The sequence below is a fragment of the Phocoena sinus genome, chromosome 5, assembly GCF_008692025.1.
Source record: "Phocoena sinus isolate mPhoSin1 chromosome 5, mPhoSin1.pri, whole genome shotgun sequence".
In the NCBI taxonomy this organism is placed as follows: domain Eukaryota; kingdom Metazoa; phylum Chordata; class Mammalia; order Artiodactyla; family Phocoenidae; genus Phocoena; species Phocoena sinus.
Genome location: NC_045767.1, coordinates 1,337,226 through 1,407,306, shown reverse-complemented (window position 1 = coordinate 1,407,306; position 70,081 = coordinate 1,337,226). Strand labels below are relative to the sequence as shown.

Here is a 70,081-nt window from a genome sequence, read left to right as displayed (position 1 = left end):
CCTGACGGCTGTGCCCCCTCCTGGCCCCAGCCAGCCCTGGCAGAGGTTCGGAGGCTCCTTGCCCAGCCTATGTGACCAGAAGGCCCTCGAGGCCCTGGAGCCTGGGTCTGGAGGTTCTGAGGCTGCACAGGGCAACCCGGGAGCCGGCCGCCCTGCTGGGCCCCCCTTGGCTGTGGTGGGACCGTGAACCATGGCAGGTGCACAGGCAGGCAGGACGGGCAAGCTGGAGGTAGGGATGGGAGACACCTACTCCTGAGCTCCTGGGGCAGGAGCGAGTGAGGGCAGGTAGGCACAGGCGGCAGAGTCTCTGGGAAGGAGTGCGGGGTAGGGGTTGCAGGGCCTGCTCTGGGTGTGCTCCAAGGGGACCTGGGTCCTCTGTCCCATGTGAGGCAGCCTGGGAAGCCTCGGAGCCCTGGCTGGCCCACAGGATTCCTGCCTGGACGAGGAGGGTGACCTGGAAGTGGGAGCTGGGCTGCGCTGCCTCCCTGTCCCCGTGCCCCTGCTCTCTGTGGCACTCAGACTCTGTGCTCCCGTCTGCAGGCGGGCAGGGCTTGGGCAGCGCTTGGGCAGCAGGTGGGGCCGCCGCCCCCAGAGAGGCCAGTCCTGCCAGGCCCTGGCCCCTCAGGGAAGCAGAGAGGCCAGCCTCAGTCTCCCCACTGGCCCAGAAGCATCCCTATCCCAGAGGCCCTCTTAGGGGCTGATCCCTCTGTTGCCAGGTGTCCCCGTTGGCATGGTGGGCTATGATCATGCAGGTGTATGAGCCGGATGGGGTGGGGATGGTGCTCTGTCTGGTGATACTGGGCCAGGACGCCCATGTCCACGTCCTGGCCTCTGTGGTCACCTGCCATTGGCCTTCTGTGCCAGCCCAGGTGGCTCCCAGGACACCACTAGCCTCGGGGACTGGGGAGCTGAGAAGGCAGGTGGCTCAGTGCCCAGGCAGCCTTGGAAGCACTGGGTGGCTCAGCCCCAGGACCGGCTACTGCGGCTCCTCGGGCCCGGCCCACCCCTGCTGAAAGGGAACTGGACCCTCCTGCCAGCCGGGCACCCCTGGACACGGCTGCACCTCTGTCTCTCTCATGTTTGTCATTGGGTATGAGGTCCTCCAGCTTTTGGTCAGTAGCTACTCACCTGCCCCAGCGCTGCCTGTCTTGGGCCATCCTGGGGCGCAGACCCCCTCCACACTGTCTGCAGGTCCCCGGGCCCCTGAGCAGGGCCCTCATCCTGTGCTCTGGTGGTGGGCAGTGAAGTGAGCTCTGTCTTTGTGTCTCTCTAAACAGGTCTTCACACAATGAACTAGAAAAGCACAGGTAAGTGATCTCCTGTTCCCCACGCTCCGCCACGTGAGCCGCCTGATACATCCCACCCACCCTTCTGCTGCGGGGATGCTGTGGCCGGCCCCCACCCCCTCTCCCTGCCTCTGTGTCCTGGCTATGGCTCAGCCTGCTGCCGGGCTGTGCCGTCATCTTGGGAAGGGGCCTTCTTGACAGAAGAGGCCAGGCTCTGCTCTCAGGCATTCCCATGCTAGCAGGCAGGGGTGGGGGGGCCAGCCCCTGCTCTTGGGAGCTCAGCCTGGGGTCCGGAGCCAGGTGGGGGTCAGCGACTTGGGGCAGGGCCCCTTGTGCTGTGTGTCATTCAGGGCCGGCTCCCTGGAAGAGGAGCTCCATCTGTTTTGGGGTGTCTGAGCCCTTTTGGGAGCAGGTCCTTAGCCCTTAGGATGCTGGCCTGCCACCAGGAAGGTTCAGCCCTCTTGGACTGGGATCCCTTGTGCCCTGGGGCCTGCCTTCCAAGGAGTTCCCAGTAGAGTCTTGTCCACGGGCAGTGGGATGGACAGCCAGTGCCTGGCCACGTGGGCCTGGTGGGAAGCTCTGGCCCAGGGCAGGATCCAGGGGAGTCCACTTCATGCCCACCCATCGGCCCCGGGGATGGGTCCATCCTTGTCCTCCTCTGAGGAGTTGGGGGGCTTGCAGTGAGAAGGAGGAGGGGCAGCGTGGCTGCCCGAAGAGCCTCTGCCCCCCAGCCCTAGTCCGCCCAGGGCCCTGTGCTTGTGACTGCCGTCCTTTCTCCCTGGCTGGCTTAGCCCGCTGCTCTAGCTCCGGGCCTCCCTCTGCAGTGGGGACGAGGTGCGGTGGACAGGTGTCCTCATGGCCGATCGCAGCCAGGCTGTGTGTGCGTGCAGGAGCCCTGAAGCCAGGCCCAGGGGTGACTCCCGGAGAGATGCTCACGGTAGCTTTCTCCTGACCTTTGCTCCCATCTCCGGAATGGGCCAGTTCTTTCCTCCTTTCTTGGCTTGGGATGGGGTGGGGAATGGGGGTCTGCACACAGGATGAACTCTCCCCGGCTGCCGTGGAGCTCGGCCAGCCCTGTGTCCCCACCCCCATGTCTGCACCCATGGCAGCGCCAACTGCTTCTCCCCTGGGATCAGGGCCTCTGCTGGGCGGCGCTGAGCGGGGACAGAACGCTCTGTTCTCTGGAGGAGCCGCACTTCCTGGACTGTTCCTGTGCGTTTGGGGGGTTCCTGAGAGACCATGGAGGTGGGGCAGGCGCAGGGGCCTCTGTTCCTGGCTGGCCCATAAGCAGGTGTGGTCCGCCCTGAGGAGCCCACAGACCTGGGGCTTGGGACCCTGTTGGGGCCCTCGGTCACGGCTGTACCTGTGGCTGCCTGATGCTCACGCCGGACGCTCCTGGTCGCTGGCCACAGGAAGGCCGTGTGCCGTCCCAAGGAAGGAAGGAAGCACCTGGCTGGGTCACCCGGCTGGCCCCAGGGAGGTTGGCCCTCGATGTCGCCTTCCCTGGGAGGCATGCCATGTTGGGCCTGCGGGACTTCCCCTTGCCGGTGCTCGGAGCTCGCTGGGAGCCAGTGGCCCACCCTAGGCCTACCCTAGGCCCACCCTAGCCTGCCCTGTTTCTCCTCCCCTCCCTTCCCTTCCGCTCAGAGAGCAGCTCCAGCTGGTCTGCTCAGGCCAGTGCTTGGCTCCTGACCCCGGGGACGGGTTTGTGACGGCCATGTGTTCCCGCCCAGGCTCAGCTCCAGGCTTTAGCTTTTGTAGGGGGATGGGGGCCATCAGCATCCCCCTGGCGCGGCAGGACCCATCACAAAGGCCAGCCCAGGGCCCTCAGTGGAGCTGCCCACCTCTCCCCAGCATGGAGATGGTTATTCGGGTCCTGGGTGGATCCTTCCGAGGGAGGCCTCCTGTGCAGCTGCCCCGTCTGCCTGATGCAGCCATGCAAGACCTCACAATAGCTAGGAAATACAGGGGGACGGGGACGACCAGGCTACCTCACTCCCCGTCCCACCCCCTGAGGAACCACGGGTGGGTGTCCTTGTCGCCTCTTCCCCGAAGCCAGTCTTGGGGAGGTTCAGAGCGTGGCTTTGCCCGGTGGCTGAGGGACCTGATGTGGGAGCTCTGGGTCCTCTTCTGAGGAGCAGGGGACTCTCGGTGAGAAGCTGGGTAGGCCTGCGTCAGGGCTGGGCTGTGGCCAGACGCACGGGCAGGAGCTGCTGTTCACAGCGATGCAGGTCTGCACAAGGTGCCTTCAGGAAGTGGCGGGTTTTCAAAGCTCCCAGGAATGCTGGGCGCAGCCGAGGGGCACTGGCACAGGGCTTGGGCACTGTAGCTGCTTCAGAGGAGGGCTGAGCGAAAGCCTAGTGTAGCCCGGGTCCTTGGCACCCCCTCCAGCTCCAGGGAGGTGGTGGCGATGCCCACTCCCCACAGGGACGGGACCCTGGGGCTCAGATGGGTGGGAGCCTGCCCGGGGCCCCACTGGAGCTGGTTCCCAGCCCTGCAGCCCCGCTGGACGCTCTCCGGGAGTTGGCTTGGCGTGTGGTCCGTTGTTGAACATGGCACGGCTGCAGCCGGCGGCCTCTCTTTGTCTCTTGAGAAGCCTCTGCTTTATGATTTCTAACGCGGTCTGTTCATGGACGTGCGAGGACCCCCCTGCGCCCCACCCCAGAGACAGCATCCTAGGCAGTGGGGTGGCCAAGCCTGCATTCTCCTCCTCCATGCGGGTGCTGAGGGATAAGAACAGAGCTTCGTTACCTGCTATTTCCTGACTTGACCTTTCCCCAGACACCCCGCGGGCCCCGTCCACCTGTGTCCGTGCATTCTCCTCGTCCCCTAGGCCGGGTGCCTGCACAGGACATGCAGCTGTACCGCAGGGTTCTGAGTGATGGCTCTCCAGTAAACACAGACGGTGCTGCAGTCTGCTGGGTCTGGTGCCGGGGGGTAGATTTGTGGGGCCGAAATCCTAGACCTAGAAATGCCGGTTGAGGGCTTGAGTCGCCTTGGTGGCCCTTCAGAACTTCCAACCCACCGGGGAAGCCGGAACTGCCCGCTGGCCAGCTCGACAGCTAGTCGCACCTTTTCATTTCAGCCCAAATTACCATCTCTCCTCGGTAAGCTTTCCTGTTCTAGATCGCTGCCAGATGGAGTTGGTTTTGTGTTAGGTTAGCTGTTTGTGTTCTGCAACTTGCCTGTCTGTGTCCTTTGCCTGTTTTCACGTTAAGATTCTCCTCTTTTTCATTTTGGTGTGTATGAACTCCAAATGGCATGAATACTAACCGCTTGTCTTCTACGTGTATTTGCAGATGTTTTTTTGCTGTTACTTGTCGTTTACCTGTGTTTTTTCTTTCATGTACAAATATGTCCTTTTCTGATTGTAAAAATGTTATGTGGAATTTTTAGCATAGAAAATCTGGAAAGTACAAAAAACTCACAAAGCCAAAGAAATAAACGTTGCCAACCACGTCACGTGGAGACGCACGCTTCCTGCTCTTCATTGTGTCCCGTGAAGTCTCTTGTGTGCGTCTGTTGCTTTATTTTTTGACCCTATCTTGGGTCAGTTGTCACATAGGTGGTTTTGTGTTCTGATGTTTTCACTTCTGTTCGTGACGTGAAAACGTGGTATATACTGAAACGATGACATGCTTGCCTCTGGGTGGTAGAATTGGGGGGGTACTTTTCATTTATTTTTTTCTTTTGATTTTGCATCTTCCAATTTTCCACAAAGATCACGTACCGTGTACGAACTCGAATGGTAGATTGTAAGAATTGCCACTCATAGATGAGTGGACAAGGGACCCCTGCTTGTGAACTTGGTGCACGTGGTGGGTCGGGGGTCTCAGATTGTGAGCTGTGCTTGAGCACATAGCACCATTGGCTGGGGGGGCTTTGCGCCTCCTGCCCCACGGTCCCAGCACCTTGGAGGCGGGGAGGCTGAGGCTGCCAGACCCTGGGGGTCACGCGGCAGTGAGCCCCCTGGCGTGCCCCCTTCCGCAGCCCGGTGTGAGCGTGGGGCAGGGCTTCTCTCTGAAGATCCTCCATCCTTGAGGTGGGCCCTGGGGCCTGCTCGGAATGCAGATCCCTGGTGTTCAGGCTTCAGGCCGCTGCTCTGCCTGGCCTGGTGGCCGAGTGCAGCCTCAGTCTCGTGTTCTAGAAGTTCTTTCTAAGGTCAAACTCAGGTTCACCAGGGAAACTCTAGGCCCCGGGTGCCAGGGGCTGGGGTGCCAGGTGGGGAGGAGCTTCGTCAGCAGGAGGGCGCCGTGTGGACGTGGGTGGCAGACGTAGGGCCCTCCTCCCGTCGGGTGGGGCTGTTATCGCTGCTCTGCAGATGGGCTGCTGCCCTGCACTGAGCTGCCCACTCCCTCCCTACGCTTCGGGGGGCCCCCTCTGTCCTAGGGACATGGCCGTTGCTGCCCGATTTCCTTCCAGCGTCTAAGGGAGACTGGATTTGCCAGGGCTTTGGAACATGGGGGATGACAGGGGGGCCGCCAGGGTTGGCGTCCTTGCAGGAAGGAGCGTGCCGACAGTGGTGATGGGGCGCAGCGGTTCGTCAGAGCCTCGCGGGGAAGCCTGCCGGGTGCCCTTGCGATCCTCTCATAAGAGCTTCGCCTGAGCAGGGCATCTTTGTTTGGAAACCACCTGGGCAGCCTGCAGGGGCTCCGGTGGGTCACATGCCATCAGCGTGCTTTGGGGGTGAACCTTGGCCGCCCTGTGCCCCCACGCCCCCGTGGCCTCTGCCACCCACCCTCCGCAGACCAGATGAGCCAGGGAAGAAGGGCACATCTAGGTCACAGCCCCTCGCCCTGTATGTGAGCAAATGCTGTTGAGTCTTAGGTTCCAGTTCCGTGGGAAAACTGCATTCATCTGCGTGGACACGGGGACAAAATCTAGAACGAAGCAGTTTCCAAAGGGGTCCCAGACTCGAGTAGGAGGGGTCTGTCCTTGGCCTTCCCTGACTTGGACGGACTCATGTTTCTGTGGTGACGACAGTGACCAGAGAGCACCCTGCACTTGGCGAGGTGGGGGACGGAAGGCTTGTAGGGGGCGTCCCTGATCTCCGCCTGGGAGAGCGTGACCAGCACCCTGTGCCTCGCCCCCTCCAAGTTTCCCCCACCACCTTGCGGACCCCACTGGAGAGGGTGGGGACAACAGGGTGAGCTGGGGCTCTGGGAGCCTGGCTGTAGCACTCGGAGGCTCTGGGGGCCATGATGGGCCGGCTGGCCACACGGCCCAGCCACAGGCCCCGCCCTTTTACTGGGGCTTCTGGAGGGCCGTGGGTGCCAGGCTGCTCCAGGGGGCTGGAGGCGCTGCCCACCGGGCTGGGAGGGGAGCCCGGGGAGGGACCCTCAGCAGGTCCGTGCAGGCTTCCGGCTGACCGCCCCCTGCCCCCTCCCCCCACCCTCCAAAGCGCTTGGGCCGCTGTGCCGCACTGCCACCGTGCCGGGCTGTGCCGCCCCCGCCTGACCGTTCCGTCTCTGGTTCTTTCAGACGAGCCAAACTCCGGCTCTACCTGGAGCAGCTCAAGCAGCTGGTGCCCCTGGGCCCTGACAGCACCCGCCACACCACGCTGAGCCTCCTGAAGCGTGCCAAGATGCACATCAAGGTGAGCAGGGCCGCCCCCGTGCACCCGGGGGAGTGGCCAGAGGGCCTGAGGGTGGGGTGGGGAGCCCGCCCTGCAGGTGCGCAGCCGGCCAGCGTGAGGGGCACGGCAGTGGGAGCCGCTGAGGGTCGAGGTAGCGGCAGGCGCAGGCTGGGTTTTGTGGGGTGGGGGTAGGAGGCGGGGGTGGGCTGCACGTCGCCCCCCGGGCCCTGGGGTGTGAAGTGGCAGCAGCTGGAAGGAAGGCTGGGATCCTTGCATGCCGATGCCACCGTTGGAGGCCGGTGGGAAGCAGACGGCCCCGGCGTGTGCGGAGTTTCTGGGGCGAGGGGTAGGGGTTGCTCTCCAGGGGCTGGCGGTGGGGTGTAGACTGAGTGAGACGCTGCCTGGGGCGGCCCCCTAAGTCTTAAGACTGAGACCTACTGGCTTGGGGGTCTAGGGACACTTGGGCCAACCAGGGAAGGTCTCAGTCCTCCCGCCGGGCCCCTCCCGAGCCTGCGCAGGTGTGGGCTCCCCCAGGCAGGGCGGCAGGAGCACTGAGGGGGCACAGCAGGTGCCCTGGGCCCCTGACGGAGAGGCTGCGGCTCAGTGCCTGGGAAGGTGTGGAGCAGTTGGGCGGGCAGGGCGGCCGGATTGAGCAGGGAAGAGCCCCTGTGGGCAGGGCTGTTGTCTGGGACGGGTGCCAGGCCACGGCTGGGCGGCGCTGTCCCAGGGCTTCAGGCCCACACGTGACTCGGTTTGGCCAAGCTGGCTGGTGGCTGTAGGTCTTCTGGAGCTGGTCAGCAGACGCAGAGCACAGGGCTGGGAGGCGGCAACTACATAAACTCCCGGTGGGCGCGAGGAGGGGGTGCATCAGGCCTTTGGGGCCCAGGCCGAGTGGGGGATGGGAACCTGCCCTGGCCCTTGTGCCCTGGTGCGTCCCTGTGGCCGGGGGTGCCCCGCCCCGGGCTCACAGCTCCCGTGCCCCCAGAAACTGGAGGAGCAGGACCGCCGGGCGCTGAGCATCAAGGAGCAGCTGCAGCGGGAGCACCGCTTCCTGAAGCGGCGCCTGGAGCAGCTGTCGGTGCAGAGCCTGGAGCGCGTGCGCACGGACAGCACAGGCTCCGCCGTCTCCACCGATGACTCGGAGCAAGGTGGGGACGTGGAGGCCGCCTGCAGGGGCTTTGGGCATGGATGTCGTGCAGCCCTGGGTGGGAAGCTGGGAGGGTGGGGCCGGCCTGGTGGAGGCCCGGGGGAGGATGGGTCGAAAGTCCCCGGCATGTCAGAGGCACGTCAGGGCCCCTGTGTGAGGTGGCAGAGGGGACGGGATGAGGAAGGTGAGGCGTGGAGGCCAGGTGACCTGCCCACATGAGGGCCAGAGCTAGGCTCGGGCCCGGCAGCGTGCCTCGGGAGGCCTGGCTGGCACTGGCACGGCGTCTGACCCCACCCCGTCTGTTCTCTGCAGAAGTGGATGTAGAGGGTGTGGGGTTCGGCACCGGCGAGCTGGACAGTGTTGGCAGCGGCAGTGACGTGGACGACCACTACAGCCTGCGTGGCGGCTGCAGCCACGGCAGCTACGGGCCCCCCTGCAGGCGGCCTGGCCGCCCCGGCCTCTCGTAGGCCCTGCCCTCTGCTCCTCGGCCCGCCCGCCCGCCCGCCCGCCCGCCCAGCCGAGCGTGTCAACCCTCCGGTCCTTGAAGTCTCTCCACGGGCCCACTGCTGTGCCATTCTGGAAGCTCCGGCTGCCGCCTGGGCTGCCCGCCTCCGCCCGCCTGCCGGTCAGGGCCTGCCGCGCCGCCCACTCCTCCCACCCAGGCAGGGACCCCTACGGGGAGGCGGGGCCCAGCTCCCGGGGCCCGGAGCCCAGCATAGCCGCCCACGGTCTGTTCTCAGATTCCTAATCATTCCAGAAGTATTAAACATCATTGCTGCAAACCTCGGCGGGCGCCGTGTGAGGGGCTTAATGACCACCTCGGGGAGCTCAGACCCCAACCCCGGCCCCGAGGAGAAAGGAGCGGACCGAGGAAGGAAGGAAGGAAGGCGCTGCTCTCCGTCCATCCGTCCGTCTATCTGTCGGTCCACGTAGGCTCCTGAGGCCTGGACAGAGGGATCCATGAAGGGCGGGACTCGGGTGAGCACCCTGGGGCAGGTGGGCGGACGGGGGCCTTGGCACCCCCAGGTGTCAGGAGCCAGGGCTGGGCTTCTGGGGGCTGCCAGGCTACCCCACTCCGATCTGGGCGGCTTCTGCTCTGTCGTTAGATCCCTCAGATGTACACACGCATATGCACCTAGGCACACACGCCTGCCCACACACACGTGCACACATGCAGACACACGTGGTCACTGGACCCAGAGGTCCTTGGGAGCCAGAGGGCGCATGTCCTGGGGCCTTCAAGGGTCAGTTGGGCAAATGCTGGCCCGCGGCCTGTGCCTGGCTCCCCCTCCCCCCCATCCCCCCCACCCCCGGCTCCCCTGCCCAGTCTGGCCAAGGGAATCTGGTCCCAGCAGGGGCTGAGGAGTGCTGGGGGCTATGAGTTGAAACCACTGGGTCCTCAGAGGGCTTGCTTGTCTCCCTTTAAAAGACAAAAACAAAACAAAAAGTTGCTGCACTGCCCAGAAGCCCAGAACGAGGCTCCCGGGAGAGAAGCTTTTCCCAAAAACCAAGGAGAAATGTTTTTAAAAAGAGAAAGAGGCCGTGATGCCGGTGTGTGCCGCCTACTTCCTGTACGAGATTTTTCTACTCTATTTTCCTAGCCGTTATCGCGTCCTTGTTTGCTGAGGGGTGGGAGCGACCCAGCGTCTCAGGGACTCGTCTGTCTGTCACCGTTGTCCAAGCGTGCCTTGTGTCCCGTGTCTGGCTCCACCCGACCGCCACCACCAGCATCTCCCGCGTGGCTCACGGGACGCCCCCAGGTGCCCTCCTGGCCTCCTCCCCATGGGGCGCCCCTCCTGGCAGCCAGGCCAGGTCAGGTCGGCGGCTGTGCAGCAGCAGGGCGGCGCTCTGTCACCTGGTGGGAGGGGCCATGACCTGTGCAGCCTGGCCTCCTTGGGGCCGGGGATGGTGTGTGTGGGGTGTGGGTGCGGCCGCTACCAGAGAAATAGGTTCCTCCCTGCACCTAGCTTGAAGCCTGCCTCCTCCAGACCTGAGCAAGGGCTCCGGGTGTCAGGCGTTGGCAGCTGCTGAGGACAGCTGTTCACCCTGCGTGGTCCGGCCTGGGCATTAGGAGGCTTCTCCTGGCCTTTTGTCCCTGGGTCTTTGTCCCCGGGGACCACACAGCAGCGTTCAGGTGGAGGGCTGTTGGGCTGACTCACAGCAGCGTCGGCCTCCCTGTCTGGTGCATTGCAGACGATTTCCAGAACGCAGGGGGAAGATTTGTGTTTATCTTTGTCACGCTGACGGACACCCCAGGTGGGTGGCCTGCTGAAGCAGAAAGGGATCCCTGGAAACAACTCTGGCACAGAACCTGCCCTCCACGGGCCGGGGATGGCGGTGGAGAGCGGGCTTGTCGGGGGGTGGTGCACGCGGCCGGGGAGACCATCCGAACGTTTTGCCGGTGGTTGCAAGGCAAAGCGTTGTGTTGGCACCTCCTTCCAGCGCCCTCGGGGTCCCCTGGGGTCCAGCGTGCCCGGGAGGGGCTTCCGCCGTCTGCCAGAGCACACCCACTGAGCGCTCCTTGCGAGGACCCCGCACCACCTGAGCAGGGCAGGAACACCCATGTTTAAGAGCCTTCTTCAGGAGATACAGCTCCAGGTCCCCGGGATGGCCCGTGTTCTGAATTCTTAAAGCATCCATTCTCTAGCCAGCCCCGACACGTGGGGGAGGTCCTGCTCCCCTCTCTGGCCGGCAGAATCCTACCCAGGTGACTAGCTGTGGCCCTCAGCCGACCTTCCGGGCAGCTCAGCCCATGGCTCTTCAGGCCTCGGTTCCCATGTGGACCGGGGAGTTGGCCTCACTGGCCATCCAGGGGTGCTGGGGTCCCAGATGCCACTCCTCGCCACCAGCAGACACCAGTGAGGGTCTGGTGCTAGAGCTACTCACGTACCCACACCCCCCCTCCCCCGGCCATCAGCACAGTCCCTGCTGCTGGCCAGGGGGACCCACAGGGTTGTTAAGAGCAAACCTGAGTGTTGTGGAGTCCGTAGAGAGCCAGTGGGACCAGAACAGGGCCCCGGGCGTCCTGTGCCCTCGCTGCGTGTGCCCTCCCACGCCCACCTGGGCCTCGGTGGACGAGAGCTTGGAAGCCCAGGCTCAGGTTTGGGTCCACGCCCTCACTGTGAGGCGGCCCTCAAGCCTCAGTGCAGGCCCAGCCGGCTGGGGCGGCTGCAGGAAGGCTCCCCCCGCCCCCGCCACCCCACCGTGGGCCCTGACTCTGTGACTCTGCCCGGGCAGAGCGGGTCTCAGAAACACGGCGCCCAAGCTCACTTCCTCGGGCGGATGGAGCCATGAGCCCAGCTATGGCCCCGAGGGCCCCCGCCCTCGTGTCTGCCCCAGACAGTCCCCACCTGCTGGGTGGGAAGGCTCCTGCACTCTCCACCCCGCCTCTCTGGGCCAGCTAACCAGGTCCCCGCCACGGCCGTGCACAAAGGACTCTGACCACACGCAGCCACGTCTTGGGCGGTAGGGCAGGTTCTGCGCCAGAGTCTGGGGCCGCCCAGGGGGCCTGGTGCTGGCCAGGTGGGCATGTTACAAGAGCCACGCTGGACAGAGATGGGCCACCCACCCGCCTGTTCACCGGGAGGGACTGTGCTGTACCGTTCTGTCTTTGTAACATAAATACAGATTTTTATACCTCACCTCTCTGGCTTCCGGTTCTTTCCACTACCGTGTTGGGCTCCCCTCCCCTCGGCCTCCATAGGGAGCCTGAGCCCACTGGCGGCCTTGGTGGTCCTCAGCACCCTGCCCATAGCCTTGGCTTTCTGGGAGTCCCAGGAGACCACGGGCTTCCCAGAGGGCTAGGTCGGGTCCCAGGAGACCTACTAGTCGGCCACCGAGACCCCACCATCACAGCTGCCTCTCTGGACAGTCACCTGGAGACGAAGGTGGGGGTCAAGGTGGAAGCCCTGCCCCCCCCCCCCCAGCCTTGGCCTGTTTGCCAAGCAGGAGCTCTTGCCGGCCTCAGACTTTGCCTCTGGGGCTGGGGCACTGCCCCATGAGGACAGCTAGGCCCTCAGGGTGCTCCGTGCCAGCCAGGTGTCCTCTGCTGGTGCCTGCAGCCCACCCGCGTGTGCCTGTGCCCTTTCTGCACAGCGGCTGCTGGCTCTGAGGGCTGCAGTGCGAGAAACCCTCCTTGTCCCCAGGACGTCCTGTTGTGCAGGGTAGGGGTGTGAAGCGGTATGGCCCCAGGGAGCGCAGCCTGGGGAGGAAGTGCCCACCCAGAGTCGGGCAGCCGGGATGGGGCTTTCCTGGGAACCGGGGCTGCCATGCTGGGCTCAGGTACAGCGCACACAGGTGGCTCCACGAGACCTGCCAGCGGGTTTGGTGCGCATGTGTGGGAGAGGACCTAGAGGGACGCTGGAGCATCTGACTTGTCCTCCCTCCCCCAGCAGGAAGCAGTATTCTGGCCTCTTGAACCTGTGTGAGTCCCCTGGGGGCACCTCTAGAAAAGAAGGGAATCCTACTTGGGATGCAGCTGGGGCCTTGAGCCACCAGGACTCGGGCATGAATGTAAGTGGGAGTATTTGAATCTAAATATTACTATGGCTTTAAATCACCATCACTTTTTATTGAGGGCATCAGGGCTAAACACTTGAGGTAGTTAGCACCTGAGGTCCTCACCCTGGGCCTGTCTCACAGGTAGCTGAGTCTCAGGGAAGGTGCCTGCCTTCGGTCGCCTGCCGGAAGGTGGTGGCCCTGGGACCCGACCTAGCCCTCTGGGAAGCCCTTCCACAGCCCAGTGCCATCTCTGAGTGTCAAGCCTGGATTATAGCAAGCACCACCCACGCCCCAAGCGGGAGGACACCTGCCTCAGTCTCAACCCTCCCGCCCACGCTCTCCTTGGCAGCCAGATGGCTTCTGGTGGTCCTGTTGCCCCCATTGCCTCCAGGATCAAAGCCAGGTGCCCTGCCCTCTCCCCACCCACTCCTGTGCCTTCAGCTCAGCCCAAGCCCACCCCGGCTCCCTCCCCCCTCCCTCCACGCTCACCAACCCCTCAGCTCCCAGCTCCTGGCTCCCAACTCCTCTGGGAAGTGGGTCTTCCTATCGCACTTTTGCTGGGGTTATGGCCGCCCAGATCGGTGCTGGGATTAGCTGGCTACTCAGTGGCCAGGCCCTTTTCAGGCTGGTTCCTTCCCTCCTTTCCCAGCTCCTTGCCAGGCCAAGCCTCAGGGCACACTAGCCTCACAGGGATCTTTCCAGAATGTCAGTGGGATTATCTTCTTACCCGTCTATTTTGCGGTCGCTCTCAACCCCTCCATCCTCATTGCCTGCCGCCTCCTCAGCCTGTCCCGGTGATCCTTAGGAGCCGCCAACCCCCTCCAGGTGCCTCGCTGCTCCCACCCCCGCCGGGTCACCTCGGGCAGCTCCTCACCCCCAGCCACTCAGGAGTGTGAGGACTGAGTTTTCACCTCCACACGTGATTGTCAACGTGATGGAGGACAGACGTGCTCTCCTCCCGCCCTCCTCCAGCCCCACAGTGTAAGGTACACAGTGGTGTTCTTCTGAAGGGGAAGGACCAGGAGGGAGAAGAGGAACCGGAGCCACTTCTTACTCAGCTGCACACGGACAGTCATGCAGACTCTGGCTCTCCCTGGCCATCAGGCCCCAGGCGTCTGCCCTCCAGGCTGCTCTCTGCCCTACCCCCCCCATCTTCACCCCCAACCCCCGCCAGTGCACAGGACGCGCCCAGCATCTGTCTCTTGCCACCGATGGTCACTTTCGTGACTGCAGAATCGAGCTTCTAACACTGTGTGAGAGTGTCACTCCCCCACCTGAAGGACGGACTCCCACCACCGTCACTGAAAGCTATCCACACATCTGAAAACAAAAGATCTTCAACATCAGACTGCAGTTTAACGTATCTGAAAAGAAATGGTCCAAAACCTAAAATTCTTTTTAATATCAATAGGGGAAAAAAGATTTCCACAGGAAGAAAGGAAATAAACACACTCACATTTTGGTCTGTTTAGTCCAACTGAGTCTCACGGGCTTTCGCAGGGAAGAATCATCACCGGTTCCCTTTACCTTTTGACTCCCTAGGTTCTCCACTAAAACCCCAAATGATTTTGATTGGAGGAAAGAAAACTTGTCCTGGGAATAAGTGTAACACGCTTGCTTTCTTAAATTCCGAATGCAACCTCAAGTAAAGAAGTGCCCTAATAACTCAAGTTCTCAAGGAAAACTTTCTGAGTCTGGGTAGTTAACCCTCTAGTATTTGTCATTTGTACCCTGGAGGCTAACACCGTTGTGATTTTTACTTTTTATATTTTTAGGGCTTTTTTTTTTTTTTTTGACTCCACGAACATCTTTCAGGCAAATAACTGCGGTCAGCATTTCAAAGTCATATGCGGAATTTTGTGGGCCCAGGAAACGACGCAGGAGTCACTAGGAAAAGTGGGCTTATAGTTCAGCCTCCGTGTGCTGGGGTCTCACCCTCCCACGTCCCACGGATCTTTCATGAAAGCAGCCCTTTTCTTTCTGCATCCTTACTTCTGTCTCCTCTGAGTTCCTCCTCACAGTCTATAAATATCCCCAAGTTCCTCCCATCTTAAAACAAAACAAAACCCAAGCTCTCCCCCCAGCTCTGCATTCCCACCCCCTCATCTCCTGTCGTCCTGCTGTTTTCTCTCTCCCTCAGTCTTTGCCTCCTCAGCAGAATTTCTTGAAGGCGCTGCCTCCACAGCCTGCCCTTCCTCCGCAGAAAGCTGCTCGGTGCCTCTCCCCGCAGCTCGCCCCCATCCCATCCCCATCCCCACGGCTGGGCAAAGGAGTGAGTCTTCCCGGTCCCGGGGCTCTAACCCAGCCTCCCACCTCACACCGACAGGACCGTTCCCCGCCCGCCCGGGCCCAGGCCTCTGCTTTCAGGCCGGGCACTGCTCTGTGAATTTTTTCTCCTGTAATGTTTGTTTTCCCGATCATTTTAGGCTTTATCGTCTTTTGGAAGAGGAGGATTAAAAAAGTAAAACGAATTAATAAATATGTGCAAGTCAAGATTAATTTCATGGTATCTGCCCCAGAACATTATTCTTTCTCTTCTTAAAAATACTAAGAAAAATTATCCGGAAAGACTTTTGCCCTTACGATGTCGCACTAGACAAGGACATTGTCTAACAAGCCACCTTAGGGCCATTTGATGCTGGGGGTGGGTGGGGGGGTATTGACTATGTCGTAATGACCAGGGCCCCAACCTTGCACATTTAGATGTTAATTTGTAGAAGATTGGTAACTTAAAAATGATTTGGGTCTGGTAGAGATGCAAATGAATTCTGCCCAATACAAATGATAACCCCCAAAAGTCTGGTTTCATTGGACGGTAGGGCGTCAACCAGATTTGCATCAAACTCGGCAATCTTATTTGAGCACTGCTCCTTTCGCTGACCACACATCTTCCGTTTCCGGCATCCTCCTTAGAAACCGTCTCCATCCCGACACATATCCACTGTATGTCTATACGAGTTATAGTTTCAACTTTTATTTAAAAGTCGTATGTGGAAAATGGGATTGTCAGGTGAGGGCTTGGTAACTAAGCGCTCCTGCAAAACAGCGTTCATCGTGAAAGGCTGTGAGGCGAGTAAGTCCGCTCCGCGAGCTCGTCCACGCGCACTCCGGAGTGGAGCGCGGCCCCGCGGCCGGGGAGGACGGGACACAGAGGCCACGGGGCCGAGGATGCCCGGTCACAGGGCGGCCGGCAGGGCAGGGCAGGGCAGGGCGGGGCGGGGCTGGCTCCGGTGCGCGCTCCCGACCCAACGAGGCTGCGGCTGAAAGCCGGCTCCTCGGAGGATGCAAACGGGGTACTGCGTGCAGGCGCAGCGACTGTGCGAGGCCGGACCTCCCGCCTAGGCGACCCCAAGACCTCACCCCACCCCTCCCCCTCGCGCGCCCCGGCCCCGCCCCTGAGGCAGGGAGTCAATCAGCTCGCTCCCTGCTGGTAGACGTCAGGCCGGGGGCCCGCCCCGTCCAGCCCCGCCTCTTCCGACCCTGCGCCTGTGCAGAAGGTCGCCCCGCGACCCGGCCTCGGTCTTCTGCGCGCGCGCGCGCGCGAGGGGCGGCGTTCCCGTGAGGCCGTGCGAGGCGTGGCGGCGGGCTGTTGAGGGCCACGAGCCGAGCTTTCTGAGGTATGTGGCGGCCGCCTCGCGGTTCTATCAGGCGGGAGGTGGGGCTGTGCGAGCGGCGCGGGTCAGCGGGCTGCGTCTTTCTTCCGGGCGTCCCTGGGGACGTCCTTCGGGCGCGCAGGTACTTGCCCGCGCGGCGCAGTCGCTGTTCGCAGGGCGAGGGCCCGGGGGTGCGAGTGGGGGCCGGGTGGGCGAGGGGAGCGTCCGGAGCTTGGCGGCTCCAGTGCGGTCGGGGGGCGGCGCCCGGAGGGTTGAGGAGAGCGGCGGGACACTGGGGGCTCCCTCCGGTGCGGGGGGGGGCCCGGGGGCGCGAGTGAGGGGCGAGGGGCGCGGCCGGAAACGGGGAGCTCCAGTGCGGGCGGTGGGGGGGGGCGCCCGGGGCCCCGCCCGTCTAGGCCCGACCCTGAGGCGCCGCTAGGACGCGGGGGGGGGGGCGTACCTGAGCCCCGCAGGCCGGCCAGGCACCCGCCTGAGGTTTGTGCAGTTTGCCTTGGCGCCGATTCGGCGGCCTCTGTGGACGAGTGGTTTATTGACGCGCGTACCAGTCATCGCTGAATGCATCACCCCAAATCACCGAGTGCCGCAGATGTGTCACTGGGGCCCTCCTCTGTGCCTCCTGTTTCCGTCCTTGGAGTTCGCAGCGTGGACAGGTGGTCCCTGTGCTGAAAATAATAAATGCCTGAAGTACCTTTATTGAACGACTGCTCAGTCCTTTGGCTCTTCTCGAGTCGGGGGTGGTTCCTAAACCTTAAGCCTGGTTTTCTCTGCACTAGGATCGTCGTATCTGACTGGTTCTTGCGTGAGTGCGGATGCTGACTGAGTTATTCAGGTAAATATTTAGTTGACTCTTCGTAAAAAATCTTACCATATTTATTTCTATTTTCTCAGGAAGGACAGGGAAAGGAGGCTGCTTAGCCGCGTGATGGCTTGGATATATTTACATCCATGTATTTTGAATTAAAAACTGAACTGCTGCTCTCTAAAATACAACGTATTTTAAACCGTGTTATCTTTGGAAAAAATAGGATTTCCTTGTTCATTAGGTTTTCATCACTGTTGCATTGTTCTAAGTAATACCCTAATTGTTTATCTTCATCAGACTTTCCAGCTACAACTGTATCTTGTAGTGTTTAGCCGTATCATCCTTTCAAAGATATAGTCGCCCTATTTGTGGTCTAACACTTGTTTTTTTTCCCCCCCCAGGAGAAATTATTATAGAGTCTAAAAATATATTTCCCCCTTCTCTGTGGACTTAACATAAAATTAGTTTTGTATGTATTTGGATTCATTTTCTAAATATCAACACTCTAAAGGCTTATCAGTTACAAAAAATTTGGGTAGTTAAACCATGAGTTGTGGAAAGGAGTTTGTGGAAACGTTAAAAAAAATTGATTATCCCAAAGCTGGTACTCTTAATGGGGAAGATTTTGACTGGTTGTTTGAGACTGTTGAAAATGAATCATTTTTGAAGTGGTTTTGTGGGAATGTGAGTGAACGGAACGTATTATCTGAAGAGGAATTGGAAGCTTTTAGCATTCTTCAGAAATCAGGCAAGCCCATCCTAGAAGGAGCAGCGTTGGATGAAGTTCTTAATACCTGTAAAACTTCTGATTTGAAGACACCTACCCTGAATGACAAAGAGCTGGAGAAATTAGAGGATGAGGTTCAAACTCTGCAGAAATTAAAGACCCTGAAAATTCAGCGACGTAATAAATGCCAGTTGATGGCTTCAGTAACTAGCCACAAGTCTCTGAGGTTAAATGCTAAAGAAGGAGCAGCCAATAAGAAGCTGAAGCAGAGTCAGCGAATTCTAAATGCTACCAATACTAAGATCAGTAACGAGCTTCACGCTCTTACTGATGGAGTTGCAAAATTACTGGTGTTCTTCAGACATTCGAATTTGGGTCAGGGGACAGATCCACTGGTGTTTTTATCTCAATTTTCATTGGAAAAATATCTAAGCCAAGAAGAGCAAAGCACAGCAGCATTAACCTTATATACCAAAAAACAGTTCTTTCAAGGTGTACATGAAGTAGTTGAAAGTTCAAACGAAGAAAATTTTCAACTTTTAGATATACACGCATCCTCTATTTGTGAGAATCAAGAAGTTCTTGAGGAGAGACGACTAGAGATGGCTAGGCTGCAGCTGGCTTATATTTGTGCTCAACATCAGTTAATTCACTTGAAAGCAAGAAATTTGAGCCTGAAGTCAAGTGTGAAATGGGCAGAGGAGAATCTTCATAGCCTCACTAGCAAGGTAAACATGAGAAATGGGACTGGATTCATATTGAAATTGTTGCTGCCAATGGAGTAATACTGATAGTAAAGTCTTTAGAAATGGGGATATAATAAGGAATCACAGTCTCTTGTTTTCCGTTCGTTCAGTGTTTAGTTGTGATCTGTGTCATTGTTTCGTACAAATAGATCTTCATATTAGCCGAGGGCAGGAACAGTAATTATAACCCGACCACATTATCTAGTTCATTTTAAACAAAAGTACTTTTGCGTTCTGTGTTGGTTCGGATACAGATGACCCCGACATTTCCTTTTTTATGATGAATGGGTAAAGAGCCTTATTGCTGTGTTGCGGGTTTTCTGCCTTGTTTGCGCTGACCAGAGGATGGTGCTAATGAAGTTAGGGACCCGGTTCAGTGGGTTGAAGCCCTGATTCTCTCCTAAGAATGTACAGATGTATTCTAGTTAGCCGTCTGCACTCTTGGGAAGCTTGCTTTCTTGGTAATGTAACCACTAGATAGTTGAGTAAAAATAACAGCTTTTCTGAAGCTGAATACCTATAACTGACACAAACTTTGGAATGATGTGTGAAGTCCTGTTATTCTGTAGAAGTGCTGAAATCAACAGGCAGGCTGGGAGAATAGGTACTGAGATTATTTTAATTTTAAGAAAAACTTAAATAGTATACATAAGCATTCGGTGAGTAGTGTGATTTTTATTAAGACAAACATGACAAGATGTCCATTACTGTGTCTAGTATTTTACATGGTAGTCATAGCATTAAAAGTTAGCAATTCATAATGGCTTTACCCTTGGCTTAGTCTACACTTTGCTTTTTTAAACTGTGATTTTGGCTTCTGCTAATATGAAATAAGTTATTAGTGAGTATGTTATCTGATAACCTAAAATGGAAAGTGAAAATAATTTTAAAGCTATTTCAACTTTATACTTACAGTTTGAAATGTAATTGTTTTCTTTGTGTAGGTTCTTGGCAAAGATATTTTGGATGCCAAAATTTCTAGCTTGAACAGTGAGATTCTGAAACTTGAAGAACAAATCACTCATATAAAAGACAAAATTTTGCCTGCTGTGGTAAGAGAGAATGCCCAGTTATTGAATATGCCAGTTGTAAAGGGAGATTTCGACCTGCAGATTGCTAAACAAGACTATTACACAGCAAGACAAGAGTTAGTTTTAAATCAGTTGATAAAGCAAAAGGCATCATTTGAACTTGTACAATTATCTTATGAAATTGAATTGAGAAGGCATTTGGACATATATCGTCAGCTTGAAAACTTGGTTCAAGAACTTAGTCAAAGTAATTTGATGCTCCACCACCAATTAGAAATGCTGACAGACCCATCTGTATCTCAGCAGATAAATCCAAGGAATACCATTGATACCAAGGATTATTCTACTCATAGGTAGGCTTCATTGTTTCTTTAGTGAGTAATTATTTTTCCATTCGTTTTTGTAAAATACTAGAGTTTGAACTAAAATTGTGGACGTTTAAAGAATTCTTTGCACTCCGTTTTTGGCCTTTGTATTCTTTCCTTCCACCTTTCTGTTATATTCTTATATGTTTCTTTTTCCTTTTTAATTCTTGCTCTCTTTTTCATTTATGTTAAATCTGGAAGTAGCTGGTTTAGAGGTGAGGTAGATGGGTTGGAGGATTGAAAATATACAATACAAGGTCTTTATTCATGTTTAGGCACTATTTATTGATAGATGTTTTCAGATCTGGGGCAGGAGTTTAACTTACAGCAGGAAGTTTGAATACAGCTGGGTGTATAGCAAGTATTGCAGAGCAGAGAATTGACTTCATGTGGAGAAGGCAGCAGTAGAGAGGAGAGAAGACTTCATTTTTGCGTCTAGTCAAGGTGAATCAGCAAGAATGAGTGCTAGCTTCCAGTCTTTTCTGGATGTCTAAGCAATTGATGGTATGGGGATACTGAAATTGGAGGGCTAACGTAGTCAAAGGACTCAAAAATCTCGATCCTACTGCTGATTTTTCTCTAGGCTAGAAGAAAATCATCTAATACTTTGTGTTCTTATTAAGGAAATGAAGGGCAGGGATAGGGCTGCCTCACTGCACACTTTCAGAGGTGGCATTGACCTCATGATTCTGTGTAAATGGTGCCCCCTGGAATTGTGTAGTGACATTCCACAAGAACAGAATTAGCCTTAGGCTTGAACCTGTTTTAGGAAACCTGTTGCAACTTGTTAAAATAATTAAGATAATACATTTAAGAAAAATTCTAAGAAAAAGAGCAGACACTTTTTGTCTTAAATATGTAGAAGGTGCTGCCTCACATTTTTCCGTTAGACTTGTAGGATATTTCTGCCATTAATGTTTGAAGTGTTAAAGTGACCTCATGGTTCATTAGGAATTTAATTTGTTGAGCAAATATGGACATGACTGGAGTAGCAAGTTTACTATTACTATTTACGTGGCTCTTTACTGTTTACGTTTTTAAACATTTTACGTTGTTTATATTTTCATTTTTTCTCTTTTAAGTTTACCACAGTCCTTTAAAATCAGGTAGGTATTACGATGTGAAAATTAAGTCTCAGAGGTTGACTTGACTTAGGTCTTACATGGCAGCCAGGACTCAGATCTAGGTCTTCTGTTTCAAGTTCATTGCTGTTTCTACTACATCATAGTTGTGTTCTGCGAAAGAATTGTTTCTAGGGAGGTACCTCTGAAACGTTTGTTTGAAGTAGGTTAATGGCAGTTAAAGTCAAAAAATTTTTTGTCTAAAACTTGGAAGACGAGAAAACTGCGGATTCAGATACAGTAATTAGAATACATATTTCTGTAATGAGGTAGTATTTTAGTTGGAATGTTTTTAGTTGTTGGATTAATATTTATAGGTTGTTAGCTTTCCCCAAAGAGGCCCCAATATATAGTGGATTATAATTTTGAAAACTGTACTGACTTGAGAATTTTTTTCTATAATTTTTAATCTTCACATTTTAGGCTTTATCAACTTTTAGAAGGAGAGAATAAGAAAAAAGAATTGTTTATAACCCATGGAAACCTGGAAGAAGTGGCTGAGAAATTAAAACAGGACGTTTCTTTGGTACAAGAGCAGTTAGCAGTATCTGCTCAAGAGCATTCTTTCTTTCTGTCCAAACTAAATAATGATGTGGACATGCTTTGTGATGCTTTGTACCAAGGAGGAAATCAGCTTTTGCTTAGTGATCAGGTGGGTGTTTGCCATAGTAATTAAAAATACTTAAAAAAATAGTGTTCAGGGCTTCCCTGGTGGCGCAGTGGTTGAGAGTCTGCCTGCTGATGCGGGGGACATGGGTTTGTCTCCCAGTCCGGGAGGATCCCGCGTGCCGCAGAGCGGCTGGGCCCGTGGGCCATGGCCGCTGAGCATGCGCGTCCGGAGCCTGTGCTCCGCAACGGGAGAGGCCACAGCGGTGAGGGGCCCGTGTACTGCAAAAAAAATTTTTTTAAATAAAAATAAAAAACAGTGTTCATTGTAAAAGATGCTAAAGAAAATGTTAACATGAGGAAAAGATTACTCCATATCCCATTGCCCTAATAACATTTTCATATCTCATTTTTATTCATATAAAAACATAAATATATTTTTCAGATCGTTTTGATCAGTGTACACAGAATTTTAAAAATTTATGAAATATTTCAGATGTAGAAGGATATATAATGTTTATGCTAAGAATTAAGAAAAATAAAACCACCCCTGTATTTTTTTCACCTATCTTAGTAAATAGAGGATTGCCCTTACATCTCTAAATCCTCTGTACACTTAGTAATAGCGTGCTCCTCCTAATAGCATTCCCCTCTCTTCTTCAAGGAGTAACTACTACGCTTAATTTTGTCATTCTCTTTCTTTTGTTTATAATACAGACCATGTGTTATTTAGATTTGTATGTTTCTGAATTTTATATAGATTGTATTAATGTATTCTTCAGTAACTTGCTTGTTTCTTAATATGATTTTGAGATTCATCCATGTTGATATTTGTAAAGCTATAGCTCATTTATAGTTTTCTCTTTTGTATAGTTAGTATTCTCTTATGTGAAATTCCACAATTATCTGTTCTGTTGACAGACATTTAGATTATTTCCAGTTTTTGCCATTGTAGATCATACAGCTATGTATAGTCTTGTTGCATGTCTTGTAGATGCATGCCCACACACACACACACACACACACACACACACACACACACACTCACACTCACACTCACACATCACTCGCTGTCCCCACACACAGGCGTGGAATTGCTAGATAACAGGTTCAGTTTTACAGTGTACATCAAACTGATTTCTAAAGGGGTTGTATCATATTGTACCAGCGATGTTTAAGAGATGCTATGTATCCACATCCTTTTCATCACGTAGCACTGTCTGATTTATAATTTTCTCTCACTCTGTAGAGATGTAAAATAGCGTCCCATTGAGATTGTAATTTGCATTTCTCTGATGGTTAGGGAGGTTGAACCCCCTTTCAGTAGGAATTATTTATGTATTTCAAATGCCAGTCCTTTGTCAGTGATGTGTGTTATGTATATTTGCTCCCTATTTGTGGCTTTTTTCTTTTTTACTGTTTCCTGTTAGTTTATTTTTGGCTTTTTTTTTTTTGATGTTTTAATGTCATGTCATTTAATCACTCTTAAAGTTTGCCCTTTTTTATATCTTGTTCAGGTTTGCCCATAACATCATAATGATAGTCCCCTTTATCTTAAAGTTATGCTGTTCAAGTTCAGTTCTTTAATCCACCAGGAGTTTATTTTTATGTATGACATGAGAGGTAGAGTTCTCATTTTATTTTTATTTTTTCCCTATGAATAACCAAATTGTCCCATCACCATTTATTGAGGCATACAATTTTAAAATCAGTATCTTTCTGGTGAAGGGACCCCCTTACATTATGAGATAACAAAAGGATCCTTAAATGCCTTCTGCCTTCATGTATGTTTTGTTAGATATTTTGGGCACCACCACTTCTGAACCATAAACTGGGTTCAGACTCTGTTTTCGGAGGACCCAGGTGACTCCTGTCTGGGCTGTAATTCTAACCAAGGGCTCTTCCACCTCTGGCCATCCTGATCTTAAGATTGTTGGTGTCCTTTGAGTCCTTAGTTTATTATGAAGAGTCTCCTGTTTGACTTCCCACCTTCTGTGGACCTTGGACTTTGATTTTTCTCCCAGGAATCATGGATTCTGATTTTCCAAGATTGGCAATTGAGTAAAGCACCTCCTGGGCTCCCTTACCAACCTGCATTGTTTTATGGACTTGTAGTTTCTTTTAATGTCTTGTTACCTCTTTGTTGCTTTTAGGAAGCTTTTGTTTTGTTTGACTGAGTACTTCATTTCACCTTTCACATTTTTTCCTATAGAAGAATTGCTCTGAGTAACTAGCTTACTTTTCTTGAAATAAGAAGGCTTATGATTAGTTTTTTTAAATAATTTTTTTACTGTGGTAAAATACACAAAGTGTAAAATTTACAATTTTAACCACTTTAAAGTGTGCCATTCAGTGACATTAAATACATTCACAGTGTCGTGCAACCATGACACCATACATTTCCAGAACTTTTTCCTCATCCCAAATGGGCCAATCTCTGTGCCTGTTAAATATGAACTCCCCATTCCTCCTTTCCCCCATCCCTGGTAACTCTATTCCAGCTTCTGTCTCTATGAATTTGCCTACTCTAGGTACTTCATGTAAGTAGAATTGTATAATATTTGTCCTTTTGTGTTTGGCTTATTTTAGCCTAATGTCCTTAAGTATCATCCATATTGCATGAGGTGTGAGAATTTTATTCCTTTTTGCGGCTGAGTATTCCATTGTGTGTATACATCACATTTTATCTGTTCATCTGTTTTATAGACACTTGGGGTGTTTACACCTTTTGGCTCTTTTGAATAATGCTGCTGTGAACATTGTTGTACAAGTACTTGAGTCCCTGTTTTCATTCCTTTGGGTATATACCTAGGAGTGGATGCTGAGTCATGTGGTAAGTCTCTGTTTAACTTTCTGAGGATCTGCCGAACATTTCCACAGCAGCTGCACCAGGGTTCCAGTTTCTCCATGTCCTCGCCTACACTTGTTATTTTCCCTTTTTAAAACATATGTAACAGTCATCCTAACGGATGTGAAGTGATATTTGTGATTAGTTTTTTAAAGTCTCCTATTAGTGATTTTTATCTTCTTGATCTTTTAAACAATTATGTAAAAATCCCATGATGGTGGATTTGAAAATTTCTCCTTGTAGTTCTGTCAGTTTTTTCTTTATATTTGAGTTTATTTTATAAGTTACATCCAAATTTAAAATCGCAGTGAAATATTCTGGTAGACTTAAATTGCGGTGAATTGAACCATTGAGCATTATATAATGACCCTGTGTTGTGCTTTTTGTCTTAATATTCTCTTGTCTGATATTAATATTCCTATGCTATCTTTCTTTTGGTTAGTATTTGCAAGGTGGATGCTTTTTTCCTTTACTTAATGTATCTTTCATGTTCTTCCTTTATACTTAGCCTTATGAAATAAACATTTCCATGCTAAACGATTTTAATTTTTAAAGTTTATAATACTCTTGATTTAATTACTGTGTCATAATTTGTGTAACCAGTCCACCATCTTGGAGTATTTTGATAGTCTTCATTTTTTTCTTTTGTTTGCTCTTGAATGAGATCATGTATATCTTGTGTATATAGCTTTTTGTTATTGGATACTTTCTTTTTTTTTTTTTTTTTGATACATTCATTTGGATGAACTCTTAGAAGTAGAATTATTGGATTTCTTGGGTATACACATTATTTTTTGGCCTTTGATACTGCCATATTGCTTTTCAAAGGAGTTGTACCTACTTACAATGTCACCAGCACTATTAAATGTCTGCTAGACACCACTTATCATATGATACACCATAATTTCATGAATTTCTAAGAAAGAAAAAACTTTTTCAGTTAAACTGACACAGTATTTCCTTATTTAGAATTTTTATTTCATGCCTATTAGAAGATACCTTTTAGGTGTGGGTACGCATAGGTTTTTATCATATCACTGTTGAATATACATTAAAAGGGGAAAAGCCAATTAAAATGGTTAAGGTGTTTCTAAAGCTTCACATTTAGTGTCCACTTCTATGCTATTTCTTGACTCAAAGTACTTCTAATATTTTTCCACACTATACATCAAGAATGTTGGTGATAGCAGAAAACTTAATAACCTGATTTTAAAATGGGCTAAGGACTGGAATAGACATTTCCTCAAAGAAGAAATACAGATGGCCAACAGGTTTATGAGTAGATGTTCGATTATCTAATTATCAGGGAAATGCAAATCAGAACCACAGTGAGATAACACCTTATGCCTGTTAGGATGACTGTTATCAAAAATCAAAAGACTAGGATTGGTGAGGATGTGGGGAAGTTGGAACCCTTGTACATTTTTGGTGGGCATGCAAAATGGTGCAGCTGCTGTGGAAAACAGTATGGAATTTCCTCAAAAAGTTTTAAAATAGAACTACTGTTATAATCCTGTAATCCTACTTCTGGGTATATATCCAAAGGAAATGAAAACAGGATATTAAAGAGAGGTCTGCACTCATATGGTCATCGCAACACTTACTCATAATAGCTAAGCTGTGGAAACAACCTAAAAGTCCATCAGTGGAGGAATGGATAAAGAAAATATAGTATACGCATACAATGGAATATTATTCAGCCTTAGAAAAAGAGAACTGCAAGATGCCACAACATGGGTGAACCTTGAGGAGATTATGCTAAGTGAAATAAGCCAGTCACGAAGAAATAGTGCATGATTCCACTTCTATGAGCATCTAAAGTAGATTTATTAGAAGCACAGAGTAGAATGGTGGTTGCCAGATGGGAAGTTGTTGATCAACAGGTCTAAAGTTTCAGTTATGCAAAATGAACAAGTTCTAGCCATCTGCTATACAACACTGAGCCTGTAGTTAACAATACCGTATCGTACTCCTGAATTTAAGAGGGGAGAGCTCATGTTATGTGTTCTTACCATAAAAAAAAAAAATGTCGGTGAGGGAATTCCTTGGCGGTCCAGTGGTTAGGACTCGGCGCTTCCACTTCAGGCGGCGCAGGTTCAGTCCCTGGCTGGGAGAACTAAGATCCTGCAAGCCCTGTGGCATGGCAAAAAATAAACTATTGGTGATAAAGTGCTTCTAATGAGTGTCTGGTCACTAACAGTTACATGATGCTCTTGATTGTCCAGTGCATGTTGATTTCAGTTATATTAACGTGTGAAAGATTCCGTCCTAGAATCACTAAAATATGGTGATTTCACTATAATGTCATTGGGTATCATTATTTAGTGTTTTCCCCTATCCCAGTCAGGTATAAAGTGTCATCCGTATGAATTTTAACTTGCATTTTTATTAATGCAGTTGAACATTTTTCAGTATTTGTAGGAGTATTATTTTAGTAACTGTTAAGATCTTTAGTATTGAAACTAAAGGTTAGATGTTTCTGATTGTATTCAAGTTTACAGAGTTTTCCTCAAAGAGAGACTGCTTAATGTGGATATTACTTGATTTTTTTTTTTTTTTTAATGTAGTTAGTTTAAGAAATACTCTCTGGAACTGGCATTTATGACAGGTGTGAAGCTGTTATTCATGAACTTGTACGTTAGAATCACCAAGGAGCCTGTTGAAATGTAGCTTCTGGCCCTGTTGCAGAGTGATTTAGTGTGGAATGAGGTGCAGGAAACTATTCTTAACAAACTCCCCCAGGTGATTACCATGCTGTGGACCATGCTGAGAGGCTGTGGGAGGTTGAGGTGTAGTTACAGCTACAGATTTTCTGAGAACCTCTTTGGTAATACTGGCTGAAAAATTATAGGAGTAGAATACATGACTAGAAGGCCATGGAAACTTGTTAATAAACTGCTTTTAATGTTAAGAAGTGAAGAATTTCAATTATTAACTGTGAAGGGTCCAGCATGTCTAGGTTTTTGAGAAGAATTACATGGTAAGTCAGGATTGTTGAATGTCACATATAGTTCCATCTTCTGTAACAATGTGAAAAAAGAAAAATGAGATTTTTGTTAAGGTAATTCTTTTATATTGGTAATTGCTTCATTTCAAGGTTTTCTCAGAACCTGTGATGTCTAGAGTAAACAGCTTAGGCTAAAACAAGCAGAACGTAAGTTCCAGGAAGGAAATGGTGCTCATTCTTCTATTCGTAGACTCTAAAACAGTGCTTGGTGCGTGGTGGGCATTCAGTAATATTTGAATGTATGAATATGCAGAACAGTTTACATATCAAGTACTCTTCAGGGAGTAGGAGTTTGCTTTGAATCAGTTAAAATTGCCTATAGGAAGTGGTTGCAGTGGGTCTTATCAATACATAGACTTTTTATTAATCCTGCTATGGATTTTTTTTTTTTGCCCGGGGCCCGCGGCATGTGGGATCTTAATTCCCCGACCAGGGATGGAACCACCCCCCGCTGCAGTGGAAGCTCGGGGTCTTAACCACTGGACAACCAGGGAAGGTACCCCCTGCTATGGATTTTTAATTGAGGTTCATTTATTATTGAGATTGTGGGAATAATCATTATATCATTTAGATTCTTCTTGTGTAAATTACATTTTAAATTTATAATTGGTAGTATGAATAGAGCTCTTGAATTAAAAACATTACTGTTTTCCTTTTAGGAGTTAATGGAGCAGTTTCATCAAGTTGAATCTCAGCTAAATAAGCTAAATCATCTTCTTACTGATATTCTTGCTGATGTGAAGACAAAAAGAAAAATTTTGGCATCTGATAAACTGCATCAAATGGAAAGAGAATTATATGTATATTTTTTTAAAGATGAAGATTATCTGAAAGATATTGTGGAGAATTTAGAAAACCGGTCAAAGATTAAGGCTGTTGGTCTTGAAGATTGAAAATGAAATCTTTACTGCACGTGCTGTATTTTAATATTTTATATATTAGGAGGAGAATATAGCTAATAAACACTGAAAATTTTAAATTCGAGGTCAATGGAACATTTCATTTAATGAATTCAAGTATTATATCAATTTGGTTTATTATATGTTTGTTCAAAGTCCCAGTGCTTTTTATGACTTGAACGTTTGCTTGGTGGCACTTAGTCCTGGTAACTTTTAAGTTACAGGGAAAAAGCATTATTATATAATGCAGATATTTTTTACAGAGTTAATTGTATCTCATTTTTGTTTTTTTTTAGAGATAGAAATTTCTGCTGTTAAATATTTTAAAAATTTGTAGGACTTTGAATCAGCATTGTTAAAGCTGTAGACCTTAATAAATGGAATAGTTAAGTTCCCTCATATTTGTCTATGAAGTAAAATTCTGCCACTCAAACTGTATTCACCCATAATTCCCTGCTGTAGACTTCGAGACTTAAATTTTAATGTTCCTGCTTGTACCACAAAGAATGTCAAGTCTCCATTGGCCATTGCTCATTTTAGCGGTTGGGTCCTAGGGATTCAACATATCTGCAGGACAGATCTCAGCAGTGCTTTGACTTCAGTCTGACTTACATATAATGAATGTCTTTCAAAATGAAATTTCAAAATTCCATGGAAGTGGTTGCTGAGATGATGTATAACACTATTTTAATCAATTTCTTAGGAGTGAAAATACCTAAGTGTTGGATTCTGTTGGTTGGGATACAAGTGTAGTATCTGGACAATTAGAAATTATTTTAAGAGTTGAGGTAAAATAATTTGAAGTAGCTTATTTATCAGTTATTACATCAAATGATTCTTGAGTGCCTAGTTTATATGTGACCTCTGTTACATACTAAGTAAGCTTTATGGAGAAAAGATTTAGACACTACTTTCAAGAAATATTACTGCTCCAAAAATGTATTACCTGCTTGTAATGTGGAATGCCTGTCTAAAAACTTCACATTTTAGGGGATGTTTATGGAGTTTTTTAGCTATAACCATCAGAAAATGGGTATGCTCAGATGACATATGGGCCTTGACAATTTTGAATTTGCTAATTATTGTATTTGTACATTTTTCAAATTTTGTATTTGTTAAGTAGATCTTAATATGCTTGAAAAATTTGTAGCAATAAGTTTTGCCTAAGATTTTGTTATTAACTCCTCACAGGTCACCTTTGTTTGTTCCTGTTTTTCCCTCTGCCCTACCTTGGAATTGAGAATTTACTTGAAATTTTTCTCCTCTCCAGTAATGTGGGAAAATGTCACCTGGTTTTCTGGTTCATGGAATAGCAAATTCTGTTTAGATTAGTGCCACATACATTAGATGTGTTACCAGCTACTCGATGATTTGTACTGTCCCTTCTAGACCTTCACCTGCTCAGCCCAGGGGACCAGTACAGCCCAGCGGTGCAAGTGAAAGGATGTTAGGTTACGTGTCTGTCATAATAACCCAAGTCAGTTAAAAATAATTTTTATGTTACTAGATCTGGATGTTTGAAGATTATAATAGCCATTTGTTTCAAACCTCAGGAAGTAGGAAATATTTGAGTAGTTTGCTTGCTTCAAGATTGGAGATATGTTCTTTACTTTTTGTCTATTTACCATAATACCCAGTTGAGCCTCTAAATGTTTCACTTTTTTCTTACTATCTTATCTGTATTATGGGGACAATCAATACCTATTTCTTGTAGTGGTGAATACAGTAATTTTTATGAATGTCTATGTAAAAATTTTTACATGACTTGTTTCTTATTTTGAAGTCTCAAAATTAATATATGGGTATTATGTTTATCTTATGTTTAGGATTTTATGAAAATGGAAGGTTACGAGGCATTTTTAGGCTTTGACCTCTGTAAGATACCACTCTCCAGTGTTGCTCAGAAGATTATGTCTGCTATGCATTCAGGTGATTTAGTGGAGTCTAAGAATTGGACAGAGAGTGAAAAGAGTGAGTAATTTTTATGAACCTTCATACTTTTTGTTACCTTGAGTCTTAATTATTCTTAAGACTAAGTTTTGAAAATCATTGACCTTAAAAATGAAAGAGTTATTTTACCAGCAAAAGTGGGTTTACTCGAGAATAGCAGAGAATTGCAATTTGGGACAAGCATGCTATACAAAGGCCAAAGGCAAGTCTAACAAAGGAGAGGAACATTATTTTATAGAGAAAAAGGTGGATGTTGGCAGGGGTTGTTTTGAATCAAAGTCCATTGGAGAAAAGTGAGAGTTCAAAGTGCTGGTAGTTTCCGGCTGAGTCGCTGGGGAAGTGGATTTCTTGTAGGAGATGCCCTGTACGTCTTTTCCTGTGGGGACCTGTAATTGATGATTCTTTCCTGTTGATTCTTCCTCCTGCTGACTTTGAGTGGTACTGCATGAGAGCTCCCCCTTCTGGCCTGCCAACTCCATTTTAGTGAGCCTTCTCCTTATTAATTTTCACAAAACGAAATGTAGCAGAGTTTTTCTATAGAACTTTTTATTGTGTAGGGAAGTTCCTGCCTACAAGCAGTCCAGCTTCCCCTTGTTTTACTCTCATTCAGTGATGACTGAGCTTCTGCTCAGTAAATTTTATATTCTCTTAGCCCTTACTGCTTTGAAAATGTGACACTCTCTTCGTTGTTTCAGGCATTTCTGCCAAACGTTCCCTTAGAATCTGGTTCAGCTGTTTAAGTAACTTCACAAGAGATGGGCTCTTTCATAGTGCCCATTTCTAAACCCTTAGCTCTCAGGTCATTGAACCTGTATTTGCTTATTTGTGGTGGACAAGAGAAGTGTTCTTGACAGTATGTGTATTATACCGCCGTAGAATTGTATAAACTGTTACATGACAGATCAGTGGATCTGTGTACATATGTTTATGACATATGATATAATAGTAAAAGCAGTGACATAATGCTCACAAGTGTGACTGAAATGGTTGGAATACCAGGTGTGTTTTTTTTGTTTTTTTTTTTTACTAGCAAAGCAGTTTTTATTTTAAATTGTAAGTCTGGACCAATAATATGTTTTTCTCTTCTACAGAGTAGGTTATAAGTGAGTGAGATATAATTAATTATATTGAGATGAAATAATTGAGAAGTATTAACACATAGTGCAAAAGCTGTTATAAATGCAGTTTGTCGATTAAGATACAGTAACGCTTAACGTTTCAGTCTATTCATATTCAGGCATCTGTTGCCATTGTTATGGAAGTCAATAATGAAGAGTAAGAATTTTGGGGTATGGACTACATACCTAGCAATTGATAGTGTTTTAGGGGGAATGTTGGTGCTGGGGGAAGTAGTAAAGAAAGTTAACATCAAACAACAAAGAGCCGGGCCTTCCCTAGTGGCACAGGGGTGAAGAATCCGCCTGCCAATACAGGGGACATGGGTTCGATCCCTGGTCTGGGAAGATCCCACATGCCGCAGAGCAACTAAGCCCATGTTCCACAACTGCTGAGCACACGTGCCACAACTGCTGAAGCCCACGTGCCTAGAGCTTGTGCTTTGCAACAAGAGAAGCCACTGCAATGAGAAGCCTGCGCACCGCAACGAAGAGTAGCCCCTGCTCGCCACAACTAGAGAAAGCCCGCGTGCAGCAACGAAGACCCAACACAGCCAAAAATAAGTAAATAAATTAATTAATTAAAAAAAAATCAAAGAGCCTTCTCCTTTATTCTGTATACTTGCTTTCCAAAATAAAAGAGCAGTGTGCACTTGACAGAGTTCAAAATATACTTACCTTCAAAAACTGATAAAATAGGGGCTTCCCTGGTGGCGCAGCGGTTGAGAGTCCGCCTGCCGATGCAGGGGACACGGGTTCGCGCCCCGGTCCGGGAAGATCCCACATGCCGCGGAGCGGCTGGGCCCGTGAGCCATGGACGCTGAGCCTGCGCGTCCGGAGCCTGTGCTCCACAACGGGAGAGGCCACAACAGTGAGAGGCCCACGTACCGCAAAAAAAAAACTGATAAAATGCCTCTTGAAGCAGTAATGTGAGTCTCTGTTGAGAAAAATTAATGGCAGTCAGCCCCTGTCATGAGCTGTCTTGTCATGCTCTTAAAATACCCTGTTAAAATCCTAGTTTTCATAAATTTATTGAGAAGATAAGGTATTTTCTGTCAAGTGTTCTTGGATTTGGAAAAAGAGTGGAATTTTCACAAAGATTATATTTGTTCCTGTGTCACACTCTTACTGTGAACTTAGTTAAAACAACACACATTTGTTACCTCATAGTTGCTGTGGGTCAGGAGCCTGGGCACAGCTTAGCTGGGTCCTCTGCAGGGCTGCAGTGCAGGTGCCAGTCAGGGCTGGGGTCTCATCTGAGGCTCGAAATGGGAAGCATTTGCTTGTAAGCTCACACGGTTGTGGGCAGAGTTCAGCCCCTTGTAGGCTCTTGGACTGAGGGTCTCGGTTCTTGGTGATGGTTGGCTAGAAGCCACCCTCAGTTCGTTTCCACGTGATTCTCTCCATAAGCAGCTTTACATTATTGCAGCCTTTTCAAAGCCGGCAAGAGAGTGTCCCTGGCAAGACTGACATTACATTCCTATGTAAGGTAATCACATTGTCACCGTTGCTGTATTCTTTTGGTTAGAAGTAAGTCCCACCCACACTCAAGGGGTTACACAGGGGCATGAATCCTAGAAGGCAGGGGGTGTGGGGCCACCTTAGAGTGTCTGCCACACAGTCCCACCAGTTTTATTCTTATTTCATATAAATCTGAGTTAAAGTTGGATTGCTTATGGGTTGTTGGTGAATGAATGATGCTGAACCTGAATTGATTCCCGGACTCCTGTCACACGCTGAGCTGTTACGTCACATCCTTCTCTCTTAGAAATAAAACCGTAAATCAGCATTTCGTTTCTAAAAGCCCGTTTCATACCAGATAAATAGCGAAATTGAACTCAGAAATCAATGGAAACAAACGACAAATATTTGCTTTTACAAAAATGTATTAAGTAAAACCAAACAATGTTATATGTCATTTTGGGATCTAATTTTCTGATCTGCTAGACTGACGGAGGTATACACACCCAGCAAGAATTGGACAGTGTGTATCTTCTTGCAGCAAGGTTGGTCTTTATTTAAAAACCCTTTGCTGTGAAAAAAAGATGCAAAAACTTAAAATACAGCTTAATGAATTAATGATTAAGAGGACATCATGTAACTACCTCGTGCATTGCCAGTATCTCAAAATTTCCTTCTCAATACTCTTCCTGCTCAAAGGTAACCGTTATGCGGACGTTTATGGCAGCCACTTCCCACTTCAAATCATATGAGGGAGTTTTACATCGCTCCAAAGGCCTTTCTGGCAGAGATTACTTGTCCGCCACACCGGAGTCCATCCATCCTCGGAGGCATGCCAGCAGATGACGTGGCTCAGTGTCCTTACAGCCAGGTGTGGCCAAGTGGCAGGTTCCTGTCAGCAGGGTGTGCTGTTGCCAGGGCAGTCCCGAAGACACCTGACTTGCTTCCCAGCTGGCCTTTTTCCTTCCATCCAGTTGGAATCTGGGACGACTCCTTTCCAACCTGCAAATGATAACAGTGTCCTAGAGGACTGTGGACCAACGTGCTGGAGGGACCCCGGGTCCAGAGTGACTTCATGAAACAGCTGCTCCACCAGCTGAGACCACTCACCTCAGAACAAGAGAGAAATAAACTTCTGTGGTTTAAACCATTGTATGGGTGGGTCTTTTGTGACTGTGGCTTAGCTTTTTACCTTAACTCTTACACCTTTAAACTAGATTCAGAATTGGGTTCGTCTGACTTGAATTTACATTGTCTTTTTTTTTGCGGTACGCGGGCCTCTCCCTGTTGTGGCCTCTCCCGTTGCGGAGCACAGGCTCCGGACGCGCAGGCTCTGCGGCCATGGCTCACGGGCCCAGCCGCTCCGCGGCATGTGGGATCTTCCCGGACCGGGGCACGAACCCGTGTCCCCTGCATCGGCAGGCGGACTCTCAACCACTGCGCCACCAGGGAAGCCCTACATTTTCATTTTAGTGTTTAGTAATGCCACTGAAAGTCTTCGGGAAATACTGGGGGAGGAAGATTTTTCAGGGTGATTTCAAGGTTGTCAGCTGGCCTGGTGCTATGTATAACATGCATTTGATTAAACACGTGTTTATTAGACTACATCTCTGTATTTTGCCTAAGTACCTATAGAAATCAAATAACGTTTTCTAGTACACATTTATCCAAAATTGTTTTTAACTTAATAGAGCTTAGGGGTGAACATGGTTTTTTTCTAGTAAAATAATAGTTTTATAGACATTACATATTTTTCTTTAAAGGGCCATTTTATTTTATTTATTTACTTTTTGGCTGCGTTGGGTCTTCGTTGCTGCACGTGGACTTTCTCTGGTTGTGGCGAGCAGGGGCTTCTCGTTGTGGAGCATGGGCTCTAGACACACGGGCTTCAGTAGTTGTGGCATGTGGGCTCAGTAGTTGTGGCCCGTGGGCTCTAGAGTGCAGGCTCAGTAGTTGTGGTGCACGGGCTTAGGTGCTCCATGGAATGTGGGATCTTCCCAGACCAGGGCTCGAACCCGTGTCCCCTGCATTGGCAGGCGGATTCTTAACCACTGCGCCACCAGGGAAGCCCAGACATTACAAATTAATTCAGGTGTGAGGCTCCTCAAGGTAAATATTTGTCAAAATCCAATTCATTAATGTGAAGTGTGTCTAGTCCCACCATCTAGTGGAAATCTTTGCAATTTCAAGGACAGATAACATAAAGCTAAATGACAAAATAGGTTTATTTTGATTATATTCATTCTGTTTAATGTGGATAAACATTTTTATTTCTATCAAATAAACATAAAATCCTTCTGTCCAGTCACTTAGCAAACCCTGCCAGGTGTTGGATTCCAATTCCCACCGCTCTAATTCAAGCCTTCGTTCCTTCTCACTTGAAAATTTGCAGAAGTTTCCTAATTGCTGTTTGCCGTCAATTTATTGCCACTTTGCTCCTGCCTTTGCACTGTCGCTGGGATTAGCTCAGCTCTTGTCCTTGCTCTCTGCAGAATTTATCTGTAGAAACATCCCCATGTGTTCCTACAGTGCAGCCTGGCCCTTGCCTGCCCTTTAAGTCTTTATGTCCCATCACTTTTCCTTCTCTTTATGCCCCATTCAGATTTCTTTTAATTAATTAATTTTACAGCAGGTCCTTTTTGGTTATCTATTTTAAATACAGCAGTGTGTACATGTCAATCCCAAACTCCCAATCTATTTCTCCCCCCACCACCCTTCCCCCCTGGTACCCAAGGCAATCTACAGACTCAATGCAATCTCTGTCAAATTACCAATGGCATTTTTCACAGAACTAGATCAAAAAATCTTAAAATTTGTATGGAGACACAAGAGAGTCTGAATAGCCAAAGCAAGCTTGAGAAAGAAAAACTCAGCTGGAGGAATCAGGCTCCCTGACTTCAGACTATGCTACAGAGCTACAGTCATCAAAACAGTATGGTACTGGCACAAAAACAGAAATATAGATCAAAGGAACAGGATAGAAGGCCCAGAAATAAACCCATGTGCCTGTGGTCAATTAATCTATGACAGAGGAGGCAAGACTATACAATGGAGGAAAGATAGTCTCTTCAATAGATGGACAGCTACGTGTAAAAGGATGAAACTAGAATATTCTTTAACACCATACACAAAAATAAACTCAAAGTGGATTAAAGACGTAAATGTAAGACTAGATACTATAAAACTTAGAGGAAAACATAGGCAGGGCACTCTTTGACATAAACTACGAAAATATCTTTTCTGATCCTTCTCCCAGAGTAATGGAAATAAAAACAAAAATAAACAAATGGGACCTAATTAAACTCAGGAGCTTTTGCACAGCAAAGGAAGCCACAAACAAAACAAAAAGACAACCCACAGAATGGGAGAAAATGTTTGCAAATGATGCGACCGACAAGGGATTAGTTCCCATTCAGATTTGACTTCCAAACACGCGTCGTTTCCTGACTTCATCCTCTGCTTACCTTTTCTTTCTTTCCTTCATACACGACTCTGAGTGGTGAAGTCATCGCATTTTACAAATTTCTGCTCAAATGATACTTCATTACCAGAATGCCTTATTGGAAGTAAACTGCATTTGATTCATTTGCAACTCAGATTAGAGAATTTCCTGTGATGTAATTTTGGGTTATTTGCATAATGCTTTAACTCTTGGTATGATTTGAGCTTTTTGAAGGCAGGCAAAGGTGGTCTCATCTTTGATGCTGCCACAGGTGGGTTGATCTGTGAATTCAGCTTTTACCGATTTGTAAGAGCTTTCTACAGACATGTAAAACATATATGAAGGACTTTACTATTTCATTATTTATGTTGTATTTTCCTCAACATTTTGGGGGGTCTTTTTTTGTTTGTACTACTTCAGAAAAAGTTGTTTTTTTTTTTTAAACAGAAAAACCAAAAACAAAGTCCATAATCCCACATTAAAAAAAAAATTTGGGGTGGGGGACTTCTCTGGTGGCGCAGTGGTTAAGAATCTGCCTGCCAATTCAGGGGACATGGGTTCAAGCCCTGGTCCGGGAAGATCCCACACGCCGCGGAGCAACTAAATCCGTGTGCTGCAACTACTGAGCCTGCGCTCTAGAGCCCGCGAGCCACAACTACTGAGCCCACGTGCCACAACTACTGAAGCCTGCATGCCTGGAGCCTGTGCTCCACAACAAGAGAAGCCACCACAGTGAGAAGCCCGTGCACTGCAACAAAGAGTAGCCCCCACTCGCTGCAACTAGAGAAAGCCCACACGCAGCAATGGAGACCCAAAGCAGCCAAAAATAAATAAATTTATTAAAAAAATTTTTTTTTCTTTTTCACATGTTCACACACACACACACACACACACACACACACACACACAGTGAAAGGGTTTATATGTACATTGTTTTCTTAGTTCAAGGCTTTTTCTTTGTTGAAACATCTCCCCTTGTTGCCTCCCCGTGTTAACAACTTAGCGTATGCCTTTTATGTTTTTGTTTTCATGATAGTGATTATAGCTTGTGTGTGTGTGGCTATGTTGTGCCACCCAGACCTCCGCCTCCTTGGATGGGATTGGCTGAGGGCTTTGTTGCAACTGTATCACATTTGAGCTTCCACTCCCTCAGTCCTTCTGCTCCCCAAGAGCGTCCCCAAGTAAACGTTTGCAGGAAAAGCTCAGTCTGGTCCCCAGGGAACTTGATCTATGCAGTGGGTGCCAGTAGTGGTCTGAGAAAGCAGACATGGCATTTTGGAATTTGGTCACCCTTAGGTGGGCTGGCACTGATGACTTCATCACAAGTTGTAGGTGAAATACGGATGGCAGCGGTGCAGTTAAAGCTTTTACTAGGGGTGGCTGGTCTGGCATACCAGTGCAAGCAGCTGTGCAAGCTGCTGGGCAGTACTATGTATTTGAAAAGAATAGGGCAATGGAAGAGAATGGCATTGGTGGCTGTGGCTGGGTCCTTTGGAAAAAGACAAAGGCCAAGCGTGGTTAATTAGCAATTAAAGGGTAAATGTGATAGCCAGAGGGCTCACCTGCTAGCCTGTGAAGAGACCACCTGCAGTCACAGCCCCCCCCCCCCCCCAACCCCAGCCTAGTATGGCTGGTAGAGCTCCAGAGGAGGTTGGATGCTCAGCCCTGGCGGGTGTTCTACCTCAAGGTCAGGGCCTTGACCAGGAAGAGGGACCTGACCCTGAGATGCAGGATGGGGACGTCTCGATTGGTGCATTCAAGTTTGAATCCCAGGTACCTCTGGGACCTGCAGAAGTAGCTACTCCTCTCTGTTAAAGGCCAGCCCCCTTCTCTCTACCCGCCTCTCTACCCTTAAGTTCCCCAGCTTAAAGACAGTGCAAGAGGGTTCTATCTTGAGAAATAACACATCCTCCCTCAGGAAATGCCACCTCCTCTTTTGGCCATTAAGTCACTACATAACCTGGCCAAGAGGTACCAGGGCCTGTTAAGGGAGTGGATGAGACGGGCTGGTCAGGGAACAGAAACCCTATAGTCATTGGAACAGGGAAAGTTTAAAGCATTATTAACTAGTAATGGGATTAGCTGACAAGAAGTAAAGAAAACTGAGGATTACAATAATAGGAGACGCAGGGAGCATCTACCTGCGGCAGTGTCGAAGGAAGGAACAAAACTAGAATGACCTGGCCAGGTGACGTCCACCAGCCTCTGTCATCTATTGTCCCTGTATGGGCAACTTGGGCTCTTTAATGGAGTGACCATGGGGCTGGGGCGGAGGCCACGCGTGTGCCCAACAGCATGGCGCTCCCACTCACCAGGGCCGATCTCGCCGTTGCCTCTGTTGAATTTCCAATGACACACTGAACTCTGGGTCCCCAATAGTACTGAACTTTGAGAACAGTCACTTGGGGGCTAGTTGGCAATACTGGACCCCTTGTGCCCCCAAAGGTGCCGTTATTCGTCTCGACTCGAATCCACACGTATTCCAGGCACGGGTTTGCCTTTCCCATATGCAGGGCCTCAGTGAGCTCCATAATACAAGGCTCACAGAGCCTTTGACCCACTGACACAGAATCCTGCATAGCATCGCCCTGGATATAGGGACCCACTTTACAGCAAAGGAGCTGCATTGGGCACATGATCGTGGGACCCACAGGTTCCGTCACAGCCACACACCCAGAAATGCCAGCCCAACAGAGTGGTAGAGTGGTAGAGCAGGCTGAGCTCAGGTGACCTCCAGGCTGCAGTATACACTGTACATCAGTGACCATTGCAGGATGCAGTGGCCCCAGTATAGATAATTAAGGGCTCTGGGAGCCAAAAGGTGGCAGTGGGAGTGGCCCTGCTACCATCACTCCCAATGCCCCTCCCAATCAATTTGTGTTTCTCTCTCCAGATACCTCTGGGTTCTGCGGGTTTAGTCTTGACTCCCCAGGGGAAACCCACCAGGGACAAAGGCAAAGTACTGTTCGATTTCAAGCTATAGCTGCTGCACAGTCATTTCAAGTTCTGTACTCCAGTAGACTGGCAGGCAAGTGAGCTACTCTCCATCCTGCTAGGGGTGACCTCCTGCTCACCAGAGGTCAGGGCTGCTGTTACATAATGGGGCAGGAAAGCATCTACGTGGCACCCAAGTGATGTGCTTGGCCACCTCTTGGTCCTCTGACCAAATTTGCTGGTAAATGCAGTGGCCGTGGCCTGAGAAGGGCATGGTGACCAGGGACTTACACCCCTCAGGGATGAGGGTTTGGGTCACGATCAGGCAAGCTGCCTAGACCAGCAGAGGTGCCAAGCCAGGGTGAGGGGAACCTCAGAATGGGTAGGAGAGGGAGGTGAATAGCATTTGCAGCTTTGAGACCAGCTGCAGGACAAGGACAGGCAGTTCACCCCATTAACCTTCCTTTTAAGTTCCCTCAGGAAGAGGCCCAGCAGAGTCCCGAAGGAGCTGCTCCCAGAACATATCTGAGCTGTGCAGTGTAGTGAACACTGTGGGTGCCCCGAGCCCCCCACTCATCACCCCAGCTGCTGCTCACCACACAGCCCCTCCCGATGGTTGCCTCAGCTGCAAGGGCACACCATTTTCCCAGGAGCAACCAGGTAATGACTGGTGGGTGCTGGGGAGTAAAGGCTCAGCTCCCTTGACCCTGTGGGGGACAACTATACAGGACCATGCCAGGTCCAGAGCAGGCCTTTGTAGCGGCCGCATCTTGGACCAGTCCTCCCTCCTTCACTCCCCTACAGACGTTGATCCTGAGAGCGCTACCCCAAAACCTTTCTGAATGCAAGCCTTCATCTCAGGGTCAGCCTCCCAGGGACCAGACCTGTGCCAGTGTATGGGTGTAACATACTCATGTACATGAATGGGGAGATTTGGTCATTGTTTTAAAAAATGGGATCATATTTTCACAGATCTCTGCTAATACAGCTCATTCTTTTCAATGGCTCTGTGCTTCATGGTGTGGATGTTACATAATTTATCCATCGACTGCCCTCATGATTGGTATCTCCTTTGTTTTCAGTCCTTTGCCGTAAAGCAATACTATCATAAATGTTTTGCTTTAAACCTATTTACTGTTGCACATATTTCTGTGAAACAGATAGCCAGGAGTGAGGTGGTTTGGTTAGATGATTTATATATTTATATCTCTTTGTTTTTATTGAGGTTACAACACACACACACAGAGCACAACTATCCTAAGATTATAGTTCAAAATTTCACAAACTGAACACCCGTATAACCTTCACCCAGATCAAGAAACGGAACATTGGTAGCATCTCAGAGGCCCCTCTTTCCTCCCTTTGGGTTCGTTCTTTTCTTCCCAACTCCTGAGAGTGATGTGCGTATTTTTAACTTTAAATAAGTGTCGACACTGTGCTTTCCAAAAAGGTCCTAACCATTCGCATTTTTACCAGCAATGAGTGAGACTACCTCTTCTTCTCCATCTCCAATTATATTTGATTTGTGTTTCCCTGACTGCTAGTGAGTTTGGGTATTACATCATGTTTGTTTGCTTTTTGGATTTGCTATTTTGCGTGTTGCGTCTCCCTGTCTTTTGCTCACTTTTCCATTGAATTGTTTCTTTTTTGGTCAGTGTAACTTGTATAATAAAAATATTAACCCTTTGTCTTTTTTGTCCCAAACAGTTTTCCCAATGTATTATTTTCTTTCAGAAGTGGTGCTAGTTATACTACCCCTATTCATTAATCTATCCTTCTCTACTGCATTAAAATACCATCTTCGTTGTATATTAAATTCTCATAAGTCCTGGGGTCAGTTTCTGGATTGTCTACTCTGTTTTAGAGATCTTTTTGTCTATTCCTATTCAAATACCTTGTGGATTTGATTACAGTGCCTTTATAGTATGTTCTGATAATCTGGCAAAGCAAGTCTTCTTTTATTTTTTTAAAAAAACGTACCTTTCTGGGTCCTGCCTGGTGGTCCAGTGGCTAAGACTCCACATTCCCAATGCAGGGGTCACAGGTTCCATCCCTGGTCAGGGAACTAAGATCCCGCATGCTGCACGGTGCAGCCAAAAAAAACCCTTACCTTTCTTCTCTATTTTCAGACATTTAATATTTCATATGTACTTTGAAATTATTATTTTTTTCAATTAAAAGAACTCTGTAGGGTCTCTGATGAGAATTACATTAATTAAAAATATATATATTTATTTATTTATTTATTTATTTGGCTGTGCCGGGTCTTAGTTGTGGCACACGGGATCTTCATTGCTGCGTGCAGGATCTTTTAGTTGTGGTATGCGGGGTCTTTAGTTGAGACACGCGAACCCTTAGTTGCGGCATGTGGGATTTAGTTCCCTGACCAGGGATCGAACCCAGGCCCCCTGCATTGGGAGCATGGAGTCTTAGCCACTGGACCACCAGGCAAGTCCCTGCATTAAATTTATATTTAGGAGAATTAAATATTTTGTTCATATCTCAGTGCTATGTATTCGCGTTTGTATAGATCATGCTTTATGCCATTTTATAAGATTTTAAGTTTCCATCATTGAGTGCCTTGTACTTTTCTTGTTAAATTAATCCTGAGTATAACTTTCCTCTATCGTCAGTGAAAGATTTCCCCCATTTGCATTTCATCGTTGTTATCGTTGCTATTAGAGAGAACGTACATCCCAGAGGTTACGAGCCGAAACTTGAGTCATGTTGCCTGGGGTTGAACCCAGGTTCCATCACTTCCTGTCCAGCCCAAACTTATTAAAATTAAAACAAAAGCTAAATGAGAAGTTTGTATTAATGATATTTTACTGAAGTTGTAATTGTTCCATTACAATATTATTCAGTCTAAGAATTTCTTCACCTTTAATACTTACAAGCTTTCTGTAAAATGGTGAACTTGGGTTTTCAGAATCAAGTATTCAAATGCAAATACCAAGTAATACTTTTTAATAAACTGCATGATTACATAGATCTGTCTCCAGTTAATTTGAAGATACTTTGCATAAATGTTTATTACAATGGTAGTATGCATTTTGGTTGTAAATTTTACTACATTGTTTTAATTAAGTAAATAATGAGTAAATGATTATAGAGGCTATTTTCAATGTTTAGCTAATTATATGATTTTAATTTCTTTATTCCCTCATGCTTCCTTTCTGTGTCTTGTAAAGCTGCAGAAGTGGTGGACAAATCCAGTGTTAGGTATTCAGTACTACCTGAAGATGGGAAGAATCAGTCACTGGAGAAAAAGGTGAAACCTTGCAAGTATGACTAATTCTAAACAGATAACTTTCATTCATTCAATAAATACTTATCAAGTGTCTACTATATGCTAGGCACTGTGGATGCAACGGTTAAAAAAACAAAAGGAATTCTTCTCCAGGAGCTGTAGTTTAACTTGTATGAGGGGACTAGGAAGACGGAGAAGCACGATATTTCTCTATGACGTGGTGAATTAGTGTCACTGTAGGAGACAGGGCCAAGTGCTTTGGGGACGATAGGGGAGATGGCTAACCCAGTTTTTGTGCTGTTTCGTTCAGCTTTTTCTGGGAGGTGGGGAGGGGAATCTGGGACGTTTGTCTGAAGTATGAACACTCTGACTTGAGGTCTAAAGGATGACTAAGAAATGGTCAGTCTAAAGATCCTCACCTTTAGAGAGTGGGGGAAGGACTTTGGGAAGAGTTTTTAGGTTAGGGGAAGAGAGCTTGGAACTTCGGGGTAGTGGAAATAAAGAGAAATTCAGGGGCTTCCCTGGTGGCGCAGTGGTTGAGAGTCCGCCTGCCGATGCAGGGGACACGGGTTCGTGCCCCGGTCTGGGAAGATCCCACATGCCGCGGAGCGGCTGGGCCCGTGAGCCATGGCCGCTGAGCCTGCGCGTCCGGAGCCTGTCCTCCGCAACGGGAGAGGCCACAACAGTGAGAGGCCCGCGTAACGCATAAAAAAAAAAAAAAAAAAAAAAAAAAAGAGAGAAATTCAGAAGGAAAAGGGTATAAAATTTGCAATGGGCGAGTTACGTGGTTTGGGCTTGGCAGAGAGATGAGAAGAGGTCATGTTATTACCCAAGACCTTCTATAGGAAGCAGTGGTGGAGGTGGCATAATAGTTAAGAGAGTGGGCTCTGGAGCAAACTACCTGTGTCCAAATCCAAATCTAACTTAGTCTGATGTAAGCTCCCTTAGTAAATCCCTGGATTGATGGGATGGTTATTTGCCCCTGAAGTGGAAGGAGCGGCATCTTTGACAGAAAAGGGACTGTGCAGCCCTTTGAAAGTGAATGGAAATTCTCTCTCCCAAAGGTGTTCAAACTGTGCTCCTTCGATCCCTAAGGCAGAGGTCTTCAAATCGTTTTGCTCCCTTTCTCACAAAAGACTTTTGAAAAGCCATGTATCTCCTGACATATTTTTAAGTTGACGTTTAAAATATTTATCACAAGTTTAAAAAGTTTCATAGGACATGATTTCTGGTGGATTAATAATATTGACATTTAAAAAACTTATATCACAGTTTAAAATCTGTCCACTAATATCTAAATACTATACTCTGATAACTTGACATCTACCATCATTCCTTTAAAAAATACATGAGCAGGATATTCTTCAACAATCTGAATTTTTATATTTACCTTTTCCTTCTTGACTCCTTTTCTTGTATACTTCTCCACAGAATTTTTATTTTGGAAGTCTTTTCTTAAAAAGCATATAATATTTCTCTGCAATAAAAATGACTATAAGTTTAAATTTTCTGTGATCATGTGACTGTGTTAAAACATTTTCTTTCAAAATTATTTTTAAAGTATTATTGGTATACGTTTGTTCAGAATAGCATAAATATATCATAAAATCTGAAAAATAAGCATAAAAAATAAAATTTTATTGTAAATGAATCCTACAATGAAACGGAGAGATACTTTTCCCCCTCGGTCAGTGAATTGATTAATGAATATTGCACATTGCTAGGTCGAAACAGGAAGAGGATTGGGCCGAACTGTGTTTTCAAAGAAACTTTAGTAGGTAGATTAACATAGTATCGACTAGTTGTGGTGATTTAATTTTCTCTATAAATGGCCTTTGGTTGGAAGTTGTCAGTGATTCATCCTCACTCTTAGGCACGTGTGCAGCACACTCCCCTCCGCGTGTAACATCTCCTGTTACACGCATGGTGCCAGCGCAGGGCTGTGGTGCGAGACTGTCTAAACTAACTCCTGCCTATTCCAGCCCAGGATGCAGATATGCACTCCTACCTGGTTGAGAAAAACCACTGCTCTGGAAGACACTCCATAGTTCATTAGAAAGTTGGGTCATAGTTAATGCGAAGCTGTGTTCCCACTTTACCTTAGATGAGTTTTATCAGATTTTACTTTGGTTTAGACCTGTCTTATGAATCCATATTCTAGTGAAATATTTTCCATTTTTCTATAGAATCTTAATTCTCTTACGAGCCAAACGTCAAGAGTTTCCATCAAGTTCTCTTCTCAGTCCTCCAGTATCAGACTCACAGATCAAGTGTCTACTGACCAAAACCAGAAGAATATCAGCTCATTGGCTTCTTCCAGGTGTTTAATTCCACAGTGTGACCAAGAGGCTTCAGTTCTACAGAAAATGGAACATAAGAGAAAACACGTACCAAAGGAAAGCATAAATAATGAAAACAATGAAGAAAGCATGAGTCTGAAAAGAAAACGTATCACATGTAATAATTCATCAGAGAAAACAAGTAAACTTACGGCATTGGAAGAAGATGCTGATGAGGTTGAAACCCACCTAAATTCTAGGAACTCAAAAGCATTCACAAACAATTTTTGTGATATTAGGTATTTGGATGCTTTGGAGAAAAGCCAGCTGATTGAAATGCTCAAACAGGCAGTAGCTCTGGTGGTAACTCTGATATATAAGGATGGCTCAACTCAGCTGAGAGCAGACCAGGTTAGTAAACGGTGTTGGTTTTTGTTTGTTTGTTCTGTTTTGTTGGCACCATGAAAGAAACCCATTTTCTTAGTGACTGATTTTGATAGGAGAGCAAGAAGTAAGATTTTAAGCCTTCTCCTTTCCCCCAGGGGTGAGTGACTGACACTGCATAGTTCTCATGAGGCTGTTAAGAAACTGCTGAATGTTTTCCATTTTATATTCCACCAGCAAAGTGTGAGTTTCCAAATTCTCCACCTCCTTGTCAATACTTGTTGTCTTTTTTATTTTAGCCATTCTGCTGTGTGTGAAGTGGTATTTCACTGTGGTTTTAAATTGTATTTCCCTAATAACTGGTGACATCAAGCATCTCCTCATATGCTTACTGGCCATTTGTGTATCTTCTTTGGTGAAACGTCTTGAAATTCAAGTCTTTTGCTCATTTTTAAATTGGGTTATTTGTGTTTTATTTTGGATCTGTAAGGGTTCTTTATATATTTTAATACCAGTCTCGTCAGATATATGATTTGCAGTTCTCCAAGTCTGTGGCTTGTTTTTATCAATTTCCTGATGGTGTCTTTTGAAACACAGAACTTTTTAATTTGATGAACTCCAGTTTACCAAGTACTTTTTTATTGCTTCTGCTTTTGTTGTTAAATTTAAGAATGCTTTGGGACTTCCCTGGTGGTCCAGTGGCTAAGACTCTGCACTCCCAATGCAGGGGGCCCGGGTTTGATCCCTGGTCAGGGAACTAGATCCCACATACTGCAACTAAGAGTTCGCATCCTGCAACTAAAGATCCTGCATGCCGCAACGAAGATCCCACACGCCTCAAGGAAGATCCTGCATGCTGCAACTAAGACCTGGCACAGCCAAATAAATAAATAAATATTGCTTTTAAAAAAAGAATGCTTTGCCTATACCAGGTCATGAAGATTTACTGTATTTTCTTCTAACAACTTATAGTCTGAGCGCTCACATTTAAACCTGTGACCCGGGACTTCCTTGGTGGTCCAGTGGTAAAGAATCTGCCGTACAATGCAGGGGACGTGGGTTCGATCCCTGGTCAGGGAACTAAGATTCCACTTGCTGCGGGGCAACTAAGCCCGCGCACCACAACTACTGAGCTCGTGTGCCTCAACTAGAGCCCACGTGCCGCAAACTACAGAGCCCATGCGCTCTGGAGCCCGTGTGCCACAACTACAGAGCCCACGTGCCCCGGAGCCTGTGCGCCACAACTAGAGAAGAAAAAAAAAAAACGCACACGCCACAACTAGAGAGAAGCCTGTGCGCCACAACAAAAGATCCTGTATGCCTCAACAAAGATCCCGCGTGCTGCAACTAGACTAACTATGGCATACCCCACCGTCCGGGTTTCCATTTCTAGAAAACTGCTCCCATCAGTAAACCACTCAACCTCAGGGCTGTCAAGAGGCTCATCTAGAAGATCAGGCCTGCTGGAGTAAGTTTGCTCTCTGGTCTCTATACACTGATGCACTAAGTCTCCATTCTTGGCCGCTGGAAGCAGAGTTGCTGGGTTCAGGGTTTGGCACACCTTTAAGGGAATGTCGGGGGTTCCATTAGGAGGGCCTGATATCTTGTTAACCTTCCTCCAGTCAACTAATGATGTCCTTTGACTTCTAGCACAGACTGTACCTGATGAGGGGTTAACACATCTAAGTGTTGTCCTGGGGTGAGCTGGGAAGCCTCATTAACCAATAGAGCCGTGGCTGCTAGTGCTCACAGGGAGTTTGGCCATCCCAGGGCCACCGAGTCCAGTTGTTTAGAAAAGTAAGCCACCAGTCTTTGATCTGGCCCCAGCTTTCAGGTCAGAACTCTGAGCGCTATCCCTGACCTCTCATGGAGTATAGGGTGAAGGGTTTGTCTGACGTTGGAAGCCCCCATGCTGGTGTCCTACTCAACTCAGTCTTTAGAGTCTCAAAGGCCCACTGGTGGCCCCTATTCCCTTTCTTCCCCCTTCAGAGCCTCATATAGGGGTTTTGCTGTAAGATCATAATTTGGAGTCCAGATACAACAGAACCCAGCCATCCTGAGAAAGCCTTGGAGTTGTCTCTTCGTGGTTGGAGATGGTAGTGCGCTAATTGCTGTCTTTCAATCCATGGCCAGGACTTGCACTCCTGGGGTCAAAATAAATCCTAAATACTGAGCACTGTTGTGAAATCTGAGCCTTTGTCAGAAAATTAGGACCTTAACAGTATTCTGAGCTGAGACTCGCTTTGTCTCACTACTTATTAGCAGATCATCAATATATTGTAATAGAGTTCCATTTTTTCAGGCTTAGTTCCCTCAATTCTTTTGCTAACGAGTTTCCAAACAAATGGGGACTATCCTGAAAGCCCTGCGGAAGCACTGTCCAAGTGTATTGAGTAGCCTCCAGAGGGGCAGGGTCCCTCCATTCAAAGGCAAAACAGGTATTGAGGGGCTTCCCTGTGGCGCAGTGGTTAAGAATCCACCTTCCAATGCAGGAGACGTGGGTTCTATCCCTGGTCAGGGAACTAAGATTCCACCTGCTGCGGGACAGCTAAGCCCACAGGCTCTAGAGCCTGTGCACCGCAGTGAAGATCCTGAACGCCACAACTAAGACCTGATGCAGCCAAATAAATAAATATTTTATATATATATATATATATATATATATATATATATATATACACACACATTTTCCTCCCTTTCCAGAAGAAATTTTTTAAAAAATGGTATTGAGATCCTGGATGTAGAGAAATACAGAAAAATGCATCTTTGAGGTCCAACACAGAAATACTGAGTGCTTCCTGGCACTTGGGCAAGGAGGGTGTGTGGGTTTGGCACCACTGGGTGAATAGGGATGACTGCCTAGCTCACTGCTCGTAAGTCTTGCACAAACCGATATTCCCCATCAGCCTTCTGAACAGGGAGGATTGGGGTGTTACAAGGGGATTGGCAGGGCCCAATGACTCTGTGTTTTAGGAATTTGGTGAGCAGCTGTTGGATCCCCCTCAGGGCCTCAGGCTTTAAAGGATATTATCGCCAGGAGCTGGGGCCAGCTGGGGTTGTCGTTTGGCCATCCCACAGGAGGGTGCTCAGGACATTCCCTTTCCCGGTGCCCCTCCTTCCAGAAAAAGGCACACTGATTCCTGCCCAGGTGGTTCCTGGGCTGCTGGTCTGGTCTTCTCAGCTGTCTAGTGTCCCCTCAAGATGGCGGGTGGATCAGAGCAGCTAAGAGCTGTGTTTTCTTTGTTAATCTCCTATCCGTGTTGGCCTCCTTTGCCATGTCCTCGTTGTTATAGACGTTGAAGGCCTCCTCTACCAAGGTTCACAATGGGGTTTGGGGCCCAGCTTCAAGCTTTTGTAATTTCCTCCTGATATGAGAAGAGGACTGGGTGATAAATGGCATGGCCAATAGTGACCTCCCTTGTGCAGACTCAGGGTCTGTATTGGTGTACTTCCTGAATGCCTCTGTCACCCGACTCAGGAAGACTGCTGGGTTTTTATCTTTTTCCTGTGTAATCTCTTGGACCTTATCATAATTTACAGGCTTCACCATATGCCTTTTCATTCCTTCTGATAAACAAGTAATATAACGTCTCATCCTGGCTTGGCCTACATGATCCTCACAATCCCAGTTGGGGTCCTGTTGTGGGATTGCGTCACCAGTTCAATAAATCTGGTGCTGTGCGTTGGTGGCCACTAGGCTGTCTTTGTGTTCCCTGGCCTTTCTTAGTATACATTCCTTCTTGTCCAGGGGGCAACAGTGGTTCAGAATAACTGTAATTCTTGCCATGTCAGGGAAAACATTAACCCCAGCATGGTAAATTTGTCCCTAAACTTGTCAGGGTTCTGTGAGAACCTGCCAAACCCCTCCTTACGGATTCCTAAGTCTCTCATCAAGAAGGAGGCATGCACTCTAGTAATTCCCTATTCCCATCCGCTACTTCCCAGAGGGGGTAAAGGCCCTGTGGTGTGAAAGTGGGGGCTAATTTTGAACCTGATCAGGGCCCCATTGGGGACAGCACTGGGGGCTCTGGTTTCAGGGCTCCTGGCTAAATGGGGTAAGGTGGGGGTCGAGGGACTGAAGGTGATGTTGAAGGGGAAGAAGCCCAATGAGAAAGAGGCCCAATGTGCCAATGACTAGTTGGCGGTTGAAAGGGGATCTGTGAGAAAGTCTGGCTCTAAATCTTCTGGGGACAAAACAGAAATAGAGGCCACACACACAACAGGAATCCCTCAAACCGGGGTCTTGATAAAGTTTCATAAAGGCCTGCATGTAAGGGACCTCCCCCCACTTTGGGGACTGCTTACAATATTTTGGTCCAGTTGTAAAATGGTGCTAAAGTTAAGGGATCCATTCTGTGGCCAGTTCTTCCGGTCACCCAAGGCATATTGGGGCTAGGCTGTGTTGCAAAAGAAGATGGTTTTTAAACCATCTAATTTAAACTGTCCCGAATTTTTAAGAGTTTTAATCTTTGGGGGCATTTCCCATGTTTACATATAAATCTGGCGGCTAACAAACAGATCCTGCAGCTGGATGGAGTCCTCAAGACCCGGCATAACAAAACCAAAGGGTGAGATGACAAAGGAAATCTCAGAACTCCCTTCCCCACAGTTGAGCACACAGGACAGAGAAATATTGGGGGGTTGTGCAAAGTTCACCTCAACAGGGGCCTCGGGGGCTGGGGGTTTAGATGTATGAAGTAAGGAAAAAGAAATAGGAGAAAGAGAGAAAACCTGCTCTTTCAGCCTGCCTCTCTGCGTGTGTCTATTCAGGCAGTCCCAGTCTGCCGTGCGCTTCCACAAGGGCCAGTGGAGAGAGGCACTCCGTCCACCACCCACCAGGGTGATCAGACCCAGAAACCAGTGCTGGTGGGACTCTAACCCACAACTGGGACTTTAACCCAGGAAAAAGAAGTTGAGAAGTTTGTGACGACTGGGCTTCCAGCCACTGCACAGTATGAGGATTGAACCTCTGTCACTCTCAGAAATCTCCCCTCAAGGAAAGCCCACCGGCCCAAGATCTGCACGGTATGAGGCAAGCCTCTCCCACCTCTGTCACCTGTCAGGGTGAGCCGGTGCCAGCCAGAGGGAGCATGGTCTCACCAACTAAGGAGTTAGGCTGTAGTTGCCCAACACTCACTTCTCAGAAGGATGCGACAGAGAAGTAGAGAGGACAGAGAAAGGGGTTTTAGAGAGAGGTCAGAAGAGGGAAAATGGAAGGGGAAAGCTGCCTGAATGAGGATAGTGACACCCCTGGGGCAACCGAAGGCAGACTTACCAATCCCTGCAGCACTGAAGCAAAGATTCAGGTGGCCACGTGTCAGCTGCAAGGAGGCTGCAATCAGCTGTACCAGATGGGCCCAGATCCTCTCTCAGAGGGGCAAGGAAAAAAAGAAGGCCCCACAGGTCCCAGCAGAGTTGCCAAAAAGTGTTACCAACCTGGGCCCTTGGACTCTTTAATCAATAGAAATCGACAAGAGGCCAGATGAGAATTTCAGGCAAGGCTTTATTGGGGCTCGTGGTACAGCACAAGGGAGCAAGAACAAGAGACAGGTTCCCTTGCCTGCCCCCTGAGAGGACCTGCTTGGGTCCTTAAATGGGGTAAAAATGGGGGTGGGTCTGTGCGTTGGGCATAAGGCACACCTTAGGGGTCTGCCCACCCCCTTGGTGGTGCCATGTGCAGAGATGATGCACCGTGCCCTGCTTTTGCTCCCAGCACCTCAGAAATGGCAGTTTGTGGCCTTTTTGTATCCTATTGCTTATTATTGTCCCAGCTTGCCCATGCATGCCGTTATTTTTAGTCACTTGTAGTTTCTTTGTATCCTATTGCTCAAGGAGACATTTGTCCAGGTGCAAGCACTCTGGTAGAGGATCCCAAGTCCCAGCCTGGCTCAGTTTTGCCATCTTAGCAGTACTGAATTTTCTGATCCATGAACAGGGGGTGGCCTTTCATTTATTTAAAACTTCGATTTCTTTTAGCAATGTTTTGTAATTTTCAGTGTAGTGTATAAATCTTGCTTTACCTTTCACTTTTTTTTTTTTTTGGCGGTACGTGGGCCTCTCACTGTTGTGGCCTCTCCCGTTGTGGAGCACAGGCTCCGGACGCGCAGGCTCAGCGGCCATGGCTCACGGGCCCAGCCGCTCCGTGGCATGTGGGATCTTCCCGGACCGGGGCACGAACCCGTGTCCCCTGCATTGGCAGGCGGACTCTCAACCACTGCTCCACCAGGGAAGTCCTACCTTTCACTTTTGAAAGGCATTTTTATGGGGTAAAGAATTATAAGTCGATAGTTTTTTTCTTTCAGTAGTTTAAAGATGTTATGCTGCTGTCTTCTAACTTGCTTTGTTTCCCATAAGAAATCTACTATCACCCTTATCTTTGTTTCTTTCTAGGCAATGTGCCCCATCCCCCCTCCCCAGCTTCTTTTAAGGTTTTCTCTTTATCACTGCTTTCAAGCAATTTGATTATGATGTAACTTGGTGTAATGTTTTTCATGTTTCTTGTACTTGGAGTTTATTAATCTTCTTGGTTCTACAGCTCAGCTTGGGAGAATTGACATTATTATTTTGAGTTTTGTAGTCCTTAAACATGTATGTGTCTCTGTTATGGAGGTCTTCTCTGATTTCTTTCATGAGTATTTTATAGTTTTCAGTATACAGATCCCATACATGTTGTATTGATTTCTATCTAAGTATTTAATTTGGTGGAATAGTTATTATAAATGGTAATTTCTTTTTTAAAAAGTTTATTTGTACATGCTCATTGTTAGTGTATGGAAATATAATTGATTTTTGTATTTTGATCTTGTATCCTGCAACTTTGCTAAACTCACATATTAGTTCCAGGAGGTGTTTTGTTTTATTTTGTTTTGTAGATTCCTTTGGGTTTTCTACACAAACATTTATGTTATCTGTATATAGGGACAGTATAGTTCTTCCTTTCTAATTTATATGCCTTTTATTTCTTTTTCCTGCTGTATTGCATTGGCTAAGACTTCCATTATGATGTTGAATAGGGAGGAGACCAGATTTGGAGAGTGAGATCATGGGTTTGGCTTTTGACCTTGATTGTCATTAAAAGAGGTATTCATTTACAAATTTTAATTTTAGGCCTTTTCTTTCTGCTTAATTAAAAAACTTGACAGATCTTTCTTGAATAAATGCATTGTTTATGTTTGATTTTGGAACTTTATTTTATTGTGTATTCACAGGCTCTGGCTTCCTCTGTTGAAGGCATTGTGATGTTACCAAGGAGCCATGCAGAGAAAGGCAGTGGTCCTCTGGCTGCCCCAGCCTCTGACAGTGTTCTGGAGGAAGGCTTCATGCCCAGTGATCAGTGTATCTACATAAAAACTGAGCCCTCTTCCATTTGGGACCAAGAACAAGAGGCACATCATCAATTTGCCAGGTAAGAAATCTTCACTAATTACCTTAAATCCTACTTATTCACCTGCTTTATCCTAATTTAGAGTTTCCCAAGCTCCAGTTTTAGTTATTTAAACTTTCAGAAGTTTTGTTTGAGCACATGAAAATAAAATGGATCTAAATGACAGAAACCGCTACAAACACCCTCTCTCCCTCAAAGAGCTTCTGGAATGGAGGGTCCATCCATGGGAGCCAGCTCCGGGATTTGAGTCAACATCGCAATGAGAGGCTGGTGAGAAAAGCGTCATCTTAAGGCGTGCAAACCCACTGTCGCTGCGGGAGCCCTGGCTGATTTCCTCATTACACTTGTTCTCTCACTCACGGCCTTGGAAAATGAAGTTAACACTGCCTTCAAAGAGTAGATAGTCCTCAGTACCACCGAGATATTACTAATTTCAAAGCTTCATTCTGTGAAAATAGAGAAGAAATGTCTCACTTGTATTTCCTGCCTAGAATCTTAGAATTTCAGAACAGGCAGGGATGCTTCTGCTGCCCCTTCTCAAACCTGAAAAGTCTCGTCGTGGGTTGGAGCCTGTGCCCCTCATCACTGTTTCTTTGCTCACATTGTCAGCCTGACTCACTTCTGCTTTGGGTGGGGACATCCACTTCCTGTTTGCCCAGCCCTCTGCACTCAAGTCAGTTAGGTGCCTGGAAGGAGCTCCTTGAAGCCACTGCCCTGAAGAGGGTGAGAAGGTGGGGGCCTGGTCCTGGCCCTTCCTGCCTAATACATTCTCGCTGGGCTCTGGGTGGGTTTTAGGTAGTTGTTGTGTCGGTTCCAGCCTACAGATAGTGATGCTGTCTAGGCTAGGAGTGCCTGAGGCACTGGTTCCGCCTGTATTCCTCACACCAAGCCCCCACAGACATTTCCACCATAGGGGCCAACCACTGTAGCTGGACCAGCCCTTGTGGTTCTTATGATCACAGGACACGCTTCAGCAAAAACCATTAGGGAATTTGAGGAACAAGATTTATCACTCACAAGTTCTGGAGAGTACACAGAGAGGTTATGGGTAGAGCAAGAGAGAGAGAGAGAGTGCATGGACCTGGGCCTCTGCCCTTATTAGGGTTTGAAGGTGGGGTGTCTAGGTTTTCACGGATTCACTCTTTACTGGCTAATTTAAAGCATAAGAGCGGGAATTAGGGCACAGGAAGGTTGAGAAGCCGTGTCATCACACAGTCGGTTATCTGGGTTACCCAGGGCTTTCTGGAAGAGGGAGCTTCATCTGGTTCCTTCTCTGGTTGTTTTGCCAGCAGCTGTGTTGCATAGCTGGCAACATGTCTATTCAGGATGGATGTCTTTGAAATGGATGCCTTGGCAATCAAAGCGTGATGTCAGGCATGTACACCACAGTGTGTACATGGGATGATGTTTGACAATAGAGCACTCTGCTCCCAAGAACCCGTAACCTTTTTTTCCCATAATTTTCTTTTGAAAGAACAATTGGGCAGGCTTTTTCTACGGAAGCCCTCTGTGAGAATAGGGCCCTAACATTCGGACAGCGCTTTCTGAATTCTGGATTTCTATATTCTACTCGACATTCTCCACTTGGACATCTGATGGTCACTTCAGCTCCGATCCTCCCTGTGCCTTTTGTTTAGCAGATGTGGCATAATTGACTTCTGTAACTGACTTAGAAAATACACTGTGTTTTAGCCACTTTGTCTTACAAGATATTCTTTGTGTCGCTTGTCCTTTCTTAAGCTAGAAATCAGCTAGGGTTTGTCTCTTAGTGGGAGAGATCATAGTTGTTAGATGGCCTTATTGAGAACTTCCGGGTTTCCAGCTACAAGAGCATCAAAGTGGGAGGATGCTCCAGTAGTCCCAGCTTAACTCCCTCATAAGCTGCCCCCACTCCTACACACCTCTCCAGGTCCAGCAGAGGCAAGACCTGAAGCTGTGCTGTCAGCAGTGGCCCTCTTCAAGGAAAATCAAAGTGAAAGCGCACAGAAAAATGCAAAAAGCCTGAAACTGTCTGCCTGCGGAGCAAGCAGAGCTAATCGGACCCCAGGTTTCCTTCTTCCTCAGCCTTCTCTGAAGACCCTCACTGATGTATTAATAAGCAGTTACCATAAAGGGGGATTAATACCTTGGGCCCTGGCAGCAGCAAGATCGGGTCTCAGACCTCAGCTTTGCCACTTCTCACTTGTGTAAGGCTGGGAAAATTGTTTCACCCCTCCGAGCCTCAGTTTCCTCACCTGTAAAATGGATCTAGTGCCTGCCTAATGGGATTATGATGGGGTTTCAACACAACAATCCTCGTGAAGTGTTTAGTGTGGTATTCGCACATGGTGAGTGTTTGATAAACGTCAACTGTTATGAATCCCATATTCAAGGAGCTCTTGATTTAATGGGCCAAGGTAAATTACAGTATCGTAGATGTGGTCCCTGCTGTAGCAGGTGTGTGGCCAGGAGTACTAAAGGAACCGGGAACCGGGCAACTCCCTGCCCAGGGAATCAGGCACCTGAGCAGTTTGTAGAAATTGTGGGAGGGAAATTTTAGGCAGGAATACAGCATGTGCCTGTGGCCCTGGAGTGTGAGAGGACGTGCACAGTCTGGTGATGGAGGAAGGAGAATCCAGTGTGGGCAGAGGGTAGACTGGGGGTGTGCTGGGAGCGCAGGCTGGGGCCAGCTGGGAGGAGTCCAGGGTGCGTCGGCTCTGCTCAGGAGCTGGAGGCTGAGTCTGTAGGTGGTGGTGCTGCACCCAGGGATTGGCTCTGAACAGTTGTGTGAACTTGAGTTCATTACTAGCCTCTTTGTGTCTTGGCTTCATCATCTGTAAATTGCAGATAATAAGTAACACCTACAAAAAATAACGCAGGAGACTGCATATAAGAAGTTTATTTGGGGTCTTAAGAATCGCAGTTCAGGAGACAAAGATTCAGGAACCCCGAAAGAGTGTTCTGGGGAAGAGAAAGAGTCAGGGACTTATAAAAACAAAAAGCCACAAGATTGTCAAAAGTTGCCTGGCAAGAATTGGGGATTGACTCTGATACAAGTCAGAAAAGATTTGTCCTTAAGGAATCACGAATTGTTTCAGGGTAGGGGTCTGACAAGTAGATAGGGTGTCCCGGGTTTCTGGCAGAGGTTCTGGATACCCTCACCAGGTTGAAAGGTCAGATTCCATCCAGGCTGAGACACATGAGCCCCACTTCCTCAGAGGCCTCCTGGCTGCGTTCTGGGGACTGAGTAATACCGTCCCTGTTTCGATTTTCCTTCCACACCTCTTAGGATTTGAGTTAATCAGTGGAAAGCTCGCAGAAGAAGAATGTCTGCCCATAGAACCGCATAAGTGACAGCTGTTAGTGGAATAGTAATAATACTTTCCCAAGGTGAAAAGCTCCAAATTACTGTGTCAATCAGTGAATGTCTTTTCATCTTCTAGGAAGGTGCTGCTTCAAACACTGGAATGTAAATGTCCTGTTATTTGTTTTAACGCCAAGGATTTCCTGAGAACAGTGATGCAGTTTTTTGGTGATGATGGCAGTTGGAAGTGTGGTATGTTTTAGTTTTTATAATCTCCTAAACTTACCTTTCCAACAGTGATTCCTCCTGGGACTGGGAGCACGGCAAGGACTGCTGTGTTGCACAACTCGTGGGTTGGGGGTGGAAGGGAGGTCGCACAGCTGCGATGCACTACCTGTGTGGCCATGGGCCCTGAGCGAGAGAGGCACTTTCCCTCTGTTTTAGATTATTTGAATTTTTTCAAGTATATGTTACTTTTGTAATTTAAAACAGGAAAGGAGTAAATTATTCAGCATGGGCAGATGGGATTTGTTGTTACCACAAATAGCTTATATGTAAACTTTCTAAGAATTAAACTAAAGTCCAGAGTAATTAACATCAAAACAGTATAAAACACGTTTTTTATCTTTCATTTAAAATTGTAAATAAGAATTTTTAAAACCTTTTTTTTATTAGATGGACAGATATGTAATAAAGCAAATATTGAAAGAATGTTCATTGTAGATTCTAGGTAGTAGATATGTGAGTGTTGACTGTACAGTTCTTTTCAAGTTGAACGTTTGAAAATATTCATAACAAGATACTGGAAAAAATCTTTTTATTGTACAAAACTTCCAACACGTACAAAAGTGCCTGTAATACGACAAGAAATGTATATTTGGTCTTTGTCCCTGGTTCCCAGCACTCAGCTCCCAAAACCCATATGGTCTCCAGAGTGAGGAGTGTCTTTTGTATGCTGATGGAGGACTGGTGCCTGGAGGCCCCCATGGCTTTAGGGTGGGCGTGGTCAACAGGAAGAAGAGGCACCATTAGAGGAGTGGTGCTCAGGAAGGGGAGCAGGGCTGGAGAGCAAGTTAATCACCAGTGGCCAGTGACTTAATCAATCATACTGATGTAACAAAACCTCCATAAAATCCCCTAAATGGTGGGGTTCCTAGGTGAGCTCGTCAAGGTGCTGGGAGCGTGGTGCACCTGGAGAGGGAGTGGAGGTTCTGTGCCCTCTCTATGCCTTGCCCTATGCATCCCTTCCATCTGGCAGTTCCTGTGTTGTAGCCTTTAAAATAAATGGGTGTTGTAAATAAGGTGCTTTCCCGAGTTCTGTGAGCCATTATAGCAAATGATGGACCCTGAGGAGGGGTCGTGGGAACCCCCTATTTATAGGTACAGGAGGCCCTGGACTTGGGGCTGGTGCCTGAAGTGGGGCCGTCTTGTGGGGCTGAGCCTTGACCTGCAGTGTCTGCACTAACCCCAGGTAGTTTGTGTCAGAATTGAATTGAGTTGTTGGACACTGGCTGGCGTGTGCAGAGAACAGCAAGTGTGTGGTGGGGAAAACACAACAGAGTACACAATAGCCAATTTCAACAGCTATCAACTATGTCCAGTCTTCTCTCCCCTATAACTTCCCACATTTCCAAATCTCTATCCCCTGGGTTATCTTGTAGCAAATCCCAAGCGTCATATTATTGACCTGTAAATATTTCAATTAGATGAGTAAAATATGAGGATTTCATTTTTCAAATGATGCCGTCATCATCTCCCCACAAAATTAACCATAATCTTTTCATATTATTAGCTATCCAGTCAGTGTTTGTACTTCCCCAGTTGTCTTTAAATATTTTTGTTTGTTTGTTTTCGTTGTTCACAGTTTGAATTGGGATCCAAGCAAGGGTTAGTGTTATCCTATACTTGGGTTGGGTGTTTCTTTTACTCTGTATATTCTCTCCATCTGTTGTATTTTCTTGCAATTATTTTGTTTTTTTGTTTGTTTGTTTTTTTTTGATATGTGGGCCTCTCACTGTTGTGGCCTCTCCCGTTGCGGAGCACAGGCTCCGGACGCGCAGGCTCAGCGGCCATGGCTCACGGGCCCAGCCGCTCCGCGGCATGTGGGATCCTCCCGGACCGGGGCACGAACCCGTGTCCCCTGCATCGGCAGGCAGACTCTCAACCGCTGCGCCACCAGGGAAGCCCCTATTTCGTCGCTTTTAACAGACCAGGCTTTTGTCCTGTAGGATTTCCCTTTCTTGGCATTTAGCATGTTCTCTCTCTTCTATTTCTTGTAAATTGGCAATGAGATTCAGTGGCTTGATCAGATTCAGGCTAGATTTTGGGAGTGCAAGACTGCTTCACAGTCCTGACCCTAACTCCGAGTGGTGGTGTGTCCTTCTGTCAGGAAATACATAATGTCTGTTTGTTTATCTTTTCTGTGATGTTTGAATTGTTATTGTGACTTCATATGTTGAATCTTCTCCATCTTTCCTATTTATCACTTTACCTAGAATCCATTTTCAGTCTCTTCATTTTTTAATTTAAAAAAATTTCCTCTTTCCCATCTTCATTTTAAGAAAACTTAAGGGAGTTCCATGATGTTCTAGTGGTTAGGATTCGGCACTTTCACTGCCATGGCCCAGGTTCATTCCCTGGTCAGGGAACTGAAAGCCTACAAGCCACATGGTGTGGCCAAAAATTTTTAAAAATGAAAATAAATTTAGGAACTTCCCTGGTGGCACAGTGGTTAATAATCCACCTGCCAATGCAGGGGACATGGATTCGAACCCTGGTCCAGGAAGATCCCACATGCCATGGAGCAACTAAGCCCATGTGCCACAACTACTGAGCCCGCGTGCCACAGCTACTGAAGGCTGCGTGCCTAGAGCCTGTGCTCCTCAACAAGAAAAGCCACCACAATGAGAAGCCCGCACACCACAATGAAGAGTAGCCCCCACTTGCCGCAGCTAGAGAAAGCCCACACGCAGCAACGAAGACCCAAAGCAGCCAAAAATAAATAAATAAATAGATTTTTTTTAAAAAGGAAAAAGTTTAAAAAAACTTTTTTTAAATATAAAAATACTTACGGCATTATCTATTGCACTTATTTGCTTTTGTGTATTGCCAGTTTAGTTTTTATTTCAGAAATTTTGTTTTGTTTTGTTTTGTTTTACTTTGCTTTCCTGAATTCTTTCATTTCTTCATTAAGCTTTTCTTTTACTAAGCCACCTAATCTCTAAGTATTTCTAATTCTGAGTTCTTTGTTTTTCATAACTTCTATCATTCTCTTAATTTTTCTTAGCTCATTTAAAATCTGTTTTGTTGGCATTTTTTTTTCAGTTACTGCCATTCTCCCCAGTGTGAGGCCTGTCCTGGTGACTTCAGTTTATTAGTTATAAGAGTTTATAGGGACCAGCCCCCAGACCACTCCAGTGCTGTCAGAACTTCCCCACAGATTTTTCAAAAATATATGTTGAGCGGGAGTTCTTCTCGCCCTGCCCTGGACGGTGCCCCTGGAGCACCCAGGTCACCCCTCCGGTGCCTGAGGCTGAGCAGTGGCATCATTTCATGTTCCCAGCGAGCCCCTTGGATCCCCACTGTGGTGGTGCATCCAGTGAGCAGCTCTCTTGGGGATCAAGATGCCATGTGGCTGACAGGGTCTTGGTGCTCCAGCTGGGTGTCAGGCCTGAGCCTCTGAGGTAGGAGAGCCGAGTTTAGGACATTGGGCCACCAGAGACCTCCTGGCTCCAGGTAATGTCAATTGGTGAGAGCTCTCCCAGAGATCTCCATCTCAAAGCTAAGACCCGGTTCCACTCAACAACCAGCAAGCTCCAATGCTGGACACCCTCTGCCAAACAACTAGGAAGACAGGAACACAGCCCCACCCATTAGCAGAGAGGCTGCCTAAACTCATACTAAGTTCACGGAAACCCCAAAACACACCACCGGACACGGTCCTGCCCACCGGAAAGACAAGATCCAGCTTCATCCACCAGAACACAGGCACCAGTCCCCTCCACCAGGAAGCCTACACAACCCACTGAACCAACCTTACCCACTGGGGGCAGACACCAAAAACAACGGGAACTACAAACCTGCAGCCTGCGAAAAGGAGACCCCAAACACAGTAAGTTAAGCAAAATGAGAAGACAGAGAAATACGCAGCAGATGAAGGAGCAAGGTAAAAACCCACCAGACCAAACAAATGAAGAGGAAATAGGCAGTCTACCTGAAAAAGAATTCAGAGTAATGATAGTAAAGCTGATCCAAAATCTTGGAAATAGAATGGACAAAATGCAAGAAACGTTTAGCAAGGACGTAGAAGAACTAAAGAGCAAACAAACAATGATGGACAACACAATAAATGAAATTAAAAATTCTCTAGAAGGAATCAATAGCAGAATAACTGAGGCAGAAGAATGGAAAAGTGACCTGGAAGATAAAATAGCGGAAATAACTACCACAGAGCAGAATAAAGAAAAAAGAATGAAAAGAATTGAGGACAGTCTCAGAGACCTCTGGGACAACATTAAATGCACCAGTATTCGAATTATAGGGGTCCCAGAAGAAGAAGAGAAAAAGAAGGACTGAGAAAATATTTGAAGAGATTATAGTTGAAAACTTCCCTAATATGGGAAAGGAAATAGTCAATCAAGTCCAGGAAGTGCAGAGAGACCCATACAGGATAAATCCAAGGAGAAACATGCCAAGGCACATATTAATCAAACTATCAAAAATTAAATACAAAGAAAAAAATTTAAAAGCAGCAAGGGAAAAGCAACAAATAACATACAAGGGAATCCCCATAATGTTAACAGCTGATCTGTCAGCAGAAGCTCTGCAAGCCAGAAGGGAGTGGCAGGACATATTTAAAGTGATGAAAGGTAAAAACCTACAACCAAGATTACTCTAGCCAGCAAGGATCTCATTCAGATTTGACGGAGAAATTAAAACCTTTACAGACAAGCAAAAGCGAAGAGAATTCAGCACCACCAAACCAGCTTTACAACAAATGCTAAAGGAACTCCTCTAGGCAGGAAACACAAGAGAAGGAAAAGACCTACCATAACAAACCCAAAACAATTAAGAAAATGGTAATAGGAACATACTTATCGATAATTACCTTAAATGTAAGTGGATTAAGTGCTCCAACCAAAAGACACAGACTGGCTGAATAGATACAAAAATTAGACCCATATATATATACTGTCTACAAGAGACCCACTTCAGACCTAGGGACACAGACAGACTGAAAGTGAGGGGATGGAAAAAGATATTGCATGCAAATGGAAATCAAAAGAAAGCTGGAGTAGCAATTCTCATATCAAACAAAATAGAGTTTAAAATAAAGATGATTACAAGAGACAAAGAAGGACACTACATAATGATCAAGGGATCAATCCAAGAAGATATAACAATTGTAAATATCTATGCACCCAACATAGGGGCCCTCAATACATAAGGCAAATGCTATCAGCCATAAAAGGGGAAATCAACAGTAACACAATAATAGTAGGGGACTTTAATACCCTACTTTCACCAATGGAGAGATCAACCAAAATGAAAATAAATAAGAAAACACAAGCTTTAAATGATACTTTAAACAAGATGGACTTAGTTGATATTTATAGGACATTACATCCAAAAACGACAATACACTTTCTACTCAAGTGCTCACGAAACATTCTCCAGGATAGATCATATCTTGGGTCACAAATCAAGCCTTGGTGAATTTAAGAAAATTGAAATCATATCAAGTATCTTTTCTGACACCAATGCTATAAGACTGGATATCAATTACAGGAAAAAAAACTGTAAAAAATACGAACACATGGAGGCTAAACAATATGCTACTAAATAACCAAGAGATGACTGAAGAAATCAGAGAGGAAATAAAAAAAATACCTAGAAACAAATGACAATGAAAACACAATGGCTCAAAACCTATGGGATGCAGCAAAAGCAGTTCTAAGAGGGAAGTTTATCAATACAATCCTACCGCAAGTAACAAGAAAAATCTCAAATAACCTAACCTTACACCTAAAGCAATTAGAGAAAGAAGGACAAAAAAATCCCCAAAGTTAGCAGAAGGAAAGAATTCATAAAGATCAGATCAGAAGTAAATGAAAAAGAAATGAAGGAAATGATAGCAAAGATCAATAAAACTAAAAGCTGGTTCTTTCCAAAGATAAACAAAATTGATAAACCACTAGCCAGACTCATCAAAAAAAAAAAAAGGGAGAAGACTCAAATCAACAGAATTACAAAAAAAGAAAACTACAGGCCAATATCACTGAACAAAATACTAGCAAACAGAATCCAGCAGCACATTAAAAGGATCATACACCGTGATCAAGTGGGGTTTATCCCAGGAATGCAAGGATTCTTCAATATATGAAAATCAATCCATGTGATACACCATATTAACAAATTGAAGGATAAAAACCATATGATATTCTCAATAGATGCAGAAAAAGCTTTCGACAAAATTCAACACCCATTGATGATAAAAACTATCCAGAAAGTAAGCATAGAGGGAACTTACCTCAACATAATAAAGGCCATATATGACAAACCCACAGCCAACATTGTTCTCAGTGGTTAAAAACTGAAACCATTTCCACTAAGATCAGGAACAAGACAAGGTTGCCCATTCTTACCACTATTATTCAACATAGTTTTGGAAGTCCAAGCCACGGCAGTCAGAGAAGAAAAAGAAATAAAAGGAATACAAATGGGAAAAGAAGAAGTAAGACTGTCACTGTTTGCAGATGACATGATACTATACATAAAGAATCCTAAAGATGCCACCAGAAAACTACTAGAGCTAATCAATGAATTTGGCAAAGTAGCAGGATACAAAATTAATGCACAGAAATCTCTTGCATTCCTATACACTAATGATGAAAAATATGAAAGTGAAATAAAGGAAACACTCCCGTTTACCACTGCAACAAAAAGAATAAAATACCTAGGAACAAACTTACCTAAAGAGACAACAGACCTGTATGCAGAAAACTATGACACTGATGAAAGAAATCAAAGATGATACAAACAGATGGAGAGATATACTATGTTCTTGGATTGGAAGAATCAACATTGTAGAAAATGACTCTACTACCCAAAGCAATCTACAGATTCAGTGCAATCCCTATCAAACTACCAAGGGCATTTTTCACAGAATTAGAACAAAAAATTTTACAATTTGTATGGAAACACAAAAGACCCCAAATAGCCAAAGGAATCTTGAGAAAGAAAAACGGAGCTGGAAGAATCAGGCTCCCTGACTTCAGACTATACTACAAAGCTACAGTAATCAAGACAGTATGGTACTGGCACAAAAACAGAAATATAGATCAATGGAACAGGATAGAAAGCCCAGAGATAAACCCACAAACATATGGTCACTTTATCTTTGATAAAGGAGGCAAGGATATACAATGGAGAAAAGACAGCCTCTTCAATAAGTGGTGCTGGGAAAGCTGGACAGCTACATGTAAAAGAATGAAATTAGAATACACCCTAATACCACACACAAAAATAAACTCAAAGTGGATTAAAGACCTAAATGTAAGGCCAGACACTATCAAACTCTTAGAGGAAAACATAGGCAGAACACTCTATGACATAAATCACAGCAAGATCCTTTTTGACCCACCTCCTAGAGAAATGGAAATAAAAACAAAAATAAACAAATGGGACCTAATGAAACTTCAAAGCTTTTGCAAAGCAAAGGAAACCATAAACAAGGTGAAAAGACAACCCTCAGAATGGGAGAAAATATTTGCAAATGAAGCAACTGACAAAGGATTAATCTTCAAAATATACAAGCAGCTCATGCAGCTCAATAGCAAAAAAACAAACAACCCAGTCCCCAAATGGGTGGAAGACCTAAATAGACATTTCTCCAAAGAAGACATACAGATTGCCAACAAACACATGAAAGGATGCTCAACATCACTAATCATTAGAGAAATGCAAATCAAAACTACAATGAGGTATCACCTCACACCAGTCAGAATGGCCATTAGCAAAAAATCTACAAACAATAAATGCTGGAGAGGGTGTGGAGAAAAGGGAACCCTCCTGCATTGTTGGTGGGAATGTAAATTGATACAGCCACTACGGAGAACAGTACGGAGGTTCCTTATAAAAAAAATAGAACTACCACATGACCCAGCAGTCCCACTACTGGGCATATACCCTGAGAAAACCATAATTCAAAAAGAGACATGTACCCCAATGTTCACTGCAGCACTATTTACAATAGGCAGGACATGGAAGCAACTTAAGTGTCCATCGACAGATGAATGGATAAAGAAGATTGGCACATATATACAATGGAATATTACTCAGCCATAAAAAGAAATGTAATTGGGCTTCCCTGGTGGTGCAGTGGTTGAGAGTCCGCCTGCCGATGCAGGGGGCACGGGTTCATGCCCCGGTTGGGAAGATCCCACATGCCGCAGAGCGGCTGGGCCCGTGAGCCATGGCTGCTGGGCCTGCGCGTCCGGAGCCTGTGCTCTGCAACGGGAGAGGCCACAACAGTGAGGGGCCCGCGTACCGCAAAAAAAAAAAAAAAAAAAAAAAAAGAAATGAAATTGAGTTATTTGTAGTGAGGTGGATGGACCTTGAGTCTGTCATACAGAATGAAGTAAGTCAGAAAGAGAAAACAAATACCCTATGCTAACACATATATGGAATAATTTTTTAAAAAAAGGTTCTGAAGAACCAAGGGGCAGACAGGAATAAAGACACAGAATTAGAGAATGGACTTGAGGATACAGGGAGGGGGAAGGGTAAGCTGGGACAAAGTGAGAGAGTGGCATTGACATATATACACTACCAGATGTAAAATAGCTGGTGGGAAGCAGCCGCACAGCACAGGGAGATCAGCTGCTGCTCTGTGACCACCTAGAGGGGTGAGATAGGGAGAGTGGGAGGAGGATGTAAGAGGGAGGGGATATGGGGATATATCTATATGTATAGCTGATTCACTTTGTTATACAGCAGCGACTAACACAGCAATGTAAAGCAATTATACTCCAGTAAAAATGTTTTTAGGGCTTCCCTGGTGGCGCAGTGGTTGAGAGTACGCTTGCCTATGCAGGGGACACGGGTTCGTGCCCTGGGCCGGGAAGATCCCACATGCCGTGGAGCGGCTAGGCCCGTGAGCCATGGCCACTGAGCCTGCACGTCCGGAGCCTGCGCTCCGCAACAGGAGAGGCCACAACAGTGAGAGGCCCGCGTACCGCAAAAAAAAAAAAATGTTTTTAAAAAAGTAAATTATAATTAAATAAATGTTGATAAGAGCCCTTAATTTTGGAACATTACAGCTTTGAAAAGGCAAGTAGAATGAAATAATCTGGCTCGGTCAGTGTTGGCAGACATGGTTACATGAAGTCATGACGGCTGACTTGGGCGGCAAGTAGCCAGAGTGCATACAGACTTCCTGTCAACCCAAGTTCCATATCTGCCAACATAGGAGACGTCCCACGCATCAAAGTGATGATACTGGCTGCTTTGGTAAATATAAATCTCTTAGACTACTATGATTTAAAGGTGCCAGAAAATATATTTAGTGTGATGTAATCTAAGATTACAGTTTTATTTAAAGGCAGAGTCCTTGTTTTTGTAAATCACACTTCAAAGTGTTAAAGTAACTTCAGAAAGCAGTCACTTAGGATTCAGACTTACGTCTCAATTTATCAGTCCCCATCCTTTTATAACCCCTCTCCATGTCTAAAATACTCTGGTACTAAAATGTACTTAGCAAATATCACTTTATTTTATTTTTTTAATAATAGTAGGACATACTCTTATAGGGCTCTTTTTTTTTTTTTTAATTTGGTTGCACCAGGTCTTAGTTGCAGCAGCGGGCTCCTTAGTTACGGCTTGTGGGCTCAGTTGCGGCAGGCGGGCTCCTTAGTTGCAGCTTGCCAGCTCCTTAGTTGCGGCTCATGGGCTTCTTAGTTGTGGCATGCATGTGGGATCCAGATCCCTGACCAGGGATTGAACCCGGACCCCCTGCCTTGGGAGCATGGAGTCTTATCCACTGTGCCACCAGGGAAGTCCCCATCACTTTTATTTTTTGAAAAGCACCTTCATATGTGTCCCGTGGATACTTACAGTGATTTTTCTCCCAGTTTTCAGACAAGGAAACTACACTTAAGGGGTGATGTGGCCTCCCAGGCTCACGGGCAGCCTTCTACCACCACTCTTTTCACACATCATGGTGCAGCACACGAGCTGTCTCACAGGGTTTCCTCACCTCAGGGTGACTGAACAGAATGTCCGGTATCTTCTTCCTCGCGTACGCTGCCCACCAGCCACCGTGTGCTCAGGCGGCTCCACCGCTCCTCCTTCACTCGAGAGACTTTTTTCCTGACACTCCGATGCAGGGTTAGGGGTGGCCTGGGAGGCAGCCCAGCAGGAGGGTGGAGGAGGGGAGGCTTGGAAAGAGTGGACGCGGGGACATGTGTGGTTGAAAAGAGAGGTGTGTGGGGCAGAGAGAGGCTCCAGAGCAGGGAGAAAAGTTGGGAAGAGAAGGCAGGGGTGTGGCTGAGGATTCTGACTTCTGTCTCTTTCAACATTTTTGAGAGAGTTACTTTGGGATGGATTCCCCATGGAGATTGGCTGTGTGGGACCCGGTTTGTGGGGGCCACTCTTATCAAAGGCTCAGCATTCTTTAGGAGGGAAGGAGCATCACTTGGGTACTTAGGTCTGTGATTTGAGGGGATGGTAGTACCATAATTATTAATTTGAACCTTGAGAACCTTGTTAAAGCAGGGAAAATATAACTATTCATTTTTCTTAGAATGATTAAATGATCTTTTTCTCTGTAGTTGCTGATTTTGTAGGGCTGGATCCCAGAATTGCTGCATGGCTTATAGATCCTACTGTTGCTGCACCCTCTTTTGAAGATTTAGTGGCAAAATACTTTGGAAACTCCATCACAGTTAAGGTGAACAGCACATACGGAAATTCCTCAAGAGCGACTGTGGTGAGTTGTTTTAAGATAAGGCTTAGCAACCTTAATACAACCCAAATTTTCCTCTAGGAACTTCTTCTACTTCATAGACAGTCCAGTAGTAAAAAGAACATTGCTGACATTCATTTTTACTTAATCAGCAGAAATGCTGTTTACCCTGACATTTCTGATAGAGGATACTGAATAAAGATGGGTGATTTCTGTCAACTGTTCCTGGGAGGTGCCATCCGAAGAGTGGTTCTTCTAAATGGATTCTTTGTGTCAGAGAGTCGCCAGCTCTGTGAGCAGAGAGCTGCTTGTTTATAAATTCTTCATGCTGGTGACACAGCTGCTGTGGCCGAGGCCTGGGAAGGCCTCTCCTCAGTCCCAGCGGGGAGAATTGTAAGACTGCCCAGGTCTGTCTCTCTGACCACCTCTTTCAAGATGCACCCAGTTGTTAGGAACCACTGTCTGGAGAAGCACGGGTGCTTGCAGCTCTGGAACCTGCCCGGAGCCCAGCAACAGGGAGACTTGACATGGCCGCACAACAGGGCCAGAGGAGGCGTCCCAGCGGGAGCAGCGCCGGCCACCATCAGGCCACTCTGTTCAGACTTCCCGGGTGTAAGTTAACAGGCACATGTTAAAAGCACGACTAGAAGGCCACACAGGAGGCCATGTGAGCCTGCCCTGCATGCCGGGGCTGAGCTGGGGCTGGTCGCTGCTTGGGGTGCTTGATCCTACAGACCCGCAGTTGAGGAGGGATCTGTGTCAGATAGAGACTTAGGGTTGGAAATACAGAAACTCAGTCTCCCTTAATTTAAAAAGAGATTTGTCAGAGGAATGTGGGGTAGCTCAGAGCCTCAGAGGAAAAGCAGAACCAGGCTTTGGGAAGACAGGCGTCAGGCGGGTCTGGGGACCCAGGCAGCAGGAGCCCACGGGCCGGGGGCCAGCAATGAACTGTGATCATTTTCTCTACACGTCACTTTTGTCCAAGATTCAAAGCTTTAGCACTTAGAGTCTCCTTTCCACGACTGTGTCACATGTCCACCCCTCGGCAGGGCAGGCAGGGTGTGGAGATTGGCAGTCTCCCCAGATCCATGCTGCTGGAGTGGGAACTTCCCCTGACACAAGCCGAGATATCATTGCTGAAGGAGGGAGCTGTCCGCCTCTGTGTTAGCCCAGGTTTACAGAGGAGAACCCAGGTGCAGAAGGGTGCATGTACACGCACCTTGCCCAAGGTCATGGTTCAGTTCAGAGTTTGGATTTCTGACTCTAAAGTATAGTTTCTTTCCAGTATACACACGTGCAAGTTAGGGATGGGAGTGGCTGCACGGAACAAAGCACCAGCTCCAGCGGGTGTATTTTCTCCCTGGCGAGAAGTTGGAGCCCCTCACCCAGGCCGAGCAGCTGCTCCCAGAGCTGTGCGACTCAGTCGCTCCCCGCGCACCGTTGCCTTATGGTCCCACCGGGAAGCTTCGCCCGAGGCCCTCCTCCACACGCCAGGCGGGAAGGAGGCTGCCTGGGATGAACTTCCGCTCGTGTCTTGTTAAACAGGGCAGCAATGCGTCTGCTGGAGGTGGAAGGCGGCCCGTTGCTCTGCAGGGTCTCCTGCTGCCCTGGAGCAGTGGTATGAAAGGAGGGGAAAGGAAAGCGCGGTCCGGGTCAAGGAGCAGCAGGGAAGCAGTGAGGACTCATGAGAGTGCGGCTCCTGTCCGGGAGGCGGGAGACCTCGGGTGGCGAGAAGGAAGATGACGACCGTGGGGAGACAAGCTGCGGCCGGGCTGAGCCGCGAGGGGCCGGAGCTCCGCCACCGAGTGCGAGCCGTCCTGGGGAAGCCTCGCGGCTCAGCGCTGCCGTCGGGCAGGCGCGTTCAGGCAGCAGGGCGGTGGCCGTCTGCCAGTCACAGCCGACGCGTTCACGTGGACGTGTTCGTGGTGCCTCCCAGCTAGTGGTTCCCGGGAGAGCCAAGACCCGGGATGGCGTCAAGACAAACGCGAGGTGCACAGCCAGTCGCCGATCATCGTGGCGGGGGTTGGCGGTGTGTCTGTCTCTAAACTGAGGCCGGGCGCCTGGAGTCTGGGGGGCCGTGTGGCAGCAGGAGGGGTGCAGTAGGGACGCAGGGCTCTGCTCAGGGGGGCAGAATTCGACTGACTGTCGGGGCCGCGGCTCACTGCCGCCCTCCTGGTCAGCTGGACACAGACCCTGTTGGCCCACCTCCCAGGGTCTCTGTGTGTGTCTGGGACGGGGACCGGCGATGAGTGTGGGCGAGGCACAGGCTCCCAGACGCCCACGGTGGGTAGAGGGGCAAGCCGAGGGGCCAGGTCTGTCTCTACCACCATGCGATCTTTGCACCTTGGGCACTTAGCTCCTTTGTGGGTCATTTCCTGTAAAATGAGGAAAACTGGGTTGGGGAGAAAGTAAGAAGCAATAGGTAGCTTGAATTTGCCTGAAAAGTATCTTCCGAAGTGTGGGAACTGCTCTGCTTGAGGCGATGGGTGGTGGCACCAGACGTGTGCTCTCTGCCGAGGAAACACTGCCGCTTCCTAGAGTGTGACGAACGTTGCTGCCAAATGTGCCTGATGTTGAATTCTTTTGATCTTTTAAAGAATCAGAATGTACATGCGAACCTGAGGGTGCTCTACGGACTTACGATGGGCCTTTGTTCCCAGCTCAAGGCAAGGCATTTCATTGTAACTTCACTGTCCAAGGGCTGTCTTTCATTCGCAACCATGCTCACAGGAAACAGTACCCTCAGTGTCTTTGTGCACGAAACGGGGTTCTGAGGCCAAGTGAACCTGCGCATCACTCATAGAAGGGCGGTCCAGATGATAAGACCTGAAATTTTTTAAATGTTTTCTATAGGTTGACAACAATTGTAACATTTTTGTAAAGACTCAATTCAATTGGAATGTTTCTAACTCTGCAGTTAACGTAAAAGCTAAGAGTTTATTTCAGTTAGTAGTGATGGACACAGCTCCACTCAGTCTCATTGGGAAGCAGAGGTCATTTGAAGGACCTGTCAGGAAGGGTTGAGTGAAGGCACTGTGAACCACAGCAAGGGCAGGAGTCAGGGGGCCAGAAGGGACGGAGAAGTCTGCAGGGCAGGCACTGGCTGGAAGCTTTCCACCCCTGGGCTCAAAGGGTGGGCTGTTACAGGGACCCTGGGAAAGCAGTGGCCCTGCAGGGGGCTGCTGGCCAGGAGCTGGGTGCCAGAAGTGGTGGCTGCAGGCCAAGGGCTGGGGCCAGAAGTGCACTGTGGGCTGGCACAGGGGAAACCCGCTTCCCTCGCCTCCTGCCCCTGAATGGGCAAAACCAGCCCGAGGGCAGGGAACGAGCCCAGCTGATGTGGCCTGGAGGGTATCTACCCTTCT

The 70,081-nt window shown here is 47.4% G+C and overlaps 3 protein-coding genes across 7 annotated transcripts in view; all 3 read left to right on the top strand.

Annotated features, from left to right (window-relative positions):
• The window catches only part of MXD4 (MAX dimerization protein 4), a 14,332-nt gene extending 2,683 nt beyond the window's left edge, over nucleotides 1-11,649 (top strand). The window contains exons 3-6 of the mRNA XM_032632482.1: nucleotides 1,278-1,307; nucleotides 6,768-6,882; nucleotides 7,847-8,009; nucleotides 8,321-11,649. Of these exons, the coding sequence (XP_032488373.1) occupies nucleotides 1,278-1,307; nucleotides 6,768-6,882; nucleotides 7,847-8,009; nucleotides 8,321-8,475 (463 nt within the window). The 3' untranslated portion in view covers nucleotides 8,476-11,649. The remainder of the gene's footprint in view (nucleotides 1-1,277; nucleotides 1,308-6,767; nucleotides 6,883-7,846; nucleotides 8,010-8,320) is intronic.
• A 4,342-nt stretch (nucleotides 11,650-15,991) lies between these two features.
• HAUS3 (HAUS augmin like complex subunit 3) lies at nucleotides 15,992-31,676 on the top strand. Of its 5 annotated transcripts, none has more exons than XM_032632767.1 (6): nucleotides 15,992-16,125; nucleotides 16,896-16,951; nucleotides 17,326-18,379; nucleotides 19,342-19,781; nucleotides 21,338-21,566; nucleotides 28,035-29,462. In XM_032632767.1, exons 3-6 carry the CDS (start codon nucleotides 17,471-17,473, stop codon nucleotides 28,266-28,268), a joined length of 1,812 nt encoding a protein of 603 aa, XP_032488658.1. In that variant the 5' UTR covers nucleotides 15,992-16,125; nucleotides 16,896-16,951; nucleotides 17,326-17,470; the 3' UTR covers nucleotides 28,269-29,462. The 5 variants fall into 5 exon arrangements, 4 of the variants coding, with proteins under 4 accessions (XP_032488658.1, XP_032488662.1, XP_032488661.1 ...); XM_032632770.1 differs by lacking the exon at nucleotides 15,992-16,125 and adding an exon at nucleotides 16,170-16,243; XM_032632768.1 differs by lacking the exon at nucleotides 15,992-16,125 and adding an exon at nucleotides 16,591-16,772.
• Nucleotides 31,677-39,681: 8,005 nt separating this feature from the next.
• Nucleotides 39,682-69,493, top strand: LOC116754524 (DNA polymerase nu-like). Its single transcript, XM_032633225.1, has 7 exons — nucleotides 39,682-39,836; nucleotides 42,368-42,447; nucleotides 44,613-45,116; nucleotides 52,298-52,494; nucleotides 55,896-56,008; nucleotides 66,586-66,743; nucleotides 69,317-69,493. The coding sequence occupies exons 3-7, from the start codon at nucleotides 44,793-44,795 to the stop codon at nucleotides 69,491-69,493; spliced, it is 969 nt and encodes a 322-aa protein (XP_032489116.1). The 5' UTR covers nucleotides 39,682-39,836; nucleotides 42,368-42,447; nucleotides 44,613-44,792.
• The last annotated feature ends 588 nt before the right edge of the window (nucleotides 69,494-70,081 follow it).

Excerpts from the sequence above, each read along its gene's own strand:
- HAUS3 (XM_032632767.1), top strand. The coding sequence starts at position 17,471 with ATGAGTTGTGGAAAGGAGTTTGTGGAAACGTTAAAAAAAATTGATTAT. Across the intron at positions 19,782-21,337 it reads AAGGATTATTCTACTCATAG|GCTTTATCAACTTTTAGAAG; the intron begins GTAGGCTTCATT and ends TTCACATTTTAG. Across the intron at positions 21,567-28,034 it reads AGCTTTTGCTTAGTGATCAG|GAGTTAATGGAGCAGTTTCA; the intron begins GTGGGTGTTTGC and ends TTTTCCTTTTAG.
- LOC116754524 (XM_032633225.1), top strand. The coding sequence starts at position 44,793 with ATGGAACATAAGAGAAAACACGTACCAAAGGAAAGCATAAATAATGAA. Across the intron at positions 52,495-55,895 it reads GCACATCATCAATTTGCCAG|GAAGGTGCTGCTTCAAACAC; the intron begins GTAAGAAATCTT and ends TTCATCTTCTAG. Across the intron at positions 66,744-69,316 it reads ATTCCTCAAGAGCGACTGTG|AATCAGAATGTACATGCGAA; the intron begins GTGAGTTGTTTT and ends GATCTTTTAAAG.